We start from the raw sequence: 72,089 nt of genomic DNA on the forward strand, positions 1-72,089 counted from the left end.
GAAGGTGGAACCGAAGCCATGGGAGAAGATGCAGTTGAATGTGAGTCCACAGAGACATCTGATGAACTATGCTCGATCTCATCAGCAGAAGAGGTGATAGAAGGAGAGTCAGAAACATGGACAGGTAAAGACGGAAGGTAAAGAAGGTCACCTGGGAGGGTTGACTGTATAGAATCAGTATCCACAGGAGTAGTAGAGGATCCAAAAAAGGGAACTGATTCAAAAAAGGAGACATCCGCCGAGATAAAGTATTGACGTAAAGTGGGAGAGTAGCAACGGTAACCCTTATGAGACCGAGGATAACCCAGAAAAACACATTTATGAGACTTGGGAGCTAATTTATCCAAACCTGGACCAAGATGATGAACAAAACACGTAGAACCAAACACATGTGGAGTTAAAGGATATAAAGCTTGATGGGGAAATAAAATAGAGTGAGGTACCTTATGATTGAGAACAGATGATGGCATGCGATTAATGAGATATCATGTAGTAAGTATAGCATCACCCCATAAAGTGTATGGAACACTTCCATCAATTAACAAGGCACGAGTGGTTTCAACCAGATGGCGATTCTTGCGCTCGGCTACACCATTTTGTTGAGGTGTATGAGGGCAAGATGTTTGATGAAGAATGCCATGAGATGAAAAGAATTGTTGAAATTGATGAGATAGGTACTCATATGCATTATCACTACGAAAAGTACGAATAAGAATACCAAATTGAGTTTTTATTTCATTATAAAATAACTGAAAAATAGAAAACAACTCAGACCGATTTTTCATTAAAAATAACCAAGTGCATATGGAATAATCATCAATAAAAGTAACAAAGTACTTAAAATCCAAAGTAGAAGAATGACGACTTGGTCCCCAAACATCAGAGTGGACCACAGAAAAAGGAGAAACAACTTGACGACTAAGACGACTCAAAAACGTACTACGAGTATGTTTCCCAAACTGACAAGACTCACAATTTAAAGTAGAAAGAGACGATAAATAGGGAACCATCTTCTGAAGCTTTGCAAGACTAGGATGGCCCAGACGAGCATGGATAGTAAGAGGAGAATCCAAAGTGGAGCAGGCTGAAGAAGAGGGAACTAGTTGATAGAGGCCCTGAGACTCACATCCTTTGATAATCTCCTTCCCCGAACTCCGATCCTGAAAGATGACAGAGGTTTTAGTAAAAGAAACAACATAGTCAATGGATTTGGTCAAACGACTAACAGAAAGTAAGTTAAAAGGAGAATCGGGCACATATAGAACATGATCCAGAGATAAATTGGGTAAAAGAAGAACCGTGTCAATCCCCCTTGATTGGACCAGAGACCCATTGGCCATAGTAATAGTGGGAAAAGAACCAGTAGCACAAAGAGAAGTGAATAAAGACTTATTAAATAACGAGAGAGTGAGAGAGAAGAGAGGAATATTTGAAATAATATTTTGTGTGTATTGATCTAATTCAGAGAGTTACAATATATAGAGACTCTAATGGGCTTTAAGTGAAAGGCCCAGACCTGATTACAATCATCATAATAACATACTAATACAATCAGCATAATTACAGACTAATCAGCATAATTACAGACTAATCATATCTAATCATATTTAATATATACTAACACACATCAAAACATTTCTTTGGTTGATGATGGGAAATAGGTTAATGACAAATGCTATGAGTGCTGATAGACATTTGGCTGCCAGTGATATCTGTCGCCATTGTGAGGTGCAGCGAGAAGATGTCATCCATGCTATAAGGGACTGTCCAAGGGTGCTTTATATTTAGAGTTCACTTGTTCATCCCCAAATACGGGAAACATTTATATCTCTAGACCTATCTAACTGGATATTATTTAATTTCTCTATCAATGCAGGTTCCTCAGATACATATGAGTGGCCCTTGGTGTTTGGTGTCACTGCTTGGCAAATTTGGAAGGATCGCAACTTTCTTGTCTTCCAGGCCAAGACGACTCCTCATTATGCCACGATCTCAAGGGTGTGGTGCTACGTGGAAAGTATAGTTGAAGCGAGAAGTGCCTTGCAGGATGGAGGTCTAAGTCCCCTTCGGTTATCCAAGTGAATGATCAAGTGAGAGCCCCCTCCAAATGGATGGGTAAAGTTAAATGTTGATGGTGCAAAAGCTAGAAATGGGATCATTTCGCTTGTTGAGAGTCATCAGAAACAACATTTGGGATGTGGCAGATAGGCTTCACTAAAAGATTTGGGTATGAAAATGTTCTCAGAGCTGAAATCTGAGGAGCTTACGTGGACCTCCAATTGGCTTGTGAGCGGGGCTACAGGAGAATCTACCTTGAAGGTGACTCCACAGCTGTACTAGAGCTCTTTCAGAATTGTTAAGATGAGCATCCATGACTGCCATTAGAGAAGAAGATTAAGGAGCTCCTTCGTAGGCCTTGGGTGGTTAGATTTCAGAATATTCTGAGAGAAGGTAATAAAGTAGCAAACTGGCTTGCTAAGCAGCATCTTTATTAGACTTGGGATTGGCAAGTTTTTGTCAATCTACCACTTGGATGCAGTATGCTAGTCTATAATGATTAGAGGGGGTAGCAATCCCGAGGTCTTGTTAATTTTGTTTTGCTTTGTTTTTTCTTTCTTGTGTATCTCCAAAAAAGAGGAGTTACTCTCACTTTAGGCCACTAGATTTGGTCTAGTGGTGAGGAGTTTGGATAAGTTATATTAAGTTATGTATTCAATTCTCATTTGTATCCAAAAAAAGAGAGAGCCACTCTCACTTTTTATAACTGATATTATTTATTTTTAAATAAAATTCAATTTTAATAGAAAGAAAATATATTGCAATATATTATAGTAAATGAGGATATAACAAATCTAATTACATATATTAAGGTGATAAAAAATACGATAAAAGTAAAAAATTAAAAAAGAAAATGTATTTTACCTTATAAATAATTATGAGGTTGTAATTTTATAGGTGACCACAATAAAAACATATCCTGATTGGTCAAAATACAATAGGTTATGGAGATGGTTATATTTATTATTATTTTAACTTTACAATTTTTATACTACCTGATTGATTATCATCAGATCAATTTGAAATCAACGACAGTTAATTTTTCCTATTTTTTAATTGTTAATTTTAAATTGATCAAACGATAACTACTCAGATAATAAGAATAATAAGACTAAAATACCAATAAGTATAACCGCCGCTTAATTATATATAATTGCATGAGTAATTTTGCTTGAATTCACTTATGTTAAATGTTTAAGGGTTCACTTTTTCTACAGTTACTGCAGATAAGTTATCTGCAATAAGCCTAATACGACGTCGTTTTGGAGTAGAAATCATGGTGTTTTTATAATTTTAATTTATTTCAGGGTTATAATATCTTTATATTTATAATTTTTTAAAATTTCAATACCAAAATGACGTCATTTTAAAAATAAATACAGATAATTTAACTGCAGTAACTGCAGAAACATTTTTTTCCAATATTTAAACATACAATCACCTAAAAATAAGAATCCGTTTGTCTTTCTCATCTTAATGATTGATTATCTACTTGCAATTGTGCTTGCGCCGCCGCTAGAGAATGGCTTCTAGTCTGTACTGGGTGGTACTACTCCAAGTTCATGCACTTGTCAGTTTCAAGGGCCATCTACGTTTTATTTTTTTACCGCTGTTCGTATTTATTTTTGAAATTAATGTTTCTTATATTATTGAAGATAAATTTTTTTTCATATATATTTATAAAAATATGTGAAGTCTATGTTTTCTTTTTCTCTCTTATCCTTATAGGGACCTATACACTTTTATGTATATAGAAAATAAAATTATTTTTTATAAAAAAAATATTAATATATTTATTTATTTACGGGAGAGATGATGGCGAGGGCAAATCACAGGTGTCTCCCTGTTGTTGCCTTTGCTTAGTCATTGTCCGTTGTTCTTTTCTCTCTACAGTGCATCAATTAATTAATTATTTCCATAAAGTTTTTGTCACCAAAACAGAGTGAGTGTGGGTGCCCAATCTCTGGTCCACTTGTTCGTATGATTTGAGATTTAGGGACTATTGTTAAATTATTATCATCAAAAGTTATTAAAGAAGTTAATTATTTTAATGATACACTGATACTTTATTAAATTATAATATAAAACATTTTAATGTTGGTGGGTTAACATATGGTGGTGGGCTGGTGGCAATGGGGAATTTATACAACACCCCCTCCTCTCCTCCTTCTACACCCAATTTTTTTTTTAAAACTTTAAAGGTAAATTTTCGTATGTTGAAATATTCAAGTATGGGTCCATAATCTCAATGTTTTAAAATTTTGTGTTGAGATGGAATATTGAATATTGTGTTTCAATTTAAAATTTTAAGATATTATGTTCATGAGTTCTTATTAATTAGTTTATTATTAACCAATGTGATACTTTATCATATTTGAATATTCCAATATTATTAAATTTTTGAATTTATAATTTTTTTTTAAGTTATTGAGGTATATTTCAAGAAAAAGCTAAAATAGTAGTAAATTTAAGAGTAAAGTGTGTGTCATTTTAAATGATGTAAAATTGTGTCATTTTAAGAGAGAGAAAGAGATAGATAAAGAAGGAGAGAGAGTTGACAAAAAGAATAAAGGTGTGGGTCTCACCTCTTTGTGAGAGTGAAATGATATAAGTTGTGTCATTTAAAATGATAAACATTTTTTTCTAAATTTAAATAGTTATATTCTAATATATTTTTTACTTTTAGTTAAGTATTTGTATTTTATTAAAAAAATAAAGATTACTTTTTTTTGTTAATAGTTATTCACGTTAATTTCACTTTTCTCTTTACCTTATATATTAAGTGAAGTAGACAATTTAAAAATATATATATATATATATATATATATATATATATATATATATATATATATATATATATATATATATAAAGTAGGATCCTTTGACACCAGTGTCAAATTTTAAATTTGACACCTCATCTGATAGCCGTTAGATAAAAAAAATCAACGACTCTAATTTGCAAGCATGTGACACCATTGATCTTTTTTGATCTAACAGCTATCAGATGAGGTGTCAAAAGATCTTACCTATATATATATATATGGGTTAGGATCATTTTACACCAGTGTAAGTTACACTCTTAATCTTGTCCGTTGATCCCACTTATATCTAATGGTTCAAAATTTTTAGTAATGTGAGCCATTGGATACAAGTGGATCAATGATCAAGATTGAGTGTAAGACTTCTAACTCTTACACCGGTGTAAGAATATCCTGCCCCTATATATATATATATATATATATATATATATAAATATAAGAAAGATCTGTTTACAAATTTTTGTAAATTACACTATTTTTATAGGGAGGGTTTTATTTACAAATTTTTTATTTACAAGCTATAACTATGTACTCTCGGAAGTACATTAGGTTACACTATGTACTTCTAGGAGTACATAGTGTAATTTGCAAAAATTTGTATAAGGAGGATTATATTTAAAAATTATTTGTTTACATGCTATACTATGTACTCTAGGAAGTTACTAAGTTATACTATGTACTTTCAGGAGTACATATATAGTGTAATTTGTAAAAATTTATAAACGAATCCTTTATATATATATATATATATATATATATATATATATATATATATATATAGGGTTTATTAGTCTCTTTTAACAGGAATAATTTTCTCGCCAGCTGCACTCACAAACTAGCAATGAGACCTACCAAAAAAAGAGAGAGAAAAAAAGATCAAATGGACCCCACATCATTTTTAAGTCAGCAGGAAAAAAAGCTTGTCTCCTTGGACAGGAAAATAATAAAACTTTATATATATAAGTTGAAAAAAAATCCTAACGATATACTTTAGGGAGAAAATATATTGAGAGAAAATAATAACATATATGTTTGGAACTTAATGATAATAACTTTTAATAGAAAACATTATCGCTTGCCTTGTATGGTATAATTATAAAATATCGATAGGATTGTTAGGCACAAGATATTTGTTGCGGATAATTAAGATTAAAATCCAAATACAGGTAAAGAAAAATTAAATTGGGGATTGCTCATGAAATTCCGGGGCAGATAACATCATACTTTATCCGATTTGAATTCTCTAATAAGAGTAGCTCAATTAGCAATTGAGTAGCAAATATTTTCTTTAGTAATGGATTCAAACTCTAGCTAAAACAAATTTTTGAAAAATCTTGGAGGATTAGAAGACGTGTCTCTCTTCTCGATGGGGTATTAGTCTCATCATTCTTTCGGTACCAAAGTCTAATGCACTCGCTGTTTCAATAATGAAATAGCCTTTGGGGCATACTTCGAGGATAAGGTGATTGGAAGATGTTGAATCAGGATATCTCTAGGTTCTTACAAAAAAAAAGGATATATTTTTCTTATGTTATAGAAAAAATTATCTCATGTTGTAGAAATAAAAGTATAAGTGGGACCCACAGGTAAGAGGAGAGAAAAAAAAATGGTGGGACCTAACTCCTTTTTGTGTGTGTAAAAAAATTGTTTATCTCATGTAAAATGAGATAAACATAACCCAAAAAAAATGATATGGTTATATAGAGAATTATAATCATTCAAAGGTAGATCAATGGTGATAAAGGAAGAGAGAAAAAAAATATTACAAAATCATAGACATTGATTTTCAATTGTATGATTGTGATTTTTCCATGTAACCATGTCATTTTTTTTAACATGGTTGCAAAATGATGTGTATATTAATAGGACTCAATTCAGAACAGGATTTCAATTAATCATCATTGCGAATATGGCTGGAGATTATCTTGGTGACAAAAGATTCTCTCAATGGCTGATCTAAATTCTACCCGATTATATCTCTATATAAAACAGCATAACAAGTTAATGACTATGCAAAAAACATAAAATGTTACAATTAGGCAACAAAGTACCCTTTATTTATTTATTTGTCGTATACATAAGAAACGGCATAAAAAGCTAAAGAATGTGTAACACAAAAATAATAAAAATAAACCCCTTTCGTTTATTCTTTTATCAGTTACACCCTTATTTTTTTATATCAATTATACTTTTATGATTTTTTTTCATTCAAGTCTATTTTTAACACTGTTAGTAATTAAACTAATTTGTCCATTTTACCCTTATTTTATGTTATTATTGCATTGAAAATAATCACAGAACATAATCGGAAGGGTAATAAGTTAAGCACATCTTTCATAAGGCTTGATGAATTCTATGAACATCAGTTTTCATCCGCTTCAGATTTTACCAGATGAATATCCTTTGAATTTATGTCTTTTAATCATAATATAAGTGAAATTTCAAGAGGTCGATGTGATCTGAGTTCCACTGTCCATATCACAACAGGACGCATAAAAACAGCATAGGGAAACATTTCCTATTATTTTAGAAAAGAAATTTACTCAGAATCACACTCCTAAAATACAACTTTATGATCCATTCCTGCTATTACTAACCATAAACATATTCTAGCAAATCCATATATTAATTTATAGTTCTAATTTCTTCCTTATACTTTATTAAATGACTACGAAGGCTGCACAACAATGGTATGCAAAAAGCAGGACTTTGTACATGCAATTTAATTGCAGTGTATGTCTACCACACACACTAACCGAGAAGGGGAGGTTTCAGATTCTTCAATATCAACCCGTTATTAACCCGAATACACCATTTAAATCCAAAAATTACCTCACGTTCTGAGTTGTTTTAGAAGCCAATGACCTATTATACATGCTTTAATTAGAATTCACAATACAATTGCATGTTTTCATAATAACTAACAGTTTCTCAACAATTCTCTAATAAAATTTTATAATTCAAGCTATTAATTCAAAATCTGGCAGAAACACAGATAGCAACTACAAATGCGTCTCGAACCGAAGGCTTCAATTATATCCAATAGCACTGAAAACAATCTCAACGTATTTGGACTTGGATGGAATGTGAAAATATGGGTAAAATGGACACATTAGTTCAATTATTAAAGGTGCTAAATGTGGACTCGGATGAAATAAAATCAAATGGAGTAATTGATAAGAAAAAAATTATAAAGATATTTTTTTTTATAGAGAAAATTATAAAGATATAAGTGATAAAAGAATAAATTACAGGAGGAGGTTCGCGAACTTTTTCAAAAAAAAAAAAAAAACTAAAGAATGTTAACATCTATCCATTACGTAACCGCGACAGGTACGCAGGTTTACGCCTTTAACTATGTGAAAATTCTTTGAACCTTTTTCTTGGTTCTTTAAATAGTCACATTCATTCATTAGTTATAAAACCTACAAATTGTCTCCTTTTGGACCACATGAATGATGAATCCAATGAAACAGGAGGGACAATGATAAACTTTTTGCCAGAAATATTAAATTATTTTTATTGTTTTCAGTATAATTTATGAATTCCTTCATTTGAGCTTATTTTATTATATCAATTGTATGTTAAGATTTGGTCACCTTCAATGCGTACTGGTTGATGGATATATTAGTGACCATTCACAAATAGCAAATCTATAAGACAAGTTGATATTAGATTTATTGAATGACTAAACTTGGTTTCTTTTCTATATATCAATTGATATTACTCAATTAGGTTAGCCTCTTTGATTTTAATTTTTTCCTAACTATTTCCTAACTAGATGATCGAATAGAACATTTGATTAACAATTAATTGTTAATAGAATTAACAAAGGTAATCAACTTATGAAAGTTAACCATTAAATTACGGAAAAATAGGGAATTGTATGATTGGATGCAAATGATAACCCAATTCTAGGTACTTGCATTAGAGAATTCTCCTTTCGTTATTTAGAATCTCAGTGTACTCACCTTCGTATACTTTTTATTTAATTGAAAATTTAGTATTTGCTAATTAATCTCGGGAAAAAAAAATTAAATATTGTTATTTTAATAAATAATTATAAATATATAATTATTTCGAAACTATTTACGGATCTATTGCACTCATTCACGTCTAAGTTAGACGTGACCCACAAGCATTCACACCTAATTTAGGCGTGATTCGTCTGGTGTTGACACGTGGCATAAAAGTTAACAGTTTAATAGTAAAATTTTAGAAGGCCATAACTTTTGACTCGCATATCTGAATTAGGTAATTTTTTTTATTCTACATAACTTTTCGATATCTACGCAATGATACCTTATTTGACATGTTTTATCTCTCACAAAATTCGCAACAAAGATAGTTTATAATATTGTGAGAAAAGAAAGAGCCACAATATAAAAGTGTGAGAGAGATTGGTGAGAATGTAATGTTCTTTAAGTTGCATTAAAAATGCAAAACTTTTGATGTATTGCATTAAAAATATGTTCTTATGCTATGAAACATGCTTTCATAAGAGGGTTTGAGGTGAATTATATAGCACATCAAACCCTTTTGGCATATTTTATCTTTGTGAATGATGTTATTTAATTTTTTATTTTCCAACATTAACAAATAATTCTTCGAAATTTTCCAGTACATAGATATCGAAAAGTTATGGGGAATATAAAAAATCACCTGATTTGGACTTCTGAGCCAATAAAAATCACCTGTTAATTTTTGTTTTAAAAAGGGACCACCAGAATGAGACAACATTATATTATATTATCATTTTTCAATTTTTTTTAAAAAATTACATCCCCTCCCGCTCTCTTCCACTTCCATTGTTGTTCTCAACAAAGACAAAGAATACCCACTATATAAAATTTTTTTTTTGACGAAATTTCGTTCATTTTCCGTCGAAAATTTTCTACGGAATTATTTTTTCGTCGAAACTTGCAACAGAAATTATTTCGTCGAAATTTTCGTCGAAATTTTTCGACGGAATCTGTAATTCCGTCAAAAAAATTGTTACCCACGAAGATATTTCCGACGGCTTTATTTTCGTCGAAAACATCATTTTCGACGGAATTTTAACCATTTTTTATGGAATTTTTCCGTCGAAAAAAAGACATTTTCTAGTAGGGACCCACTCTCTCTCACTGTGTCCGCGAGCTCTTATCTCTCTTTAATGGATGTGGTGGAGCTTGCAAGATAGAACTATGTCATTCTTCACGCACTACCTATGAAACAAAATTAGATGTTTGCTTTTTGTACTATTTTTTACAAGATTTTTAAAAAGAAAAGTGTGTTTGGTGTTGGTTCGAAAAGAACTCGGAGGCTTCTGGGTTTAAACGCTCTTATAATACCATTGTAGCAAATTTGAACTGTTTTGTGAGAGATAAAATATGTCAAATGTCATTGCGTAGATCTTGAGAAGTTATGTGGAATATAAAAAAATACATGATTCAGATACTTGGGTCAAAAGTTATGGCCTTTTAAAATTTTACGATTCGTAAGTTGACTTTTTGTGGCCACATATTAACACCAGACGAGTCACGCTTAAATTATGCATGAATACCTCGTGAGTCACGCCTAACTTAGCCATGAATGGTCATGCTCAATTTGGACGTGAATAAGTGCAATAGATCCGTAAATAATTAGAAATTGCTATATATTCATAATTATTTATTAAAACAACAATATTTCAATTTTTTTTGCCAATTAATCTCTTAAGGAATGATATTTAGAAATTTTATATTACTCGTATCATAAGATAAAACTTGTGGTATATTAGCATATTATTCCACATATAGGCTGTGTTCGTAATTATGTTTTAATTTTATAAAATGATTACTAATAAACAAAAGAATAAAAGTGAGGATGGAACTGTGGTGTTGGGCTGTCTGCTAGTGTTAATTGATGGTAGTTCAGTTGGCGCTAGAGAACTGAACAGATGAGATGAGAATATATGTTCGATTCTTTCCAGTATCGTCTTTGGAAAGAATTTAAAACCTTAATCTCAAGACCCGTCACAAATTAAACTAGTCGCGAATGGATGAATCGATTGAAATATTTTTTTAAAAAAAGTAGTGTTAATTTATGGTTATTCCTTTTCAAGTTCCAATCCTTTTCATTTCATGTAATTGCAAAGTATAACCTTTTGCGCATGCGTCTGTGCCCACTAAAACCCAACGATGGAGAAGAAGCCAAATGCCATGGCATGTTTGAATTTGAAGAAATTAAAATAAGCAAGCATCTCGTTCATATCTTTTACGAGGAACTTTTAAGAAAAATATTGTGGGCAATTATATTACGTTTGGTTTGGCCAAGCACATATTTTATGTCCAGAACTTTTGAAATGTTTCAAAGCCAGCTGTAAAATTAATTCTTTTAAATTTCTTTGTTGTATTATTTTAATTATTTATTTCTTGCCTTCCCAGTTCCTACGAAGTAAAATAAGAAATGAAGTGAAAACTTAATGAACAAAACCCCATTAAAATAAGGGTTTACAATTTTTTATAGTCATACACACCTAAAAAGTATTTCTCCAATCATCGGAGATAAAGTTATATTCAGTGAGCTCAAAACGACGTCGTTTTGGATTATAAGATTAAAAAATTATAATGATAAAGACTAATATAATCCTGCAATATATTATAATTACAAAAACACATTGATTTTTTCTCCAAAATGATGTCATTTTGGGCTCACCGGAGATAACTTATCTCCATTGACTGGAGAAATTCTTTACCGATAAAAGTATGTGAGGCCCATGTTCCATACGAGGAAGAGAGAGAGAAAGACAAAATATGTATTTATCATGTTGTATGAGATAAATTTATCTCCTACACACACACAAAATTATGTGGAGCCTATGTGAACTCATGTGAGGAGAAGAAAGAAAGAAAGAAAAACATGGGTCTTATACATTTGTATGTGTATGTAAGAAATAAATTTATCTCATATAATATGAAAAACAATAAACCCTTAAAATAAAACGGGGAAAATTCATAAACCTTATGCGATTTACTCTTTTATCACTTACGTCCCTATAATTTTTCTCCCCTTATCAATTATCCCCTACGATTTTTTTTTCATCCCTGTCCAGTTTTAACAGTTATTAATTGAACTAACTTGTCAATTTTACCGTTATTTTAACTGCATAAAAAGTTGCTAATTAATTTGATATAAAGATTTTGGTCATCGGCAACAAATTATCATGATTGTTAAAATTTTGATTTATCACTACGACTTTACATTTTCTATTATTTTTTTCATCAAAACGATTTGACCAATATTACAAACGCTTTTTTTTTGTTTACGATTTTTTTACATTACGATTTTACGTTTTATAATTTTTTAGTCTCCTTTCGATTTTACTTAAAATCTCAATTTTAACAACATTGCGAATTACCTTTGATGATTTAGTTATGTGTCCTTCCTTTTTTGATACAATTTACTAGATAAAAAGATTGTTGTGGACTATTAGGATACTCATAATTACTTGTAAGCTTATCAGTGTTTGATGAGTGTTATTCTGAGATTTAAATGATTCACTATTTGGAATAGAAAATATAATTAACATATTAAGTCGGAAGTCTAATTTTCAATCCATTAACTAAAATATAGTGAGTTATAAATTGAAATAGGTAAACCTTCAAAAAGTTGTTTGTTCTATTATAATTTGATGTTAGATGGTTTACACACTTGATCAATATATGGAGACTTGTTGCAAAATGGTTTTGACAGCACATTAATTTTTAAAATTTAATTTGTATCCCCTTTACGATACTTTTTTTTGTTCATTTTCTGCTTAATTTTTTTCTTATGATAAGCTTGCACTTTCGTCAAGTGATCAAGTAAATTTCTATTTTATAAGCACCTCTTAATTCATGACATACATAAAATTGGATAACTTTTGCGACAAACGTCAAAGATAAAATAATCGGAAAAACTATTTTGAAAAGAAATTTTTTGGTTTTGACATTAACAAAAGAAATAACTGTGCCTAAAATCTTTATATTAGATTAATTAGCAACTTTTTATGCAAGTAAAATAGAGATAAAACAGACAAATTTATTCAATTACTAACAGCGTTAAAGATGAATTTTGATGAAAAAAATCATAAAGAAATAACTGATAAAAAATAATTTATAGAGGTATAAGTGATAAACAAAAACCATAGAGGAATTTACAAATTTTTTTGAAATAAAAAAATAGTAAATATCATTTTTGTCCTCAGCAAATTTTACGATGCCCGCTTTAGTCTCTAACAAATAAAAAAGTTATTTGTGGTCCATAAAAAAATTTAAAATAGACCTATTTAATTGAAATCATGGTCCCTCACAAATTCAAAAAATACCCACATTAGTTTATCAAAAAGACTAAAATGGATTCACTTTAAATTTTTTAGGATCATGAATAGCTTTTTTATTTGCTAAGAATTAAAGTGGACATAATAAAATTTGCTGAGGACTGAAAATAATATTTACTTAAAAAAGAAAAAGGAAAGAAATCAAGCCCAAACAATATAACTTTAACATCTGATGATATCTGACCAACACTTCTAGAAGTTTTCTTTTTCAATGCGATAAGTTATGCACTGTATGTAAAGCTAAATTGTCCAAATTAAATAGGCATTGCAAATTGGCAAGTTGTATCTTTTTCTCAGATAATTGTGCAGCTACAGTACACGGATCTTAATCTTCCTCACCAATACTCCAACTAAGCGTAGAAAATAGAGTTGCATATTTTTCTTTTTTTAGATAATATCCTTCGTGAGAGACAATTCTATTTGGGATAAATTGAAGATTAAAGTTTTAAATTATTTTCAAAAATAATACTAAAAAAGATCAAATGAATATATGTTCTTATCTCCATCTGCTCAATTATCAAACAACTGAGCTACCATCATTTAATGAGTTGTATATTTATCAGTGAAGAAAATACATGTCACTTATAAAGCTACGGCATTCTTTCTCTATTTGGTAGTATGCATGCACATGACATTACTTGTTTTAATTTAAATTCCTTTATACTCTGTTTTTCCAGAAATAGGTAACTTGCAAGAAAAATTTATAAAGAATAAATTAAAATAAATTTCTATGTTGTTCCTTAATACTTGACGTTAGTTTGTGAAGAGAGAAAACGCAATTCTCTTGCTCCCCGGCGCTTAGGGAAATAATGAAGACTATAACATAAAAGGAAAATTATACTTTTATGTTGAATGAGATTTATCTATCCTATTATATTTATGGGTTCACTTTTTCTGCACTTACTGCAAATAAGTTATCTGCAGTAAGCTCAATACGACGTCGTTTTGGGACTGAAATCATAGTATTTTTGTAATTTTAATTTATTTCAGGGTTATAATAGTATTTATATTAACGACATCGTTTTGGAAAAAATACAGACAACTTATCTGCAGAAATATTTTTCTCTATATTTATATAACAAAAAGTGTCTCTTTTTTCTCTTTTTAAAAAAAAATTAATGGACACCATTTTATTTTTTTCAACAACATAAGATAATTTCTTTACCACCCAGCATAAAATAGAACATATCTCTCTCGTGTACTTGTTCTTAATCACCAGTGACGTCATATCATGTTAAGTAGTTTTCTATGCGTAGAAGTATTCTTGCAAACAATTATCATGATAAGATTTCAGAATCTATGAAAATCAATAATAATAATAAAATAAATTATGCATACAAACATGCATGCTTCACTGTATCCTCTCCAAAAGGCTATGATTTGTACCATGGGTCATGGGGATTGTTTTATTGTTGAAATTATATTCTTTTTTGCCCATTTAGTTTAGATTATAACTGATTCTTGAATGTTGACTAATAAGGAACAGCACATAAATATCGACTCAATCAACCTAAGATTTTTAGGTAATTGTATAGAGAGAATAATCAATACGAAAAAGTTGCAACATGAGACTTTGTACACGAATGCAAGATAAATCAAATTAACTTGTCCTTACCTGCTGAAAATAAAGTGAACGAAATTCAGAAGTCTGTGAGTGTGTTAAGAGAGAGAAAGAAATAATTAGAGCAAGTCAGAGAGGGATGGGTTTACATTAATTAGTGCTGGACAAGTGTCCCAGGAGGGGTTGACTATTTTGCCATACCAATCAATTTCCCAAAAACAAGTGAAAGTCAAATATGTTTTAAATCGTTGTTTGATGAATAATTCAATAAGTCTTTTTTCTTTTTTTCTTTTTTGGTATTGAATTCAATATGGTCTTTACTCGTGAATCATGGTGTTCACTATAATATTCATATTTTTCTTTTAGTCAAATGTTTCTTTATCAGAAAAATATATTTTCCTTTTGTTTTTCTTTATTAAGGAGGTTTAAAGATTTTGACGAAAAAATTGAAAAACACTGTTAAATATGAATATTGGGACTTAAAAAAAAAGACAATCTTACAAATAATTAATTAGTAATAAAACTTACCAAAGAAACTCATATCAATTAAAATTCAAAATAAATAACAATCGTACATTTGTGAAATAATATCGTAATAAGGTTTTTAATATTATCTAATGCGTAAGCAACATTTGTAACTAAATATGTTATTAATTAAATTATGAATAACAGAAACGTGTTAAGTTAAATTAAAAGTGTAAATTATACCAAAAAAAATTAGAAATGTAAAAAAAATAATTACATAATTTTTTTTAATTAAGTGTGTTTGGAATAAAAATCATTTGTAGTAAGAATATCAATTAATTAAGTACTCTTTCTTCTCGTATCTCATAAGAAATGTCATCTCGTAATTAATAAGAAATATTAACAATACATTTATATGTTTCTTACTAAATAACTTGGTCTTACTCTTTATGTAATAAGACATTTAGGGTGTGCATCACAATCATTTTATTTTCTGATATTGTTTCTGAAAAAAAAAATTTTCTATTTATATGTCTTGGAACATTTTCTGAGAAAAAAATGTATTTGATAACATGTTCTATTTTTATTTCGAGAATGAGAATTGTGTTTGATAACACAACAAATAATTTAATAAAAAATTATTTCTATTAAGCATAAATTTTTTTCGGATCATCACTTTCCTTTCATATGTATGGTGGTGGTGGCGGCAACTACAGTGGCGTGGTGATGGTAGTGGTGGTGGCATGATGGTGGTGGTAATGACAGCTGCAGCGGCGATGATGGTGGGGCATGGTGATGGTGGCGGCGATAGCGGTAGTGGTGGCGATGGTGGTAATGGCATGGTGGTGGTGATGGCAGTGGCTGCGGATATGGTGGTGGCGGTTGATGATAGTGGTGGTGGTAATGGTATGACGGTGGCGGTGACGACAATTGGTGCGACGATGGTGGTGGTGGTGGTTGGTGATTGTGGTGGTGATTGTGGTGGTGATTGTGGTGGTGGTGATAACAGTAGTAGCAGTGATAGTGGTGGTGATGGCATGGTAATGGTAGTGGTGGTGACGGCGATGACATGGTGGTGGTGGTGACGGTGATAGCATGGAGATGGTGGTGACGGTAGTGGCTGCGGCGATGGTAGTGGTGGCTGGAGACGGTGGTGGGAGTGGTGGCTATGGTGATGGCATCGTTGTGGTGGTAGTGGTGACGATGGTGGTGGTGTAGCGCTGTGGTGGTGTTGGTGGAATAGTGCTGATAATGGTGGTGGTGGTTACAGCGGTGGCTGCAATGATTGCGGTGGTGGTTGGTGACATTGATGATAGTGTTAGTGGCAGTGGGTGGTGGTGGTAGTGGTGGTGACGACGACATTGGTGATACGACGATGGTGGCAATGGTCGTGTCAGGATGTTGGTAGTGGTGTAGAGTGATTGAGAGAAACAAGTGTTTCTCATTTTGTGGCCGGAACAAAAAAGCAAAAAAAAAATTTGATTTTTTTCTTTTTCCCAGCACAAAAATTAAATCGATTCATCCCGAGAACAAAAAAAAAATTGATTTTACCAAACGAATTTTCTATCAATTTCTGTTCCCAAGAGCAGAAATTAAAAACAAAAATTGATTCTGAAAAGGTTGTCATGCACACCCTAAAACCCAAATAAACTATACTCAATAATATAGAATATAAGATAAAATGTGTTACCAAAAATACTCGATATTCAATAAAAAAAATTAACTACACAATTACTCTTCTGTAGATATTTTAGTCTATCTCACTAGGTAGCACCTTACGTACGTGCATACGTTGGCAATATATCTTCCACATTATTGTATAAAATAATATAACTTTTTTCAATCGGTTGAAAATAATATATTACTATGTGTGTTATAGAGGTAATAATATAGGTTGAATCCGATGTCAACCGGTCAACTCACCAAAATGGGACGAGTTAGGTTATACATTTTAACTTATCTCAACCAACCCCACTTAGTTGTAGGTTAAAACGGGTTGGCGACAGGTTGGAGCATGTTGGCCGCGAGTCATTTTTTTTTACTATTAAATAGTTTTTTATTTGTCATTAAACTTTTGAGATATAAATCTTTTTTATATTAATACTCCCATAGAAAAAATAAAGAATTTTTTTTTTTATGACAAAAGTTATCCATATATAGAGGCAAAAATAAGTCAAGATTTAAGCTAAAAGGAAACCAAAGGATTGATTTTACATTGCATCTCGCCAAATTTCTAGCTCCAGCGAGCTATTCGGCAAGAAGACATCAAAATAACCACTTTTACAAATTTATCTCGATGGTTTGCTCGATTCATCGAGCAACTCGAGCTAGACAATTTATCTCGTTGAAATGCTCGATTCATCGAGCAACATCAAAAAATAAAAGCTCATGAACCTTTCTATTAAAACCAGAGCGAAAGAGGGCTTCAAGAGCAACTTTGGAGGGACTAGGAGCACGATTTAAAGAGAGAAAAAAGGCGATTCTTGGAGAGGAACGTGAAGAAAGAGTCAGAGTTTCATCTTGGAGATTAATCACCAAGTTTTTATTATGTATTCTTGTTTTCTTTCATCTCTTGTTTATGTTTCTTGCACTATGCTAGGTTAGTTTTTTTTTTTTTGTAGTTAATTAAGGATATGGATCCAACATGAATCCTTGTTTGGTTTAAATTGTTTCTTTAGTAAATTGTCTCAGATTGTTTGTGTTTTACCTTGGAATTAATTTTATGCCTTTTTGTATGACTTGATCAATTATATAAGGATAAAGAAAATTAGGATTCACAATAGGCATATTGAGATTTTGATCTTGACAGGTGTAAACACCAATTCTTACATGATCTAGACATAGACTTACAGGAATTGCGAACTTTTGAAATTCATCGCGCTTAAGGCTTATTCTGAAAGGAATTACTAATAAATTAGAATTCTAATTAGATTAAAGGGTTAAAGGCACCAGGACATTAGAATTTAACCATGGATATTTAATTAATAAGTTTGATTGACAAAAATGATAACCCTTCATTGACAAAAATCAACAGTTAGAATTTGGTGTCAAATTTTGAAATTTGACACCAAATCCTAACCATTGATTTTCGTCAATCAACGACTATTATTCATTGGGAATCAAACTTATTAATTAATATAAATTCTCTATAAATGATAACAATTGATTAGCGGAAATCTACAGATAAGATTTAGTGTCAAATTTTAAAATTCGATACCGGTATCAAATGATCTTGCCCATATATATATACGAAAAATATTATTCTTTGCAACATAAGATAATATCTCTTTTCTACACACATAGATTTCCGTGTAGTTTAATTTTTATTTTTTTATTTTTTATAAGTGGGTGGATCCCACCTAGGGGTGTAAATGGGCTGGGCTTTGGCCATCCTGGCCCAAGCCTACGTCAAAAAAAATTCAGCATATCTGGCCTACTGGCCTATTAAAGGCTTTATTTGTAGGCCAAGCCCGACCCATTTTCAAAAATAAGAAAGTCTGACATGACCTACAGGCCTTGTAGGCCTTCCACTATATATACTAAGCAAAAAAAATAATTGTATAGAGCAAAGAAAATTTCATTCATGCATACACTAGTACTTCTCATAAGAAAAAAATGACAAACAAGAAAGAGTCAATATAATACCCCAACTCTAGAATGTATATCATAGAGGAATAGAGTCAAAGAAATGGGAAAAATAAGAAAAATACAATTACTGGATGTTGAAATAAAGTCTACAAGAGAATGTCATTCATCTAAAAATCTTTAAACCACCATTAAGACAAGGGAAAGAAGAGTATTATTGAAAGATCTTCATCAATAACATCATAATCCAGCAAGGTACCTATTGCTCCATGGTATTAAGCTGCAACAGCATGTAAAATTTAGAGACATTAGACAAGTTTTCCTTTCATAAAATAAAATAGCACAAAAAGTAAGAGATATTGGTATTTGGTACTTTGTGTCTTTGCCACATAAAATAAATATTATTTTATTATTTTATTTTAATAAATTAAATAGGCCAGCCTACAAGGCTGTAGGCCGGGCTTGACAAAATTGGCCTATGACCTATTTATTAAAAAAACTTTTTTATAAGTCTAAGCCTACTCTACTTTTCTGAAAGGCCGGGCCTGGGCTGGGCTCAATGTAGGCCGGGCTGGGCCAGCCTGGCCCATTTACACCCCTAATCCCACCCATGATTGTTTCTATGATAGGAGAAAACTACTCTCCTACAACATAAGATTAATAAAACCCTATATATATATATATATATATATATATATATATATATATATATATATATATATATATATATATATATATATTAGTTGCCCTGATACTCCAATAATACTAATTTATTCAAAGTCAAACGATGAATGATAAGATCAATTCAAGAAGCTTTTTCTCATACTTTTGTTTATATATATATAGCATCATGTGACGTTCAAGTTATATCAATGGATGCATTTAAGAAATTTTCTCCAATTATATATTACCTTGCCGAATTCAATGGATGCAAATTCAAATTGCTTTGCTGAAAATTCCAAATGTTTCAATAAGCTAAGCTAGCAGTTAACATGCTTCGTCAATTAATTATTTTAGTGTTGAGATTATGATGTATTTATTGATCAAAATCCAGCACTTTCAAATTTTGGATTTCCTAATTACTCTGGCTTTGGGATTGAATATATTTGACCTAGACACGTAATGGTTGATCAACTCCACCACATGCATGTGTCATGTGCTGCATGCAAACGTGTCAAAATCCATCTGTAATAATACATAGGTTTTCAAAATCATGTAGGGAAACGCTATGCGGTTGACAAGATAGCACGATTATATAATATCATGTAACTTTATTCTTAAAAAAATGGGGAGGAGGGAATTGAAATAGCAACTAAGTTCAATTACAGTCTTTGTATTTAATATTTTTGAAAAATCTATTGTTGATTTTCTAACTAAGACTCCTTCATATCACTCCCCATATTATTCAGCAAAACAAAGTCAAAATTATTCACTGGAATATATGTTGATTTACAGTTAACTTACGGACTAAATAAAATTTTTATTTTCTTTTGCAGACTGGGCCATGAATTGGTTATAATTTAACTCAATAGAACAAGCACAAGAGATGTAATAGGAAAGAATAATTATGATTTCTATTAGCAAAGCCCAAGAAGTTATTGACCACACAAATAAATTTACAAATTTCAAATTTTAAGTTTGGTAGCTAAATTTCTAAATTTATTTTTTTTTCTATAAAAAAAAATCTATTTTATATAGCTACTTAATTTCCAGTTATGATTGGATCTTGCACTCCATTGACTTTCCCTAAATGGAGGTAATAAATAGACGACAATATGATCAACGAAGAAATGGATGAGCACCGAAACATTTAGTACCCTACATTAATGCAATAGAAATTATGTACCAAAAAGGGTCATGTTAGATGGGAACAGGGTCAGCAATAATAATAACAGTATAAAAAATAATGATAATAATAAATAATAATTATATTTACTAAGATAAAATAGAAACTTTTGATTAGGGGACAATTAGGGTCAAGGACTTTTTTCTGCTTACATTCTGAATAGGTGAATCAGTTAGTTTAAGGCGGGTAGAAGACTCATTAATGTAAAGGCTCAACTTACACCATCAAACCTACTCAATGCATTGTTGAAATGTCTAAAAAAATCAATTCCAATACCCAGTAAATTCTTAAATTTGTCACTAACAGTCTATTTTGACCAGAACCTAAGATAAATATATAATACAGAAATGGATGTTGCTGTTTCTGTGTCCTAAAATGAGTTGCTGCTTCTACTTTCTTGAAGGAAGAGTGGTTAGGCAGAAAGTTAAGGGACCAAAAAAAAAAAAAAAAAGATGACAAGGAATCAAGAATTCGCAGTCCTACACAATTGCATTAAAACTTTAAAAAAAATTAACAGAATCCACATAGTACGGAAAATAGAACTAACATAAAAAGGTTGGTTCTCTTTCAAGTGCCCTTTAGGCTTTTTGTCATGCTAAAAGGTTGCTTGGGTGTTAACAACCATTCTCTCTATGATTAATTAATTAATCAATCAGATTAAGTACCCTTTCCTCTCTTAACAGTCTCAGTCCCACTTCCCCAACAGACATACACCATCCCATTATACATATATATATATAGTCAACCAAACTCTTAACTCATATACGTATTTGTATACTTGTATATACTCTTGTGACACGTGCTCTCTCTCTCTCTCTCCCTTCCCCTCAGAGAGAGAGAGAATTAAATTAGACCAAAAACTTGAATGAGCTGGAGGGAGATTCCGTGTGTGGAAATTGAGCTGTAATTGAAAGCCTCAGTTCTTTTTCCCTCCTTCCCACTCTCTTCCTTGTTTCCTATTCTTTCACTCTCATTTAACTCAAAACAGCCTATAAATACCTCAAATGTTGCACTTGTTTTGTCACACACCTTCTTCTTCCACTTCTTCATTATCCTTCACCTATAACAAGCCACTCCCACTAGCCCAAAAAAACAAAAACAAAAAATGGAACTAAGCATCATGTTTTGCTTGTTTGCTTCTTTTCTTTTTATTGTTCTATTCAGGATATTCTTTGTCTCAAAACGCCGTGACTTGCCACTCCCACCTGGTTCCATGGGTTGGCCTTACGTAGGAGAAACCTTTCAAATGTATTCTCAAGACCCAAGTGTTTTCTTTGCCACAAAAATAAAAAGGTTCATGTCAATTTTTTCACTTTCCAATAACATTTTCAACTAGTTCATGGACAAATTCACTTACTTACATATGCACTTGGACTTTGAATTTTTCTTATATAGGTATGGCTCTATGTTCAAGTCCCACATTCTGGGTTGTCCCTGTGTGATGATTTCAAGCCCTGAGGCTGCAAAGTTTGTGCTGAACAAGGCTCAACTATTCAAGCCAACATTCCCAGCAAGCAAAGAGAGGATGTTGGGAAAACAAGCTATCTTCTTTCACCAAGGAGAGTATCATGCTAACTTGAGAAGGCTTGTCCTTCGTACCTTCATGCCTGAAGCCATAAAAAACATCGTGTATGACATTGAATCCATTGCTCAAGATTGTCTCAAATCATGGGAAGGCCGTTTGATCACCACTTTTCTTGAAATGAAGACGGTGAGCCCCTAACAAACCAGAGCAAAACAGAGTGTTCCCCTGTTTCTCTCTGTTCATTTTCTTTTAAAAAAAACGACTTAAAATTGATACCAATAATAAAAATTAAACAAAAATGAATTAAAGGGGTGTTGATTAATAATTTATATATTGATTTTATAAAGTAAATAATGGTTTTTTTTTTCTCCAAATTTTTGGTGTATTGCAGTTCACCTTCAATGTTGCTCTGCTATCAATTTTTGGAAAGGATGAAATTCTATACAGAGAGCGTTTGAAGAAGTGTTACTACACACTTGAGAAAGGGTACAATTCAATGCCGATTAATCTTCCTGGGACACTGTTCCACAAGGCTATGAAGGCAAGGAAAGAGCTTGCACAGATCTTGGCCCAAATAATCTCAAGCAGGAGGCAGAAGAAGCAAGATTACAAGGACTTGCTTGGTTCATTCATGGGTGAGAAATCGGGTCTCACCGACGAACAGATAGCAGATAATGTAATCGGTGTCATATTTGCAGCTCGTGACACCACGGCCAGTGTGCTTACGTGGATTGTCAAGTACCTTGGTGAAAACCCCACTGTCCTTCAAGCTGTGACTGTAAGTTTCTGGGGTCCTACCCTTTATCCTATATAATCATTACTCAATATCAAGTTAATTTTTTTAAATTTAATGGCATAAAAATAGTGAGCTAGTTTGTGTTTTAACACTTTTTTATATTAATTGTGAATTTGCAGGAGGAGCAAGAGTGCATATTGAAGAACAAGGAAGAAAGTGGTGAAGAGAAGGGTCTGAATTGGGAAGATGCCAAAAAGATGCCAATCACTTCAAGGGTTATACAAGAGACTCTCAGAGTTGCCTCAATTTTGTCCTTTACTTTTAGAGAAGCAGTAGAGGATGTTGAATATCAAGGTCAATAGCCAAATCTGATATGATACCTTGCTTTTTTCTTGTTTTATCATCCCTCAAGATCTCGTTTCCTTTTTATCTTTAGGCTCACATTTTTTGTGTTGGTAATTGTTTTCTTTAGGGTACCTTATACCGAAAGGGTGGAAAGTACTGCCACTCTTTAGGAACATACACCACAGTCCAGATAACTTCAAAGAGCCTGAAAGATTTGATCCCTCAAGATTTGAGGTAATTATTGAGAAATTATTATGCATTACCACCTGCTATAGTTTTGTCCTTATTCATGTGTGATCCCCAAGTCCAGACTTTGACAGATTCTGTTAATCATTATTTGCTAGGCTGCTCCAAAACCCAATACCTTTATGCCATTTGGAAGTGGGATCCATGCATGTCCTGGGAATGAATTAGCCAAATTGGAGATTTTAGTCCTCCTACATCATCTGACCACAAAGTACAGGTTGGCAAACTTGATTACTAGTAACAGTCTCATTGCAATTTTTTTTTTTTTTGAGGGGAGACATATTCCAAAAGTAGGAGTTTAGAATGTTTCTAAGTGTTGTTGCAATTATTTTTGGTGCAGGTGGTCTGTGGTGGGTGCAAAGAATGGGATTCAGTATGGCCCTTTTGCTCTTCCCCAGAATGGCTTGCCTATCACATTATATCTCAAATAGATATTACTCAAAACAAAAGACAGATCCAAACCAACCCTGGTTTTATAGAAACTTTCTAAATATGGAAAGAATGGCTTCATAGCTCTCAAAGTTGGTTTCCACTTTCTCGAGAAAATGATAAAAACCTAGACCATGTTGCAAATGTATAAACAATATCAAGGGAGACAAACTCTTCCTTTCTTTTTGGCCAAGAGACACCCAAAGGGGTAGTCTTGAGAATAACATACGAAAAGGGATGTCAAGTGTATATAGGAGGTTTCATAGCCGGAGCAGATAGTATTAAGTTCCTTTCATTTCATCACCTTTTTTTCTTTGTCAAATATGAGGAAAAGTCCTCGAAATATTGTATTGATGAATTCAACTAACTAGTTTTTGTATCCATAAGAATGCCGCAAGGCCATAATAAAGTGAAATTTTGGTGCAAAGATGTGGAGAAAAAAACCACAAACTATGTGTCTAGGATTGAGTGAATGACTGAGTAGAAATTAGTATAACATCTAAAAGATGTAAATACACTTCATAATCTTATCGAAAAAAGAATCTGACATATCTTAACCAAATCCTTTACATGGGTGGAAAAGCTTACTTATAATTTAGGTACTTCATTTGATTTTGGTTTTATTGCTAGTTGCTTTGTCTGTTTGCCAGTTTGGAGAATGAACTGCGAAACAATAAGGATTTAAATAAATAAGAGATGAAAATTAGACTAAGATTATGCAAGATAAAATGTCTTGATTTTATATTTTATTATTTAATGAAGTTACTTAGAAAAAAAGAAAAAAGAAAAAGGAGTGCCAATGAATCACGGCACCGCAGAATTGTAGTGTAGTGGTGATTATACGTGCATCCCATCTTCCAAACATGCATTCAATGGTTCAAATTTTGACTAATACACATATCAATCAAACTCAGATGTCCTAAGATCTTAATAGATATCATTTTAAACATACAAAGTATTATTTAGCAGATACTCCCCTAGCATGGTTGCTCCTCTCCTCTGTCGTTTTTCTTCAACCAATTATTCTTATTCCTAATTTGAATATATAAATCAAAACTATCAATTTCTCAGGTTAATTTGAGCAATTAATCAACGATTTTGTTAAACTTTTGAATCATGCAGAGGTTTCAGCATATATGAACACCCTTTTAAGAAGTATATCCTAATATTTACTCAGAATAATATATTGGTGCAATCATATAGAAAAGGACAAACCTGTTTTACAATCATAATATCGTGTTCACCTTTTCAACTTAGCACAACAAATTAAGATCAAAACATATATTTTCACTTTACTATCTATTTTCAACCTTTGATAGTCCTGTACTCCCACTTGTTGCTAATTCTGATATTTAACGAGTCCGTTGGTGCTACCATCCAAATATATATATATCCAAAGAAGGAAAGTTGTGGTTCCTAATAGTCTCTATATTTATAACAAGACAAACTGCTTTTATGGTTTCAGAATTCTATGCATGTAGTGTTTCCAAAGTTGCTCATGATCATATCATAGTTATCTAATTCCACACTGCACTTGTTGAAGAAATCGCAGCAAGTGAAACTAAGTAGGAAACATATTTCAGAAGCTGTTTGCAACCAGAGTTTTCCTGGTTAAATCTGTTTTTGTGTGTGTGTGTGTGAGGTAGTGGTAGAGAAAATCTGTTGACTTAATTTCATGGATTTTAGATGTTTTTACCTTTGAAATTGAGAAAGAAATCAGTAGGTTGTAGGGGCCATTAACTTGCAACGCTTAGCTTAATAACGAAGCATTACTTCATTGGCTAAACAGAAAGAAACATTTTTTTTTTTTTTTGGAGATATTCTAATTGGTTCATCGTTTCGCGATTAGTTCAACTTGGGGTGGATCACAGGATTAAGGTTTTAAACTCCTCCTAAAGATGATACTGAAAAAGATCGAATACATACCCTCACTCTTAGCTGCTCAGTTCCATAGCGTTAACTAAGCTACCATTATTTGGTAACAGAAAGAAACACTGAACAAAAGGACGGTGGAAAAAACTATTTCTCTTTTCTAAAATTTTATTTAACCAAAAAACAATCAAATAACAATAGTTGGACCTCGCCTTAAATAGACAAAATAAAATAAAAATAAAACCCAAATAGAATAAAAAAGGATTATGCGCAATCAAATAGAATAAACGAAATAACAAAAAAAAATCTGACAATTATTGAAAAACAATAAACTGTAGAATAAACCTTAAAAACTCAATGACACATGTAAGCATGTATGGATATTTTTAAGCTAATCTTAGGTGCATCATCCTTTCCTGCTAGGAAAAGATTCGCCCTCGAATCTACTTCGTCTTCATTGATATCAACTTCTTCAGGTGATATCTCAGGTGACAACTTTTCTGGTACAATATCACTAAATTCCCTTATTAAGGGTAGAACTTATGAATGCAATTTTTGATATGCTTGGTATATTTATCTGCATTTGAACTAAACTGCTTAGGGACTAGAAATGATGCGAGTTCTAAAGGAGTAAGTAGATAAAACCCATAGATTATCTCAAAAAGACTATTGCCTGTAATTTGGTTCAGTAATCTCATCTGTGATCCGTCATAGGAAATTCTACTTGAGGTGACATTAAGTCCCATAGCCCCTGATTGTATCCAATTAAACTTTTACCAAAAGCTAAATCATTATCTCCATGGAGCACGAGTTTGTTATGTGCATTGCCCAAGTTCATAATTTTGCTTGCAAACTAAAGACTTCTTGAATGAAGAATCATTCTCTATGACATCTTTGGGTAGAATTTCAGCTTTGTCACAAATATTAGAATTTCTATTAATTGAATTTCTACCAAATCACTATAAAGGATTTCTTCTACCTCTGGATTATCATCGTCTTGCTCCCTATCATACTTGTCATAGATAGAGAAATCGTCATAAACTGGAGCATCCACAATTAGATTCATCATAGATAAGGATCTCATCATAAAGTGGATAATCATTGTTATGCTCTTCTTTGGATTCATAATAAACAAGGACCTCATCATAGATTGAAGCTTCAATAAGCATCACAATCTGCTAATTTGGACAATGCGTAGCGAAATGTCTAATCCCCTGACACTTGAAACATCTTTGCACAACAACACTATCTTTTCTGATCTACCACTGGTTGATCCTTCTTTGCTTGTTGGTTTAAGGTTAGAAAGAGTCTTCCTTGCACCAGTCTTCCTTGGTTTAAGAATTTTTGTTTCAACAGTTTCTTCATCTTATTCCAACTCTTGAACTTCAACTTCCCTTCTCTGGTTCATTACTTCTTAATGTGTTACCACCAAATTGAGGCATGTTTTCTCAGTTTGATAGCAACCAATTTGACCTTTCTGGTCTTTTGTCAAGCCTTTGATGTCAAGCAACCTTTCGACGATGTGTAACCATTTGATAAACTCATTTGGATGGGTGGATGCCTCAAATTTCGAGATCTCAATCTTCATCCCATTATTGGGAATAAAAGGATTGATTGCCTGTAACGCCAGGCCGCTTCAAGAATCAATGACTATCCCCACATACTAACACGAGACTTTTCAGTGTGCTTTTTCCTCACTCGCACACTTCCTGGAAAAACTTCCGAGAAGGTCACCCATCCTAGAATTGCTCCAAGTCAAGCACGCTTAACTATGGAGTTCTTTCGTTCCGGGCTACCAAAAAGAAGATGCATATTGTTAATATAGGTAGTACCAATTAATTCTTATAAGCTTATCCCAAATTGTGCAGTCTCATACCTGCACAGTCTTTGGAATCCCTCTCTTTCGAGTGTCGACTCGATTCATTCATGCATGTAACCCCCCAATGGAAGCATGTCAGGAGTCGCTCCTTGTTTGTGCCTTTTTGCACCGGCGATCACTCCCCGCCCTCGTCAGTGCTCGGGATGTTACATGCCCACCAGCTTCCGCTTGGTTCGTCCTCGAACCACACCGTACTGGAAGAGAGGCCCTGCTCTGATACCACTAGTAACGCCCGGCCGCTTCAAGAATCAATGAATATCCCCACATACTAACACGAGACTTTTCAGTGTGCTTTTTCCTCACTCGCACACTTCCTGGGAAAACTTCCCAGGAGGTCGCCCATCCCAGAATTGCTCCAAGTCAAGCACGCTTAACTATGGAGTTCTTCCGTTCCGGGCTACCGAAAAGAAGATGCATCTTGTTAGTATAGGTAGTACCAATTAATTCTTATAAGCTATCCCAAATTGTGCAGTCTCATACCTGCATAGTCTTTGGAATCCCTCTCTTTCGGGTGTCGATTCGATTCATTCATGCATGTTACCCCCCACTGGAAGCCTGTCAAGAGACGTTCCTTGTTCGTACCTCTTTACACCGGCGATCACTCTCCGCCCTCGTCAATACTCGGGATGTTACATTGGCAAGTCGACTTTGTCCTTGTTGCCCCTGATTCTAGAATGGGTTTTCGCTCCTTTCTTCCTCATGAGACGATCTTTTAGACTCCCTTTCTTCATTTGACTCGTTCAACTGTGTTAGGGCAAGCAGTTGTTCAAACTCCTGAATTCGCATATATTTTTCCGCCAATGTTGTATCTTGCGCGTCAATGTGAGGTTGCTCGTTATTGTTGTTAGGGTTGTTACCACGTCCTCTATCGCCGTTGCCTCGACCTTGACCTCGACCTCGCCCGTCGTTGTTTTGTTCAGCCATTTATATGACAACCAATTTATATGACAACCAAAACTCCGATTACCAAATAATACCTCTGCAGTACCCCATTGGCTAAAAAAAAAAAAGATTGAACAGAAGGATTGTGAGAAAAGCTATTTATCTTTTCTAAATTTTGTTTAACAAAAAAAAAAAACTAAATAACAATAGAGTTCTTCATGTCTTAAATAGGCAAAACAAAATAAAAGGAATTATGAAAATCAAAAGAGATAACGCACAATCAAATAATATCAAAGAAAAAAAAAACTGACAATTATTGAAAAATCCTAAATTATGAAGAAAAATAAACTAAAAAGCCCAAAATGATACATGCAAGCATTCATAAATATTTCTAAGCCAATATTAAGTGTATCATAGTTGTTAATGAATATTTTGTGAATCAAAATTTACAAATTTCTGTATAATCAAACCACAATACCGCAAGAGGAATAGTTTCCAATGTAATATTATCTTATTATAATTAATTAATTACGTATAATTAAGCTAACTTGAATAATACTCAATGACAATTAATATCAGAGTCAGAAAAATTCTGAGAGGCCAAGGTCAAAGAATATAAAACTGAAGTTTTTAAAAATACCATGTAATATGTTTTTCAACAAAAAACTATATATATTTATGAATTTAGAAATTTAAATGTTCATGGTGTTCAATTTTATTTTATTTTAATTTTTGGAGAGAATCTAGTTTGTTTTGGAATCACAATATTACTATCATACTAAACCTATAATTTATTCATTTAATTGAATGATAAATTTCAAGTAAAAAAAATGCACTAATCATAATAAGGCCGCGGCAAAATACTAGTCAAATGGACAGTGTCTTTTTTTTTTTTGGGTAGAAAAATGGACAGTGTCTTTATTTGACATTCAAAGAGTACAGAAAAATATTGTAAAAACAAAAATAGTGAAGTATCTAAAATTATAAAACTTGAATAGTTATCAATATGAGGAGGGGGGGAAAAAAAACCAATCGAAGCTGAAAAATAAGTAAGTCGAAACAAAGAATCACTACAATTGTTGTTGGAAACTTAAGGGAGGGCTACAGAGGCGAAAATATGATAGATTTAGATATTTTGTGGTGTTTTCCTACAAAATAGGATTTTTTTTTCTTTGTCAACAAATTAGAAACTGCAAAAATGTTACTTCCATTGAAGTTTCTTGAAGATGTGAAAAAATAAATAAAAGAATTGTGCGTGATATAAAACATATCATTTGATGATAATTTTTATATAGTATTATTTTTTGTGTTAAAGGACTAATATAGCTTTTTTCATTCTCATCATAAAACGACGTAATTTGGGGTTTTATGATAATTTTTTTATTATTACCCAAATACTCTTCAATAATTTTTTTAACCCTCAAAACGAAATAATTTTAGAATTGTAGGAGATAAATTTATCTCTAGTGACATAACAAACAATAAATTATACACAGGGAATGTTATATCAGAAAAATATTTCTGCATTTACTGCATATAAGTTATCTGCATTTACTCCGAAAACGACGTCGTTTTAGGATTGAAATATTAGAAAATTATAATTATAAGAAAAGATTAAGAAAGTAAAATTCACACTAATTTAAACAAAATAATATAATAGTGGGTCAATTCAATAGGTAGCCAAATTTAATAAAGGATTAATAACAATGAAAACTCAAAAACTAAGTTTCAAGGGACGAGTTTATACTACATTATTTTTATCCAAAATTTCAATATAATTAAAGATAAGGATTTGCATGAACTTGAGGGGACAGATTTCTCTCCTAACCCCTTTATGACTCCATCACTTTGTAAGAGAAGTGAAGAAGATACAAAATATATAATTCATGAGCAGAACTGCAATCATTCTCGCACGTCTAATAGAGAAATTGTTTGTGCCTTTTTTTTTCTCTTCAAATATAGCATTATCAAATTCTTAAACTAAATGATACTTTAGAATGAAGCTAATGGCTGACAATACACCAGCCCACAATTAATGATAAAAGGCAAAAAGCAGAAACGATTGCATACAACTTTATGAAGTGATTGAATTCCTATCATTTGTCCTTATCCTTAGAAACCATCTTTCCAAAATCTGAAAAAGAATTTGTACATATTAGGACTTTGCCACATGTTTCTAAAATCTTAGCCAAAATTGCTGACTGAGAGCTCAGCATCTCAGATAACAAGAGCACAGGTGTCACATATGTGTTCTTTGATGTTGTTATGACTTAATTGTAAGATGTTGATAGATATTTCAAATGCAGATTTCAAATCCATGACAGCTATACATAATGATTCTTTTCTAGTTTGTACAGATATTAGTTCTGCCATACCTGGGATGGATATAGCATATACATATAAATGTTAATTGGATAGTCAATGTATCGATATTTTCTTGTCTCTTGATTTTTGAGGTTAAATGAATCCAACTATCTAACTGTTTGAGACCATAGTCCTTCTAATTTAGGTGAGACTGTGTACGAAGTCAAATCTAAAAAAAATAATTCAAAATTGGCGTTAAGTTCAGTATTCAACTATTTGAATGTTAACGAATTAGAGAAGCATAACGAAAAGACCGAATATCCAAGAATAAAGGTTGGATATTTTTTACAATAATGCATCTTTTAGTTGCAGAGTTTATGGAGATTATAAACTAGCAAGATTTTTTCAAAAAGAAAAAAGAAAAAAGAAAATGAATTTAACTAACTACTTTACATCATTATTCTTTTAACTTTGATGCAATTGTGGTAAAGACTCTGGAGTTTAAATCATGTAACTGTTAATAAAAAAAACAAATTTTAGTATCTTCAAGAAGATTATGGTTTAAAAGTAGGGGATTACTTTTCTGATGTAGTATGAGAGAAGTTCTCTCATGTTAAGAGATAAATAAAGTGGGTCCCACCAATTTTTAGAAAAAAGAAAGGTACATCTTTCGAAATATTTTCCGAAGTGAGAATAACATGAGAGATCAATTTCATGCAACATAAGAATATGATTTCCCTTAAAAGCAGTGTTTTAAAATCTCACCCCGCCTCCGGTTGACCCGGGTCAACCCTGACCCCTCCCTTCTGAGGGTTGGGGTCACAAGTTGGACCCTATATGCACATCGACTCCCCGACCCCAAAACCCGACCGGGTTTCAGTGACTCCCGGGTCAGAGGGGGTCACTGCATGTTTTTTTTTTTAAAAAATTTCCCATAAAACAACTTTGTTTTATTAAAAAAATAAAATAAAAATTCTTGCAAACCTAAATCTAATCGTTCTCTTCTCTCCCAGTGACTTATATGTCTTCAATCTTCACCTCGCAGACGTGCATCTTCTAAAAAATGTAAGAATTTTATTTATTCAAATGAAATCCTTACAGTCGTTGATGGAAAACAAAAAATCATTCTTACTTCTTTTAAATTTTCTTTTGTCAGGACCTTCTCCAAAGAGGCGGAACCGAGTCAGCGTATTGATCCCATTAAAATATAAGTTTTGTACTTTTGTATCTTGATACTTTAATTAGGTTGTGTAATATTGACTTGTGGTTGTAATTAGTGAATTATGTTAAGTATATTTTGAATCTTTGATGATTGGTGGTTTGTTTTTAATATTTTTATATATGATATATATATTTATATTTTTTTAATATATAAAACCGGATCAACATAGTGATCTGTGACCCTCCGGTTGAACCTGTGACTCCATGACCCCTGACCTCGGCCGTATCGATGGCCGGGCCGAGTTTTTAAACACGGGTTAAAAGTAATACCAAGTTTGACTTTTCTTTATTTGCCATAGATATTTCATTACCACAACTGAAAATCATAGAATAACCAAACCATGTTAACTCAGTTGGTTAGGGAACTCAGTGTTCGATCTTTTTCAGTATCGTTTTTAGGAGAGGTTTAAAGCTTTAATTCCGAGATCCGCCCCGAATCAGACTAGTCACGAAGCTATGAAACGATTGAAATATCTCAAAAAAAAATAATAATAGAATAAACCAAGATCAATACCAAAAGGATGCGGTAGTTGAAACTTGAAAGAAAAAAATAGCAACAGGTTTGAATGCAGAAGACAGAACATCGAGGATGCTAACATTCTTCTCTTCGAGATAGTCCTATTCTTGGAAGTCCATATCTCCACGTTGTGAAAGCCTACTGAGCTAACAAGTATTATTACTAAGTTGTTTGAAATTTCAATTATTTGAATGTCATCGAATTGCAGAACTAAATTGAAAGTCTCTGTTTTTAACTTCAAAGTTGAAGAGTTTTTCATGATAAAGATTCACTATTTTTATAAATTAATTCTAGTGTAGATGTATGCATCCTATCAACTATGGACCAATTCTACACACAGGTGCTCTGAATTTTCTCTAGATGTATAAACAAGAAACATGTTTAAACGTTCTTTGCTAATAGTGACAGTTGCCAAGTATAAGGTTGAAGAGTCTTCAGGGATAAAATCTGCATTACCTGAAAACGTTGCAAATATGGTCCCGTGTTATGGTGGACTCTGAAATGAGTAGTGGGGTTAGTAACTCTGTACTAAAGCAATAATGCTAATATGACGTGGTGTAGCCGCAACAGTGATATGTGGAATACCTAGCGCACTAGCAGTTGGCTCAAGAGAAGCAAAAGTGGTGGAAGAAACAAGAGACACGTTTAGTATTGGTTTCCACTTCAGCTACAACACCAAAACCATCTTTCCTGTTTATGTTATTTGTTAATGTACCTTTCTTGTTAGGTTCCTTTCGCCATGGAGATATTCACACTCTGGCACTTTTGCAAAAGGCGATCGATTGTCAGTGTCACGTAAGTAGAGGTTTACAAATACAATACTCAAGCAACAACTGAGGATGACAAAAGCTCCTTTGCTTTCCGCTGCATTTTAAACCATAGAACGTGTTGGGAGGCCATAAGAATGATCCTATGCAAAGATAGTCCTTTGCTAAGATTGCCTTGTGAGTATTTGAATTGTCAGAAGCTTTATAACAACATGAAAGCATGCAAATGTCCGTTAGAGGATAAACCGTCGTCAATTCGTAAGATATGATGTGCTAGACGGGTTATACGTAATGGATCCCATCACCACTGTTAGCCGAGTAATATAGGAAGTTCGGAGAATTTCCACCTTCTCAACAGCGTATGAACCGGAGAAGACTTGTCTACTTTCTTTAAGGATCTACAATTGGGTGCAAATCATATGATTATGTTTCTCTCCCTAACGAGTGAAAAGCAAAAAGTTCAGCCACTTTCAAACTTACGTCTCCGAGCTGTGTTATCAAGTTTTTCAACAAACTAGTTTCTAATTTAATTAGCATCCACCCAAGTATTTAAGATTTGGGTGAAGATTTGATGTTCTGCCTAGTTGCATTTGCTTCTCCCCTACTCAGCTGCTTGCACCACTCTAATAAAAATAATAAAAAAGAGGCTAATATAAAATTCATTTGGATTTCATTCCATAATTAAAGTTCCAAATACACTCAGAATGTTCAGAATTTGCAAATCTATAAAATCTGCCATTATTTCATCATTTAAGATGGTCATGTTTTGGATTCCAGTATGGCTGCTACTCTTAAATCCACGATTATGATTTACTGATTTAGAGGACGTTTAGTAAAGGAGAAATTTTTTTTACCAGAAAAATACAATTACTAGAAATTTGATGGAAAAATGAGTTTGATAGGAAAGTCAAAAAAAAATTGTTTGGTTGGCCGAAATTCTACCGAAAAAATTGGGTTAAATTTACTGAGTCTATGTTTGATTGGAAATAAAAAATTGATGGGAAATAAGTTCAAATTATGAAATAACCCTTAATATTTGAATCACAACTACTATTGCCTAATAAAGTAATCGTTGTGCAACATGGCTCTTCAATTCCAATTATGAAGAAGGAGGCAATATCTTATACAAACTTTCAAGTGGATTCCCTTCTACATATGTAAAAAGAGATGCTCTTGAAGAATTTCCAAAAATTAACTTGAAGGAGAATTAGGCAACAGGGAATAGTCGAATTCCACGACAGATTGTCTAATCTTGTATACTTCATAGATAAAATTTTGCTTGTAATATTAAAAACTGGATAATGACAAGTGCAGATCTGCTGAGGCACATGAGGCCAGGAAATATGTTGTAACTCAATACTACGACGAGAGAAAAATATTGAAAATATTTCAAATAAACAGGAGAAAAAAGAACTTTGTATAGTTGATTCAATGTCAGACCGGTGCTTGTAAACTTGACCACAAGCCAAATCGTCAGCAGCTTAATCACATAATCAAGAACCATCCATTTGGACTAGGTGGATTTGCATTATATGGGCTTCCATTTGGATTCAGTGTGTGGTTTAGAACATGCAAAACCACTTGCGATGACCGTTTGGAGATCTTGTGCAACCTAGAAACGGAAAAGCGAGTTCTTGCAGTGATAGCACACACATTTGGTAATGGAAATACTCACTTTCACGCTAGGTTAGGAGAGGGTATATTTGTCCGGTCCTTCGTCCTCTATCCCTCATTTAGCCGATTATCATGAAATACCACATGAGAAGTGGGTATCTTACACAATATTTTTTGACCATTTTTCCACACAATCCTGAAAGACTGGGCAACTAAGTTTGGTAGGCAAATTTTGTATTCTCTTTTACCAAACATGGACAACACATAATACCACTCTCAGATGCCTGGGTATCCTCTCAAAAAACCTATACCAAACACCACCTTAGTGTCTAGAAAGCAAGCTTTCTTCCTTAGCCCAACATAAGCACACTAAATTTTAGTCTAGTTCGATGGGCTTCTAACTCCCAAGAGAAAAATATCCTAACATTTACGTAAAGATTACCTGCATAGGGCATGAAGTGTTCAATTTTGAATCATCTAAAACTGATTCTTTCTTTTTTTATTACAATGTTATTAAATCTCGACCGGTCACTGACTCGGTTAAGATACCAGGTCAATGGATTAATGGTTCAACCAGTGGGTCACTGATTTGTTATATTGCATCAAGTCGGCCCAAAAACATGTCTAAATCCAAAACATTAAAGCATTAGGTTCATAGATTCTTAGTCTTCACTTCGACTATTACCGACCAATGTAGGACTTCATCATACTTGAATATCACTACAATCTCTCGTGCAATACCACTCCAAATGTGACAACACATGATAATACAAAAATGTTACAAAAATGTTAAAATGAAAACGAATTAAAAGCAATAAAATTAATGGCGTGGATAGCATAAACAATATTCAAAACACAACCACAAGGCGAAGGCAACAAAAGAACAGATGAACCTATCCTCATTATCCCTCTAAAATTATTAGTGAGAACAAATGTCATACGCATCAAACTGATATTATTAACCGCAGTATCAAGCTTCTCATTGTTGAAAAAACATTATATGGATATAGAAAAAAGCACAGAAATATTTAAAGGAAAAAAAATAGAACTTTGGTATAACAACAAAGATGACGCGGAACTTCCTATGAAGAGTACAGGGCAAGGACATGACCGTGCATAACATTAACCTTCCTTAAAGTCCAGAGTGGACCAAAACTTGGATGTAGCAAGGAAAACCTTGTGCATTCAATTGCTACAAAAACTATTCTGCAATGAGTATAGTCTTTACCTGGTTCTGCCATCATTCTTGGATGTCGAGTCACTCCATTGGCTCAAAATTTATATCATTCAATTTTGCATATATCAGATAGCCAACTGTCCTCAAGCATCTGCCCAACTAATGCATCCTTCTCCAAAGAATCTTTAGCATTTCGACCCTTCATAGATTGAGACAAAGGCATCACAATTGTTTCTTGTAATACCATATTCGGAGAATATGCCTCTACAGCTGCTGAAGTAAACCAGAATAAATTAAAGAAAATATCAAAAAAGACACCAACTAGATAGATCACATTATATCCGGCAGAAAGTGTATTATAACATCATATGCGAAAAAAGAAAGTCTACTACACCCATCAGAACCAGAACAAGACGATCTTTATGTGTTCCCTCCTAAAGCTAATATGCATAACCCAATTACTTCCGTATGGCTGCACAAACCAGTCCATTTCAAAATGATTATCCTCCCATGGCCAGGTGTCTTGTTTCTCTCCTCTGGTCTCTCAAGCCTCCCTCCACAAGGTTCTCTTCACTGTTGTGACGCTTCCACTACTATTTTTGTTGTAGATATGTATGTACATAGTAGTATAAGTGGATGTAAGAGGTGATCATTTGAATAGATGTATGTGTATCTTTTGAGACAGACTCATCTGGCCAGCTGATAAGCCATGATCCTTGAGGTTGTACCAGACTTTCTGTAGGATGTAATGTCAGGTATCTAGTTCTGTCTTTTCTGATATTTTCTTTAATTTCTTCTGGTTTACTTCGGTAGCTGTAGAGGCATATTCTTCTAATGAGGGTGTTACATTTCTCCACTATTACCTATAACAGCTGCATTTGACAACTCAGTAGCTCTAACAGATGCATTCAACAACTCAATAAAAGATTTACATTATCCCCACTCACAAGGATAGAATAGCCACCACTGCCACTTTGCCCACTTGCAGTAGTCTCTGGATAGAGTGCCATAATATCAGGCGCATTTGTAGCAACATTTACTTTATGATTTGTTGTACAACTAACACTTGGCTCAAGAAGTCCTTCTGATTGCTTGAAGGGGTCCACAGATGGAGAAGCCGCAGTAACAGCTGATTCACCCAAGTCAAGCAAATCAGGAGGAGGTAGATGAATTGTTTTCTCCACATCTACTTCACTTGGTACAACTGCAGCCCTTGATCCCTGAGATCCTACTACAACATTAGCACTAGCTTTTGGAACCTTGTGACTAGTGGATGATCTTTTCTCAGGTTTAGTTGAACCACCAAACAATGAAGCAGCAAGCTTCTGCTTTTCTGGGGAAATCTCAATCTGTGTCTTTCTTGAATCTCAACTATCACGAATTGGCAGCTATTGCAACATCCATCTGAGTTGCCCCATTCGTGACGAATAAGTTAGCCTACCCCACTTCTTCTGAACACCATCAAGCCATAGCTTAAGCTCTGATGATCCATCCACTGATGAGATAGAGTAGGTCTCCCTAGAATACAATGCCTCAGGCATTGAAACAATGTCTCTTGAGGAAACATGGTACCGTTCTGATCTAGGAATTCAAGTGCTAGAATAAATAAAAACAAGAAAAAGGATGTTATCAAAAAAAAAAAAAAAAAAAAAAAAAAACAAGAAAAAGGAAGATTTTCTTTATTAAAGTAAAGAAAGAATACAAGAGCACTCTCTTGCCAAGGGACTAGCCCTTAAAATCTGAGAAAGATTCTCAGCCAAAAACACTCGTAAAACTAATTGTCTTCCTATCTTCTATGAGATTTTCCTTATATCTAAGATTTATTTCATAACCAATTATGTGGTTATATTGCTGTTGAGATATATTCCTACAAAACATAAGCAATTATGTGGTGGACATATTAAAAAACCAATGCAACCATCAAAACAACCTACAGCAGATGATCTCAACTGATTATCTACAAGCAGCATCGTCCTCTCCAATTCCTTCAGCAATAAACCTCATCAAATTATGCGTCAGCTTAATATGTACAGGATCTCCATAATGCTCAAAAACTTCATTCATGGTCTGCATAATCAAAGTACTAGATACTATTAGTCATCAATGAATGTATGTTAAAATAAAAAAACGTAAAATCAAGAATACTAAGGCAACAATTTTACTCGGTGCAAATTGCTCAGCTAGTTTTACACATGGAGATGCTATATAGGTTCTATAATGGTCATGCTAATCAAGTAATCAATCATACGGTCAACAGTCACTAAAACATTAAGCCCTATGTCTATGCTAACAAAAGTCTTAAGCCTACAAAATTGAATAGCTCAAAAGTATGCCTCATTCTAAAGCAATTGAGATCAATTACTGATCCTAAAAAATCAGTTCTAACTGCAAATGTTCAGAAACTTGACACGACAAAATCTGGTTGGGTTTCGCAAGCACAGAGCGATCCATAAGACCAAAGCTAAATGATTTAATCTCTTATTAAATAGTCATAACATATGCATCTTAAAGTATTAAGCATTTTTTTCGAAGAATATCCTCACCTTTAACTCTAACCATCAATTACGGCCAGCTGGTGTACTTCCTAACGGCGTTTGAGTGACCGAGATGCTCGACAGCCTGGGGAAAGCTTGCTTCTGTTCATGAATTCCGTATATAAATTAGTTTATTCTGCGATTTTTATTTTTTAAAACGACTTTTCCGTGCCCTAATTTTATTTTTGGGTTTAAAATTTCTAAAATTATTTCATAATGTTTATCAAAACATATACAAAATATATATGTATATATATATACGTTTAACGTTTCTAAAGTGAACGTAGATAAGTTATCTACATTCGCTCCCAAAACGATGTCGTTTTGAATTAAAAAATTATAAAATTATAATAAAAAAGACTATTATAACCCTGAAATAAATTATAATTACAAAAATATCTTAATTTCCGTCTGAAAAACGACGTCGTTTTGAACTCAATATAGATAACTTATCTACATTGACAGTAGAAAAAGCGAACTCATATATATATATATATATATATATATATATATATATATGAGATTTATATAGACTAATATAAAAAGAAGATAAAGAGAAAAAAATATAGACTCCATATACTTTTATATGTGGGCTTTTTGACCCTTATGCCCCTTAATTAATAATTAATTACCAAATTCCCCTTCATTCAAAACTATTTCAAAAATTTACCCTCCCCAACAAACATAACACCAATCTGCCCCTGTTTGACCGTTGACCACGAAGCCTACCCGGGTACACCATTACCTACCCGGGTAAATTTTGAAACTTTTTATCTACCCGAGTATGTAGGGGTGTACCCGGGTAGAGTTCTTGAATCTGGGAAAATGTTTGAATTATTTACCCGGGTAAGGAGCAGTGTACCCGGGTAAACATCGACGGTAGGGTTTTAAAATACCCCAGCAGCCCCATTTCGAAAACCCACAAAAGGGGTACCCGAGTAGAGCTGTTGGAGGAGTGTCATCTTGAGCGATTTCAGGCATAATCTTGCACTAATTCGTCTTGTTTGTGATCATCATTCGCGGACCTTGCAACCTCTCTGCCTTCTACCGATTGAAATCGATCAAAGGTGCATTTTTTTTTTTAGTTTTTTCAATTATGTTATGATTTCTGTTCTGATTCATTGTATTTTCGTTTATATCATTTGATTTTGTCCGAATTATTTTATCAATTTGTATGTCATACGCTTACCCTAACCCTAACCCTAACCCTGAATCTAACCCTAACCCTAACCCTAACCCTAACATGTATCTAATTTCTGATTTTGGTTATTTTTTCAGTTTAATAGTGTGACACAATGACCTCTCGACGCGTTTCAAAGCTGCAAGTGACCCATTCCGAGAGAAGAACCAAGAGTCGTCACGATGGGTCGTCATCCTCTCAGCCCCAGGCTGCTTCGAGTTAGGCTCCGGACTTGACGTTCGGATATTTGTTTGAGGATGACATTCCTTCACACGAGAAGTTCGTGAAGTTTTTCATGACCCGGAAGATCTGCGAACCGAAATCACTGGATTCGGCATTCTTCAACCTAGAGCGTTTTGACATTGTGCCGCTTTTTGAGCAGACACATTTACTTCACCTGGCGGAGATGCGGTGCCCATACTCGGAGGTTATGGTAAGAGCCTTCTACCAGAACCTTGGCTACTCGCAAGGCGAGCTGACTTCCCGTGTCTGCGGGGTTGATATCATCATGACTGCTCCTATCTGGACGGAGCCACTGGGGTTCGATTTTGATGGTGTCACAGGAGCAGCACTATATGATGGAGACAACCATCATATATTTGGTGATTATAACCGGGAGACCATTGTTACAGAGACTAGGAGGGCAGACGCTGAGCCCGGTCATTTTGCTCATTATCCTGTTAGCAACTTGTCAGTTTCTGCTCGCATTCTTCATTATGTGGTGACACATATTATTTTCCAGCGCCCGCATAATCACTCAAAGGTGCTGGAAGGGGACTTTGTCATCCTGTGGGCCCTCCTTCACAGTCAGCAGGTGAACTGGAGGCATTACATATGCATACTGATGTGGAAGGCATCCAAGTCAAAGAAGGCTGAATTGCCTTTTGCATTTCTGGTGCAGAAGATTCTGCATAGATTTGGAGTGCCTACGGCAACAGAGACCTTGAAGACCGCCAGAGGCTGGAATGCTATATTTGGTGAGAGGCTCCTGAAGCAGTGTGGGATCCTACCGAACAGAGCGGGTATCTGGACGTGGAAGAAGGCACCAGAACCACCTGAGATCCCATTCCACCACGATGCTGAGATGGAGGATGCACCTGCAGGTGATGTGTTGGTCTTGTCTGTATAAACCCGACATTCATCAAAACATTGATTTGTATCAAGTTTGAACACAGAACCCACATTCACCTCCGTCATAAACTTCAGCCAATTTGGCAAGAATGCGTACGATTTCTCCCAGTCACCAAACAACTTAACGATGGCCTTCATTTTTGCCTTCCAGGCCTTCCTGTACGTTATGTTGTATCCATATGTTCCTTGTATCCTCTCCTGTATCAGAGCTGGTCTTGTGGATGGATCTTCCTTTAACATATCTGGAAAAAAAAATAACTTTACCATATTCTCAATTAATCTGAATCATTAAATACACAGTAGAATACATACTCATTATAGCCGCACAAATGACATTTGAATCCAACTGTCTATGATCCTGTGCTAGGCCTTGATTTAGGCATGTGTGACCTTGACCCCATTTACGGACCACCCAATTAGCTCCCTTCTTCGGCTTAATTGCCCTCATATACCAGGGACAACCGTCAGCATGGTTTTTACACTTCATAACAAATCTTGACTCGTCGCTTTTTTCAACTATGGCTGTCCTGCGCCCCTTCATACAATGTATCTTCACAGCATGTTGCAATTCTGGTTTGGACCCAAATTCTTGTTGCACAAATAACGGATCTCCTAACTTCCAACCTCCGTGCAAGTCATCATCGCCATATAGGATCTCCAACTCGTCATTAGGGTGCGCCCAGTTAATGAATGAATAATATTGGCTTTCATTCCAGAATGGCTCCTCAGACCCTGCATCTAAAGATCAACTCTCATTTGTCTGAATGAATACCACCACAAATAATAAATTGTCTAAAGCAAATGTTCAAATTTAATAACTTACCACTACTGACTGGGTCGACATGAAGTGGTGACAAGGCTGGGGTACCAAGACTTACGGCGCTCATGTCAGCCTCAAAATTACCGTCCACGTCAGTGTCTGACGAATCACCTTCTGGAATAGCACTTTCAGGTTCTCCCTCATCTTCGCTGTCCACATAGTCCTCGTCTTCATCCTCATCCAATGCTACCTGAGGAGGTGCAGAAGATCGTACAACTGTATCTTCTTGACCGGTACAGTGTGCAGTAGTGGTTGTATGCACCGGTAAAGATGAAGATTGTCCAACATCAACTTCAACATATATCTCAATATATTTTAATACTTTCCATTCAACAAATGCATCTGTTACGAACTCCACATCTTCATCATCATTTATATCGTTTCCAATGTAGTATATTGTATCCATATCCACTACAGTCTCTAACCTGGCTATCATGCGGTGGATGAAATGTATGCCTTCTGACCCCATTTTTTGAAGAATTCTCTCCTTCAGTTCATTGCATGTAGTGCCCACTTTGATTTTCATCGTTTTTGTTTTTCCTTCAAATCGGACACCGTTCGGACCTTCAAAATGCCTCCCATTGTAGTAAATAACTATAGGAACCATGTTTGGACTTGAACTCATCTTTCACACAAAAATTAGATCTAGGTTTTGGGTTTGGAGGTTGGTTCGGATTTTTTAGCACAAAATGGGAGTGTGGAGATGTAATCTCAATGTCCCACCAAGATTCAGCTTTCTGAAATGATGAGATGAAACGTGTGATGTTTCGGATTAGAGAGGGTAAGAGAGAAAGATTTGGGGTTTCAAAAACCCTATACCTCGCAACAATGGCCGAAACCCATACATATTGGGGTTTCTGGACGCGATTTACCCGGGTACACTGCTCCTTACCCGGGTAAATAATTCAAACATTTTCCCAGCTTCAAGAACTCTACCCGGGTACACCCTACATACTCGGGTAGATAAAAAGTTTCAAAATTTACCCGGGTAGGTAATGGTGTACCCGGGTAGGCTTCGTGGTCAACGGTCAAACAGGGGCAGATTGGTGTTATGTTTGTTGGGGAGGGTAAATTTTCGAAATAGTTTTGAATGAAGGGCAATTTGGTAATTAATTATTAATTAAGGGGCATAAGGGTCAAAAAGCCTTTATATGTGTATTTAATAAACATTATATAAATTTATTTAAATCAATTTCAAAAATTTAAACCTTTTAATTTTTATATGATTGTAAAAAATTTAGATTATTTTGGGTACTCACGAGGGGATAGGTCAGATTTATAAGGTTAATAGGAATTAGGACGATGTCGACTATTTTGTAAGTGTTTTCAATAGGGTAGCTTTTTTGAGGAGTAGATTTTCTTATATTAAAAATTTACATTATTTGATTATTTAAAAAAATTATGTTTATTTTTCTCTTCACATATATTAAATAAATTAATTTAAATTATAATTTGTCTAATATTAATAAAGAATGAGATAAATTCAAAAAATTTACATTATCCTCTCATGTAAATTTTTAACATTTGAGAATCCATTTCTCTTTTCCACTCTCGCAAGTTTAATAAATTTTCCAGTTTGTATTTAGGGTACGCATGACAATTTTCTCGGAATCAATTCTTTTTTAATTTCTGTTCTCACGAACAGAAATGGATAGGAAACTCGTTTGATAAACCGGTTTCTTTTCTTGTTTCCGGGATGAACCAGATTCACTTTTGTGCTGGGAACAGAAAAAAGAATCAAAAAAATTCTGTTTTTTTGTTCCCGGGCTCAAAATGAGAAACATTTATCTCTCTCAATCACTCTCTACCTCTACCATCATCACCACCACCACCATCATCCCGACACGACTGTCGCCACCATCGTCGCCGCCGCCATCGTACCACTAGTGCCGCCGTCACCACCCCTCACCACCACGATGTCACCACCACCATTACCACCACCTCCACCCATCACCACCACCATGCCACCACCACCACAACTACCATCGCCGCCACCGCCACCATCACCATCACCATCACCGCCATCAACCACCACCACCATTCATCGCAACCATTGCCGTCACTGCCACCATCGCCATCACACGCCAGTGCCACCACCCCCAATGCCATCACTACCACCACCACGACGCCGCCACTACCATCACCACCACTGTCACCAACCACCACTACTACTGTCTTCACCACCGTCGCCACCGCCGCCACCAACCACCACCACCATCATCACAGCCATTACTGTCATCACCACCACCAACGCCACCATTACACCAACGCCACCACTACCATCACCAAGCCATCGCCACCACCACCACCACCATTGTCACCTACCACCACCGTCGCAGTCACTGCCACCATGATGCATTCACAACCACCACCATTATGTCACTGCTACCATTGTTGCCTCCACCAACCACCATACCCACCACCATTGTCGCTGCCGCTGCCGTCACCTCCACCACCACCATTCTCACCACTACCACTGTCGCTGCCACCATTATCACTGCCATCATCGCAGCCACTGCCGTCACAATCACCACCACTATCTTCACCATGTCACTGCCACCACCACTACCGTACTGCCGCCGCCGCCACCACCACAACCAACACCATATGGAAAGGAAAGAGTTGATCCGAAATTTTTTTATATTTAATAGGAATTATTTTTTATTATATTATTTGTTGTATTATCAAACACAATTCTCATTCTCGGAATAAAAATGAACATGTTATCAAACACATTTTTTTCTCAGAAACTGTTCCAAGGCACGGAAATAGAAAAGAATTGTTTCTGTTCAGAAACAGTGCTCGGAAATAGAATGGTTGTCATGCACACCCTGAAGTACAAATACCATCTCCTTATGTAATTTATGTAGTAAGCTCTTTTTAAATAAATAAAAATTACACATATTTTGCAAGTGATACAAAGCGGCAGCAAAAAAATTAAAATATCACTTTTTAATAACAAATTACGAATAGATAATAATTTAGAATAAATTTACGAATTTATTACAATCAGTTGCGCCCAAAATATATATGACCACTCACGCCCAAATTTGGTACGATAGGACGAACGGTCGCGCCCAATTTCAGCGCGACTCATCCGGTGCTGACACGTGATACAAAAGAGTCAACAGTTTGACTGTAAAACTTCGGAAAGGTATAAATTTTGACTCGATTATCCGAATCAGGTACTTTTTTTAATCCATATAACTTTTCGCGATCTATGCAATGACATCTTATGGAAGGGAATTTGATCAAGAAAAATTCAAAAAAAATTGCAACAATGGTACCAACCCAAGAGCTCAAATTTATCGTAAAATTTCAGAGGACTATAATTTTTGGCTCAAGATCCCAAATCAGATGATTTTTTTATTGCACATAACTTTTTGAGATCTACGTACCGGAAAATTCTCGAAGGGTTATTTGTTAGTATTGGAAAAGTAAAATTTAAATAACATTATTCACAAAGATGAAATATGTCAAACAGGGCACAAAAAAACACTTGGGGGGGGGGGGGGCGATTTGACCAAATCCCTTATGGGTATTTTTCAGCGTGTAGCTCTCGAAGAATTACGTGGAATAAAAAAAGCAATTAATTCGAACACCCGAATCAAAAGTTATGACCTTCAGAAGCTTTACAGTAAAATATTCCAAATTCAAAAAAAATTAGAAATTGATCAAATTTCCTTTGATGAGATGTCATTGCGTAAATATCGAAAAGTTATGTGGAATAAAAAAATACCTGATTCGGATACCTGAGTAAAAAATTATGATCTTTCGAAGTTTTACGGTCAAACAATTGACTTTTTTATGTTACATGTCAGCACCGGGTGAGTCGCGCCTAAATTGGGTGAAATCGATCATGCACCCTATTTCACCTAATCTGGGTGTGAATGATCACACTCATTTTGGGTTTGACTGAGTGCCATATATCCGTAAATTAATTCCAACTATTATCTATTCGTAATTTCTTATTAAAATAGTAATATATTAATTTTTTTTCTCGAATTCGGCATCATAATTTTCAATGCAAGATGTTAACACAACATAAAAAATTTGTGTTTGAGTGAATCTGTTTTCAAGCTTGTGTCGTGTTAGTATTGATAGAAACTAATACGAATAAAATTTGTGTCTTATTACGTATCAACCCGCAAACACAAAATTGACTCACATTAATCTTGTTACAAGTTATTTGTGTCATGTTATGTCTTTTTCGTATCGTGTTGTGTCCAATCGTATCATATCAGCTTACATAATAAGAGAGACACTTTAAGATTGATAGGTTATTTGTGTTGTGTCGTGTCAACCACTAAAATTATAAGTCGTGTTCGTGTCAAATATTTTGACCTATTTTTAAATTCGTGTCATTGAGTTTATTCATATTATATGATTATCACTCGGATATGATCAAACCAACCAAATGGATAATTAAGAGATAACTAAGAGGGTGTTTGGTAGGGGTTTTCTTAAAGAATAACCAGGCATCAAATATTAGGATTTTATGTTGACCATTTTTGGTTCAAGATTTTTAACAATTTTGGCAGCAAATCAATTTGCCCAGACTTTGAGATTTGTTTGGAAAAAGTGATGACATACACTCTGCCAAAATGTCACTTTGGATGTGGTATTGTAAGATGACCGGCTAAATGGAGAACTGAGAACCAAAAACGTGAGAGAAATACCCTCTCTTATACATCTCTGCAAATCCTTATTTTAACACTGTGCAAAGCCTAATTTCTCCGTTGAAACTGAGATCTCTAAACGGCGAATATTGCAAAGCCTAATTTGGTGTTGGGTTGTCTGCGTATCTTCAATTTTTTTTAATCTCCTAATCACAAAGTATCCTTGCTTCCAGGTTGAGCAACTCCATAGAATTTGTAGGCTATGTGGCACACCATCAGAGGAGTATTGGAGGAGGAGAAATGTACTTTTATTGACATTTAAAAATTAAAAAAGGGTTAATTTCGTAATTTTAATTTATTTTTCTATCAATATTTTATCTTCGTCAAATATAGATTTAAAAAACTTTAACCAATTTTTTTTCGATATTATCATATCCTACCAAATAATTTTTTTTCAACTTTACCATCAAACTTATTTTCCCTCAATTTTCTTGGTAAAATTTTTTCTCTTCTATCAAACACCCTTAGGGGGCGTTTGGTTGAGGAAATTTTTTTGGAATAGTAGGGAAATGTAATAGATAGAGAAATGATTGGAAAGATAGATAAAGTGAGATAGGTAGAAAAATGTAAAAAAAAGTTGTTTGGTGGAGAAAAACTTTACTGAAAAAATTAGGTAACTTTATGAAATCAACAGTGCATTAAAAGCCAGTTAACCGGTTTTCCGAAAAATCCCACCTTCAAATTGGGTTTCTAAACAGTGCGGATATCTATGTTTCTCATAAATCCATACAAATTGGATAGATGAATTTTTGGTGAAAATACGTTGAAACAAACATGATATTTCTAAAAACCATACTTGAGAAACATAGATATCTACTAAAAAGCTCCCAACCAAACCGAACACCGTCTTAAAGAATAACAATGACATTATTCGACGGAGAAAAGGCTACTTGCTTTTGTTATTATTTAATGAAGACATATATAATATAATTTTTAAGTATATGCTTGAATTAATTTATTTTTTAAAAAATAATTACTTTTAATAATTTAATATTACTTTAAAATGTCCTATTTAGAAATTAACTTATAGCAGGTAATCTTTTTATAATAAGATAATTATACTTTAATTGATGTTATTAATAATTTCATATAATTTGAAAATCGTCTCTCTCTTAATCAAAGTTATTAAAACTGGCCCGCTCATTGACCCGGTCGAGGTACTGAGTCATTGGATCACTGGTTCAAGCAGTGAGTCACTGGTTCAACCGCATAACCCGATAATTATATGCAATTTTATAATTTATATTAAAAAATTATAAATATACTAAAATATCTAAAAAAAATATAAAAATTTCAAATATTTTAATATAAAAAATAATAAATCACACATTATTATCGAACAAATGATCAAATAAAAATATAATAATCGTGATACGAGACTTTGGGTTCAGAAAATGACATCTCTAAGTATAAGTCAAATCAAGATTTTTTGCATAGTGCATAATTGAGATAATATTAGTGTTATAGGTATATAACTTATTTATGTCAATAAGTAAAAAAAATTCAAATATATCCATTATGATTATTTTTTTGAAAAAAAATATTTGAATTTTTTTTTTGTGGGACCGGGTCGGGTCACTTGTTAACCGACCGGGTCACCGATTTTCATGAAAATTGACTGGGTCAGACCGAGTCGCACCGATTCTCGTGCATGGTCAATTCATTGTTTCAACCAGACTAATTATATGATCAATTTATTGGTTCTCGAATTGAACCGGTCCGGTCAGTCCAATTTTATTAACCGTGCTCTTAACATTCCTCGCTGCATATAACCACTTACTGTATTACATCCACACTTTCCTGCAAAACCTTTAGCTACTTGCAAGTTGCAACCATCCTCTACATATACAAGTTTTTATCAATTGGGTTGGAAATCTCATGTTGGACCACGCATATACAAAAATAAATATATGTATATTTTATGGGAAATACGATTCTTTTGTTATAAGAAAATAATATTTCTTACTGAGAGAAAAAATCAAAAGAGAGAAAAGAAAATAAAGTGAAAGAAAATATTTGACATGGAATTCATCCTATTCCCCTGTCCGGAATACTGTTTTCTTTTCCTATGGGAGGAGGAGGAGAACTTCATCTCCTATATTTTATTGATTATCAAGCAAAAATTATTTATATTTTTAACTCTGACAAATTTGTTATGGACGTGCAATTATTAAAATACTTACAGAATGAATTATAAAAGCAAAAATTGTGTGCGGGGGTGTATTTTGTGATTTCGAACACGCAAATTGTGTATGTTAAAATTGACAAATCATTACTTCATTAAAATAATAATAAATTGGTTTATTTATAATTTTTTGTATATTTAATCTGCATAATATATATCGTTAATGATGTTACGTTTGACTTTTCAGTCTTTCTCAAATCTATATAAATTATTTGCGAATTTGCATCTCTAACATCAGGAGGAGGAGAAAAAAAAGTAGAATTTGCATCTCATTCCGTGTGTCTTTTACTCTAAAACGTAAAAAAATTGTCATTATGCATAGAATTCGCTTGCATGAACTTTTAAAATATATGATTTAATATTGTCATACGAGATAATTTATCTCTATTTTTAAAAATATTAAAATAACATTGTTTTGAAGTAATATAATATTTTAATATTGTGTAATGTGAAAGATAATATTTAGAACATGACTATTATGAATAATCAATATTATAAAATTTAATATCTAATAAATCATCCATGCTTGGATGATATGAGGTAATATATTAAACTTCTTATATTTTTATCATAAATAATTATTACATTACTATGATATATATATATATATATATATATATATATATATATATATATATATATATATATATATATATATGATCATAACCATATAATTTTATCTCAAATAGATTGAGATAATTTTATCTCCGGTTACTAAATCATAACCATACAAAGATGGATCAATGGTGATAAAGGAAAAAAGAGAAAAAAAGAATCATAATCATTCAAAGGTGAATAAATTAATATAAGCAAATAAATAAACAAAACGACGTAGTTTCGAAGTGACCGGAAATAAACTTATCTTAAGTTGCCGGAGAAATATTTTTCTCAATATATATATATATATATATATATATATATATATATATATATATAATATTTTTATAGTCAACTTCAACTATTCAATTATTCAAAAACAAGAGGAAAACATGAACAAATAGAAAAGTTATCATTGATTCATCACATTTTTAAGCAAACATTACTTCATTTTCATTATAAATATATATGATTATCATTGATATTCGACTATAACAAATTTCTACATTATAAATTAGGAAAATGTTATACTTATTTTCTTTTTTTCTTACTATCTCTTAGTAGTAAATCATAATCGTTGATTTCCGTCAATCGAACGGTTATGATTTATTAAAAATTAATAATTAATTAATAAGTGTGACCCAATATATTATAGGAGAAGAATATTGTAACAACCAAGTTGCGTTACTACCATGTTACTACCAATCAATCTCACCGTTCGATCGATTATATTGATCCAACGGTTATATTTATTTCCATCTTTGTATAGTCATGATTTCCTAAATTTAATATTTTATATTTATTTCCACCTTTATATGGTTATGATTTCTCATATTTAATACTTTCACTTTAAATTTGAGAAATAATGACCATACAAAGATAGAAATAAATATAACTGTTGGATCAACATAATCGATCTAATGATGAGATTGATTGGTAGTAACATGGTAGTAATATAACTTGGTGGTTACAATATCCTTCCCCTATATTATAACCGTTAGATTGACAGAAATCAACAGTTAAAATTTGATAGTAAAAAGTAATAAAAAAAATAATAAATATAACCTCCCCTATAAATTACGGCTTCCTATAAAAATTGAATGGAAAATATAGGAAACCATAAACATGCAATGCATCACCTTTTAAACTACAACGAACATAGTGATTTCGAGTTAAACAATAACTAAATATCATTTACCCTAATAAAATAAGGAAAAAGCATTTTTTGTGATCTTTCAATTTACATGCAAAGCATTTTTTTTAATAAGTATGAGACTCACTATTATTTGAGGCCAAAATGAGAAAACATTTTTTTGAGATATTCCAATTGATTCATCGCTTTGTGCTAATTCGATTCGAGTCTATCGCAAAATTAAAATTTTAAACCCCTCCCAAAGACAATAATAAAAAAGATCGAATATATACTTTTATCCCATGAAATAAAGTCTTAATGAATACGTGGTGGCCAAAAGCTACAACATATATTTATGAAAAGAAAGGTTTACACTCTACATGTACAATATGCATAAAAAATTGTGAAAGCATAGAAGAACGTAGAATATGAATTAATGGGAGAGGAATTAATATTTGAAAGGAGAATAGCTTGTTGTGCAAGTAGTAGGAAAGCCCGCTTTTTATCGGTTTGTCTGTTTTAGTGAGTCTATTAGAGGACATGGCGATCCATATTCCATTGTACTCTTTTGCTCCGCTCAACTTTTCACAAACAACACCCACACGACACAAAGCAAGAGATAACCGATTGAAGCGAGCAAGAAAGAAAGAAAGAAAGAAAGAAAGAAAGAAAGAAAGAAACCCTAATGTTGGAACGTAACATTTGATCTGACTCTCGAAATTTTCCTTCACCTTCCTTCGTTTTCTTTCGTTTTCATTCCATCGTTCATTTTGTTTTTCCCTGAGTGATCGCGAATCTTCCTCCGCCTCCAATTTGATTTTCGAAAAACCGTTTCCACACTACATGGCGAGTGAATCCGGCATGATAGGTCCTTCAACTCCGTCGTCGAATTCCGTGGAGTCCTACATTGGTTCCTTCATCAGCTTGATTTCCAAGTGCGAAATTCGCTACGAAGGTGTTCTCTATTTCCTTAACTTCCAGGATTCCACCATTGGCTTGCAGAACGGTACGTTGACGTAACATCGCGTTTTGTTAAATGTGCAACGCAAGAATCGTATATTTCATTTTTGCCATTTTAAATGATGCTGCGGTACTTTGTTTGAGTAATGTGGATGATTTAGAGCTTCGTTTTCTGACGCTGGCTTTGATAGGACGAGAAATGTTTGATTGGTGGTTTTGATTAGAGATAGTTAATGCCTGTTTGATGATAAATTACTAGCTTTACTGTGATAGTAAGATGTTATTTGGATTGAAAAAAAAAATTGATTAGAGCAATCATGGCTATTCTGTTTGTTAAAATGAAATAATCAGATGCTTAAAGTTTTAGCCAAGAGGAATGCCATTGAGTAAGTTTGGGTGGAGATTGGAAATTGAACTCAAGATAATACAGAATCTGCTACTTCAGACTTAGGAAACTGAGCATGTTGGTGATGCTGTTTGGAATTTGGAATTACTTGGAAATGGATGTGCTTAGGTTATTAGTATTGGCTGTATGCCTAGAATACTGATGATGGATGGAGATTGAAGAATTAATAGGTTGACGATAACATGATTTTATACTTTTTCTTCAATTTGTAATGGGAGCAACTGTCATTGTCCTAGGACGGCAATGTACAACTTATTCATGTTAACTCATACTTCTGCCTTTTGACAATTTGACCTTGGTGAATTGAATTGTATTAATTTTTAGACTGATGGTATTTATCAACTTGTCTGCACGCTGCTCCTTCCTTTGTAGTGGATGCATGCTTGAATTTCCACCTCTATTCATTTTGTAAACTTAGAAGGATAGGGGCCTATGTTGATTTCTTTACATTACGGAAAACATGGTTTCTTGTCTTGATAAACTTTACTTAACCATTCCCCCTTCTGTTTCTCTCTTTCCACTTGTGTTGATCAAATTTTGCCCTCGCCAGAAAAAATACCATATTTGAAATCATGATTACAGATGTATGTATAATCACCTCATGGGCAACTGGGCATTTGTATATATCGGCAGGATTTTGCAATTGAATTGGATAGCCGAGTTATAAGCTATTGATAGTTTGTTTTGATTTAATAGGCATTAATGCAAATATCCTATAGTATGAGCATCCTTGTCTGCATGAGGTGATTTCTTGTTTGAAATATATATACTTAAAATCTTATTTTTATTTACACATGGGATTGAAATTGATATTAGATATTTTGTAACTTTAAGTTGGGTTTATTATGTGGCAGTCCTAGTCCTTGTCTCATTCTCCTGAAAGTTGTAGTTGTTTAATGTGAAAGTTTCTTTCTAACATGCGAATCCTTGTAATATGAGATTACAGTTAGTTCCTACGGAACGGAGGGAAGAAGAAAAGATGGTCCACAAGTTCCTCCAAGTGATAAAGTTTATGAATACATTCTTTTCAGAGGAAATGACATTAAGGTAACTCTGCATTTTTTGATTGATTTGCAATCTGCTTCTAAGAGAAAGAAGCATAAGGTGGAATGTTTCTAATTTATTGCTGGAAAGTTTCTCACCCCACCTAGTGGAATAAGGTTTGTTTGATGTTGTTGTATTGCTGCGAATTGTCTTGGTTTTGGGGTTCTAAAATGTCATTCTAATTTATGAATAATTTGTGATCGGGGCTTTAATGTTTTTCCTTGTCCTTTTATTCATTCATCAGCTAGGTTTTGTGAATCATTATCTTTTATAGAATAGAAGAAGTTTCCGATGACGTGCATTGTTTTCAATTGAAATATTGCTCAAACTTAAAGTTGTGTGTGTAATTGATGGATTTTGGATTCCTTCAATTTATCGGATCTTTCTTTTCTCCTCTTTAGGTTGATCATATTCTTTTTGGTCAGTGATGTTCCATATAAAACCCTCTTCAAAAAGATTGTTTTTGCTTTCCTCTCACTTGTTCTTGTTAAACACTCATCTTCTGGGTTTCAAACTAGTGGCTTACTTGGCATCTTTGTTCTTACTGGTTGATGGCTACTCAAAAGTTTGTTGGGAAATTATAATGAAATTCTACCAATGAAAGCCTGCTGAATGAAGGTTTGATCAATTGATTGGTCAAATCCCTCTTTTGAGTTTTGCTAGACATATAAATTCTACTACAATGGATAAAGGTTGAGTTCTATCGGAGTGGAGTTTTAAGAATTGAAGAATAAATAAATCTATTTTGAAAGTATAGAATAATTAAGACTAAAGCCAAATGAACTGAAGCCACTAGGATTGGTCTAGTGGTGAGGGGTTTGGGTAGATTGTAAAGGTTATGTGTTTAATTCCCATTTGTATCCACACAAAAAAAAAGAAAAATGAACTGCACTCCATGAAACGGCCATCTGAAATTGCGGACTTATTTTACCTCTAATGAATCTAATTGTAGGGTGGATATCTGATCAATAGCAGTGAAGCTGCCATTTGGTCATAAGAAGTTGTGCTGTATACATGCCAACTATACTTATCTAAGCTGTGTATTTTACCATTTCAGAATTTGCAGATCAAGCCCTCCTCCACATTTGCCAAAGAACCAGAGCAGATTTTTAGTGATCCAGCTATTATTCAGGTACTTAATGTTTAAGGACAATACATCATCAACATCCTTTTTTTTAAGGACAGTAAAAAAATAAATAAAAAATCATATTTCGGAACACATCTAGTTATCAATGTATTTGTTACTTGTTTTAAATCGTTTGTCTTTTTTCCTTTACAGTCACAATATTCTGGGGTATCAAGTTCTCCTGCGTCCTTTGTTGGTGGGAGAAGTTTGACAGAATCAACTCAAAGGCAAGATACGCCTGCTTTGTCCAGTAAAGCCCTTCCTGTTGGGTTGCCTTCTCATCAATCTGTAACTCAGCTGGGCTCTTCAAATCACATTGCTGCTACTCAAGTTGCTAGTCATCCATATTTTTCTACAGCTATGTATTGGCAAGGACAATGTGGGACATCAAGCAACAGCTCTCATTCTTTGCCACAATCTAGTTCTCTTCAATCCCCATCAGTGGTATCACCCTTAGCAAGTCAGAATCGGATGCAAACTGCAGAAACTCAGGCACCTACAAAAGTGGGATGGACAACTTTATCAGAGTGTGGTCTACCTGTATCTTCCCCTACTGCTTCTTCTCTTGTAAATCTGACTGGTTCACCTTTTCCTACCTCTTTACCAATTTCCAATCCTTTTGATACTCCATCCCTTTTGTCTACTAAGACACCTATGCCATATTCTGCATCCATGACTTTTGATGGATCAAACATGCCTTCGTTTTCTTTACCTCTCCAAGACCTTAGTTCTATTGAAGGTCAAATATCTGGAAAAATTTGTCCTGACCCAAGACCACTTTATGCTGGACATTCCGACGTTCATCCTGCTTCTTCATTTGTAGATTCTACTTCAGTTCCCTTGCCAACACCTCCATCTTTTTCGACTCTAGATCAATTTGTACACCGTGGAGAACAGTTGTTTTCTTTAACACCGAATTTGACCCCTAATAGGAAGGATGTGGGTTCTCTGACTCCAGCATCTTGTGGTTCCTCTGTATTAATGCCTTCTCCAGCATCTAGAGCACCATTACTACCACTACCAACTTCTGTACACAAGGTTAGAAAATTTCCCCTTGTTCTTTTTGGGGGTGGTGCAGGTGGGGTAGGGTGAAGAAAGATATTAGGGTTCATTATATTATTGTATGGCTTCTCATTACCTGTCTATTTTATAAATCACAATTGCATGCAAATAGTTGTATGCAATGAGTTTCTTAATACTGACTGTATGTTTAAAAAATAGTTTAATTTTATCTAGAATAGATCAACCTCACATGCTTTTCTGTTCATTTGTAATTTTAATGTTGTTTGGATTGAACTGAAGATCTTCAAGGATGTGTGGACAATTAGAGATAAATTCTTCCTATTAAACCTGCAATCCTGCTTTTGTGAGGGATGGAAAAAATGAAATTAAATAAAGAGATTGTTAACATTGAATGTCTTACTCAAATACCAAATTAACATTCTAACATGGCTCTGCTTAGTGGGTAGTGCTTGTGAGATTTTACAAAACTTTTTCATTGTTCACTGGTCATGAGTTAATGAAAAATCTTGCTCAAAATACCAATTGCTGAAGTTGTCACAAGTGTTAAAATTTTAGCAGGAGTCTGATTGGTTTGTGAAGAATGCTTCCTTTAATGTGTAGAAGAATATTTATTGTTTCCCAAATCCCGTTTTGAAGCTACAATTTTTTTTTTGTCAAATTGAGAATAAAAATAGGTATGTTAGCTAAAATTTTGTGGGTTGCATGCATCTTACATATTTTGTTGGGGTTTCACATGTGTTATTCACCTATCATGACAAAATAATACAGATAACTTTGGTATTTACTAATTTACATCTCACTATTTTTGGCCAACTAATAAATTAGAGCCATAAAATGCAAGTAGACCAACATTTAAGGTTGGATGTAAGATTTTCTATTTTTACACGTGTAAGTTGATCATTTACCTCTTTTAATTATTATTACATGGATAAGTATTTGATAGGGCCCAAGTGTTGTTACTTGTTAGTCGGAATAGTTACTTAGTTAGTTATAGCAGATACGGAGCTAAAGTTGTAGAGAGAGGAAATTGGATTAAATACGAGAAAAGGGTAGAAGAGTGGCCATTCTGATTTCTTACCATTTGAAAACTGAGCATTAGCTCTTTTGTTGAAAGGAGAAACCCTTGGAACGAGGATTCTCCTTTGTTCTTTGCTTGTAATTCAATACTACCAAAGTATTCTTTCTCACTTCTTTTCTCTGTTTTTCTCATCTCTTTTTCTCTCTGTAAACTCAGAACCCATTTCAGGCTTCCTAACAGTATTTAATTTTAGTATTTATTTATTTATTGATTGATTAATATGTGTATAAATTTCTAGTATTGATGTATTGTTGATTTTTGCAGCCTCAATGCTCAGCTTCACAGTTCACTGAAGAGTTTGATTTTGAGGCCATGAATGAAAAGTTCAAAAAGGATGAAGTATGGGGTTCTCTTGGAAAGGCAACCACAAAAATAGTAGGAGCAGAGGATAATGCTTCTCCTCTCAGTTTGGGCGACAACGAATGTCATGGGATGATACCAAACCCTAAGGTAGGACTTGGTATGTTTCCATTTGATAAAAATTTCCTCCGCTTGGTTTGTTGAAAAACAAGGGGAATGATCCGTTTACAAACTTTTTTGATAAATTTTTACAAATTACACTATCTTTTCCCGGGAGAACATAGTGTAGTTTGTAAGAGTTTGTAAACAAAAAAGTTTGTAAATATAACCTGCCCCGTAAAACAAAGACATAAGTTGTGAGGCATGTGGTTTTTGGCAGTGTTTGAACTTGAATGAACTTCTATTGTTGCTTTTGATTGCAGTCTGCATACGAGAAAGATGACTTTTTTGACACAATTTCTTGTAACTCTATGACTCGTGGAGTGAGGAATGGACGAAATCGTTTATCTGAGAGAATGAGACTGGATACTGAGGTCTGCAAACACATTAATAACTGAAATTGTTCAGTATGAAATTATCCTAAAACTACAATGTAATATTGATGTATTGTTTATCTGTTTCCTTTTCAGACATTTGGCATTTTCCAACAGAGGCCGAATGTTGGTTATGGTGGCTATGGTGCTGGACGGGGTGAGAATTTCAGGGGCTCATATAATTGGGGAAGGGGTTATGGCTATGGTAGGAGAGGGCGTGGCCCAAACTTTCCTTTCTAGTTATGGCTATCGACATTTTCTGTTGATCTCCTGTCCGCCAAAGCTCCCCGTTAATTTTGCCTATGCCCTTTGTATGTTCTTGGGCTTTATGTCAATGATGTTAACATGTTTTTGGAACTTTAATGTCCGGATGCTGGGATGTCAAACTTTCATGCCTAGTGGTCTGACGTCTACTTTCAAGTAATTACTGTCTATCTAGGAATCAGTAGCCTGAGGAACTCCTTACTCTTTTGCTCCCCTCTTAAAAAAATGATATATTTTCCTTTTTCCAATTTTTGGTCGTACATATCCATTGGTCAGTAGTTCAAGGTCACATTTCAAAATACCTCCTATGGTGATGTTTCTTCCGTAAAATTTTGGGAATCCCACGTTTTCTGAACTTAATTTTTGGTTATTTATTTTTCTAGCGTTTTAAAGTGGGCCTATATTTGTATTTTCCGCTCTTCGATATCTTCAGTAATTCTTTTGAAATGTCATTGATTTTATGACGCATTAAATTAGGGTATTGTTATTTTTCTAATTAATTTGTACATTCCCCAATTACGACCGCTGGTGTTATTGCCCTTATATTTTTTAGTAATTTTATTTTGTCTTATCTAGATTTTTTTTTTGTTTTTTTTTTTTGTAAATTGTCTTATCTAGATTTACTTTGTAAGCAACGATGGTCAGGTTTCCTTGTCACCGTAAGTCGGCGTCTACTATTTTGTAATTAATTTTTTTCCTTTTTCTTTTCATATATAGTGAATTCGGGGCATTAGAGTACGTGATGATCTTTTTTTTTTTTTTTTTATCTTAATTGAAAACAGTGGATTAGGCGGCGACAGTGTTCACGGTTATTGGAGCGGGATGGTGGGCCGGTGGGACCTCATGTAAGGCCCAGTCTGTTTTTGACTTTTTGGCATATTACTACACCTGATCCGATATTGGATTAAAAATAAAATTGCTACCTAATCGATATTCTCTCCAATAGTATCTTTCCCTAAGCAGACGGGGGGACGCGGGCGGGCCGGGGCTGAAATTTTCTTTATTCCATTGAGAACTTTTTTTTTTTTTTTTTTTGGAGTTACCCAACCTTAATTACCTCTTTGAGGCGAGTTGGCTCCCTCCGGTATCCCCACAAGCTTCGACTCTTTGAGCCGGCTATGAGACTAATCCGGAGAATTCCATTGAGAACTTTAAACGAGTGTAAAATATGGATTTTTTTAAGCTGATAATCGTTAGATTAGAGCCGTGATCATTTGCTTTTGGGAAAGTTTGTTGAATAAGAGCAAGCATTGGAGTCTAAATTGTGTCCGGCAGACTTGAAATATGACTGCAAATATTTCTGCATAGAAAAAAGGTAGTCAATTTTAATGTGATCTCATAATTGAGAATTGAATTTTGTTCTTGAAATGCTGAATAGGACCCGGCATCCTTCAGGAAAGAAATATGATCTAGCCTAGTTTGGAGAATCGTGTCTTTTTTTCTGGCAAAATTATCATTCCTTGCGTGGCGTGCAACTCGTAGTATTATTTAAAATTCAATAAACAATTATTAATCTATGCAGGTGGGGATACAAGATGAGTTACTATATGCGGCAGTCACTACCTTGCGTGGTCTGCCACTTGTAGAATTATTTAAAATTAAATAAAACGATGAATGCAACTGGCAGTTGAAAAATATAAATATAAAACAAAAATAAACAATTATCAATCTATGCATGTTTACAAATGAAGTGTCTCTTTCGTTTGGTGTAAGTCAAAAAATAAAGTTATTCCTTGGGACATTGGATAAGCAAGTTAATGAATTTTAGTTGCCACTGGCACCTCCTTTTACTTAACAAACTCTTGAAATTTAGTATTCCTTTGGAAGCCTCTTTCTGGAACCGGTCTGGGATCTTTCCCTCAGCATAGTAAGGCTTCTTTCTAGGTGTAGTTGATAGTCTTCAACCATTATATAGCATATTAATTTGCATCAAAATGAATGACTCTGTTTTCATCTTACCGTATGTTTTTTTAAGTAAATATCTCAATGGTGTCACCCCTTTTGAGCGTGTATTTTGCGACCCTGTTCTGCTTGATTGGTCTTTATTGTTGACAAAGCTGAACCAATTACCGAACCTACTGTAACTATAACCAAGATGGCTGAGCCGGCATAAGTCCCCCTTTTGACTAGGTAGCACTCCCCATTCAACCACCCCACCCCATACGGCTGCATCTTGCTCATGCTTGTTGCTGTGATTAATAAAATAACTGCAATTCCAAAGCTAAGCCTGCCAAGCATGACCATTTCCAATCTTACACTTATTATGTTTAGTCTATTTCAAAGGAAAAAAAATATAATCTCTAGATTTATTATGTTTTCTTATAAGGAAAAATGTTTCTTATTTGAGACAGATCAGCTGACCCTTGTTTATTCCACCCTATCTCTCTTTTCTAGCCATGTGGTCTCTCCCTCCAAAAATAAAATAAAAAAAGATTCAACTTGCCAACCTGTGGCCAATAATGACAAGCCACATGGCATGGCACACAGTTGCATTAAAAATATTATTTCATGGTCGAAACCAATACATACCAGAAGAAAAAAAAATCGGTTTGACAACTAGATTGGATGGTGGTGTGTCCACTTTCTAGGACTTTGTTGGACAAATCAGACTTGTTATTAGAGAAAATATGTCAATTCTAACATGTGAATAATGATCATGTACAAATCAATAATTAAGCAATCTGGTTTGTTTTCAGCAATCTGTTATTGTTAAATGTGAAGTAACAACTAAAAAAACAGATATGCAAAAGATTGATGACCTACCAAGAGATCAAAAGCAGAAGCTTTGCAAGGACAGGTATCTTATACTGTGCGTTTCTTTTCCTTCCTGAACAAGAATTCTTGAATAATATACAATTCCCAATGATCTGGGCCAAAATGAAACTAACCAAAGCTGCAATACCCAATCCAAATGCTTGGCTTGATGGCAAATAACATAGTTTTCCATTCCATCTGAGATCCTCCTTCTGCAACACAAATAATGCATCAAAACTAAATTTTTTATTTTTTTTTATAATAAAAAGGGCAAAAACTCATGACTACAAAAGACTTAATAAATTCAAGTGAAGGACTCATTATGCACTACCTTGTTCCTCTTAATCTCGGAGGTTATACACAAGATAAAGGAAACTAAGCCAAGCGAGAGGGAGATAATGATGGAGAAGATCACTGTGAATTTCCACCTAGGAGGACTTTCCATGATGGGGTGGTGGTTTCTGTGAAGATACTTGAGAAGAGAGAATAGAGAAAAAAGTCTTGGAAGTTACTCAATAAACAGAAAGATGACTTGGTTGTGCCTTGAAGGTGTTGGCCATCTCCCTCTTGTTTGAGTTCCTTCCTTTGTAGTGGTTGAGACTTCCTTCCCAATATGTCTAATTGTTTTGAGGGAGATACCATTCCTAACTGCATGTAGAAACAGCTAAAACTTTTCCATTTGATTTGGAGCTGGTCAACCTCTTCCTGCAAATGGTTCTCTTACAAGGACAGAGATAAAAGCTCAAGTATGAGAATCTCCCAAAACAAGTGACAAAAAATAACCACAATAGTCATTAATTATTGTATATATAACACATTAACAACGGTTATCTGTCAAGAATGGTCAATTTATTACAATGATTATGCTAATCTCCTTTATTTATATTAATAAGTATATATTATTACTTGCCACTTTTATAGGGTAGGCTTCTATTCTATCGGTTCATGCGGTGAAGGCTCTTTTTATGCCACTTCTCATGACATAAGAAAAGAAAAGAAAAGTCTATATTCTCACGTTTCAACCCAATGTGACAAAAGAAGCCTCTTTGTGAAGTTTCGGTGGGGCCATTGACACAAGTTGGAAAACTAAAAACAAAGGTGCCAGAGGTGGTGCTATTACGTTGTAGATTGGCATTACCCTTTCGTGATTTGAGGTTCTTTCGCTGATGTTTCCTCAAATTTTCACTCTTTTTTAATAGATCAGATTCGATTCCATTGAAAGACATGTGGGCTTGGGAGAAAGTTTCATCATCGGCGTCTAAATATTCTTCATATTGTAAGTTCCGTTTAAATTTGACTTGGATTTGTTTAATTGTTCAAACCCAATTCCCAAATCGAAGTGCTTTGAAGTGCTAACGGATTGCAATGTTAAAAAATTGTAGCTTTCTTCGCTTTTGAGAATTGCAGATTTAAATATTCAACAAGCCATGCAATTGGGTACTGGAAGAATATTAATTTATAGCTTCTTTTTCTTCCTTGTTCATCTGGGTCACGTTGTGCTTCCCTTCTTCAGTCACCTTCCCTGAAAGAAAGAAAACGAATTCAAAATGTTTTGTTGTTGATAACTATTGAAGGGGTATCAACTAGTACTACTACTACTATTCAATTTGTAAGAGCCATATCAAATTTCAGTGATAGTGGCCCCTCACCAATCACCAATCACCAATCACCACTCACCAGAAACAGATAAGGATACTTTTTCTGTGAGTGCTACCCAGTTAGGATCGCTTGCCTTATTTGTTTATTGTAATTTCAAAGGTGAAAAAACTGTTCCCATTACTTCTGGTTGGTAATTAACGACCCATTTTTATTATTTTTTTAATTTTTAATGAAGATTATAAATTTGCATTTCCGAGAATGTCTTTAACACTTTATAAATTATTGAGGTTTTGGAGCTTAGCTTTTACAACATGAGAAGAATATCTTATTCTAGTGAGCAGCTAATTACACTTCACACGAACATTTGGTTTGGGAACTTTGTCTTGTTTGATCTGGAGTGCTTAAAGAGGTGCGAGTTCCTCTTTGTTGATAAGGTGTCTGTCTCATTGTGTTGGGAACTGTCACCCAAGGAATGACAGATTGCCATTATGCCATGAAAGACATTTGGAGAATCAGAATTAATGTAAACCAAAGGACAATATTATATGCATACAACATAGTTATGGGCTACTAACTAGTGTAGCTGGGGAGGAATATTGTATATGCATTCTCCGTTAAATGTTGAGGTAATGTTTGTTTTCTTTTGATTTAAGTCCCTCAGCTCCTCCAAGGAGATGCTATTGTGAAGTAGTTTCTTTATGCTGAGAGTATGAACTCAAGTATCATGCTACTTTACTTTTTCTGACTGTTGTTGGTTTTGTGCGGCAACAATTCTGGGTTACGGAAAATAAAAGGTCACAGGTTCGAATCCGAGAAATATTTTTTTTGCAAATATGCAAAGGTAATGCTGTGTACAAGGATTGCCCTAACCTCTACCCTCGTTGGTCGGGTTTAACGGGGAGTGGTTTTTTTATGTCCAATTGGATATGAATGAAAAATAAGTGCTCATCTGAAGGGCCTATCCTGGATATTGAGAACTGTAGGATAAATTTTGGAAAAATGAATATATATCCTGATGATGACATCTCCTATCCTCCTGCCGGTGTCTGCATATTATGAGTAATTCTTTCATACTCCTGATGCATTACTCCTCTTACAATCTAAATTTTACTTTTAAGTTACTATGGTGGCACAGATTCAATTTCTGCGACACACCATATTTTCACTGGCTCATAGTATTACTTTGAGCGAGTAAATTTCATGCAGATTAAGGTGGGCAATCTTGGGAGTCGTTTGCTTTTTCTGTACGTCAATGAAGATTTGATTTCATGTTTTTAACAAGCTTTAAACTAAAACATTAGGATTCGCTATAAATAAATGATATGATGGACAGGGTTGTTATTTGTGTCATTGAAAATTTCCTAATTCCCCTTTTGTTATGTCATTCATGGTTACATTTTTATCTGATATATAGGAGTCAAAAATATATCCAGTGTTATGTGAGGACGTGAAGGTCGTCTCTGGATCACCTTTCCATTCATTGAAAGGGAGTCCAATCTAAATTCAAAGTGACTGTTAAAGCTTTAAAGGTGTAAACTAGAACACTGTTATGGCCAAGAAAAAAACTAGAGTACTGCTACTCTTTATGAATTATTAAACAGCTCTCATAAAATTATTGCAATTTTCAGTTTTTTTTTTTTGTTTTGTTTTGAAATACTGTATTATTTGAATAAGGCCTTACTGCTCAATGCTATACCATTGGAGCTACAAAAACAGCAACAGATTATTTTTTATCAAATCTACTCCTTTTCCTTCTAAGAACATCCAGAACAGATTGTGCTGTGCAATAAGCAATTGCTTGAACAGTAATCATTGGATTGACACCCAAAGCTGTGGGGAAGACACTTGCATCTGCCACATAGAGGTCCTCCACTTCCCATGTCTCCCCTCTCTGATTCACCACTGATTCCTTTGGATTAGTGCCCATCCTACAGCTCCCCATCTGATGTGCTGAGCACAATGGTGTTGAAAGGTCTGTTAATGACCTTGAACTTTCCTCCTTAACAAATTTCTCAAATTCATAATAGCTCACCTGCTTTACATTTAAGGTCCTTCCCTTACTATGATGAGTCCCTATTTCTTCAGCTCCAGCTGCTGCCAGAATTCTTAGCACCTTATCAATTCCCTTCCTTAAATTTTCTTCATCTATATCTTCCAGCTTGTAACTGATGCAGTCTGGTGAAGTCACAGTCCCTGATCCTTTATCCCTTCCCAGTGCAAATATATGAGCTGTTCTAGAAAACTTTCGCATTCGATCTTTTATATCAGGTCCAGAAACCCATGGCATGAGAATGGAGAACATACCAGGATGCAATGCAGGTGTTTGGATCACTGCACCATATCCAGATTTCTCAAATTCTGCAACAACAGGAGACATTGCTGTCATTATCCCTCCTTCGTAGCTCTTTTTCCGTGCTTCTGGCCACACCTCAGATGCAGGTGCATCTGGGAAGTAGCCCCAAGCCATTGTCACTGGATGAAGATGCAAGTGTCTCCCTATGTTCTTATTCTTCAAACCACTTCTTTTAAGTAATGCTGGAGTACTGAGTGCTCCACATGCTACAATTGTAACCTTGGATTCCACCACACAAATGTCTTTAGTTCCTTTGTATTCAAATTCAAAAGCCACTCCACGTGCAATCTTTCTGTCTCTTCCTCTCTTGTTCTTATGTAAGACTTTTATTGCCTCACAACCTGGAAGAATTACTCCATTGCCAGATTTCACCAAGTCCACCAACCATGTTTCTGAGGTACCCTTCTTCCTTCCATCCTTACATCCCAAACAACACCAACCACAGTAGTGGTCTGGTGGAGAATTGCGAGGAATGTTACTCACAGGATATCCCATTTCTTGACACCCTCTTCTAAGGATTGCATTGTTGAATCCTTCATCTTCAATCTCAGACTGAACTCCCATTTCCTGACAGACAACATCCATGGCTTCTTTATATAATTGACTCTCAAATAACTCAAGCCCATGATCACACCACTCCTTGCATACATGCTCAGGGGTTTTAATGCAAGCAGACCAGTTTATTGAAGACCCTCCACCAACAGTGGATCCTGATAGTATGCACACACCCATATCATCAGTTGCAACCAAACCACTATTGAGGTACATTTGATCCATGGTTGGTCCTTCAAGAAGGGAAAGATTGTTCCTTGCAGAATAGCCTCCTTTTTCCAAGACCAGCACTTTGTAACCAGCTTTTGCAAGAACACCAGCTACTACACCACCTCCTGAGCCAGAACCAACAACCACTGCATCACATTGGATAACTAAAGAAGGAGATGACAAGTTAGCAGCAACTTTAGGCTTTCTACGAATGACAGAGACAGGGAATCCAAATCTTCTTAGTGCATCTGCACTGATGTCTCGTGGATTATTCAGATGGACAAGTCCTTTGTAAAGAGGTCCTATGACCTCTTCAGCATCATCATCTTCCTTAAGCTCTTGTCCTCCTTTAGATGTTCCATGTAAAAAATGGTTCTTTAACTGAGCTTTGAATTCTGGATCAGGTCCACAGTATCCAATTGCCTTCCATGAAGGGTTGTCTTCTGATTCATCTATCTGAAATTAGGTGTCCTGCCATTATTAGTACAAGGTTCCAAGCTACCAGAAAATCATACACATTCAATTTTTATGACTTAACTATACATAATATGTGCTCTTATAATTGTGCCATTGTCTCGTTTCTTAATATAACAATAACTAATGATTGAATTTGATAGGGTCATTTCTTTGAATTTGAACCTCACCCGGTCATGATACAACTAATGATTGAACCAGGATTAAGTGAACCTAATAATTTAATAAAAAGTATAAATTATAAGAAATTATTTATAATTGTAAGATTTGTATGCATAATTAATTTAATTATAATTTACAAAATTATAACGTAAATAAATAAATTTCAGAGAAAATAATTTGAGAACACAAGTAGTTGAGATTAGGAAAATTTTAAAATAATTATTTTAAGAGTATAAACAAATGAGATTTGAAAAGAAAATTAGATATAAAAAGAGAAATTTAAAAATAATTAATAATTTGGAAATTTTTACTAAGCAATGGTGAAGCTAAAGAAAAAGAGGATATAATAATAATAAAAAAAAAATTATCTTACTTGTACATTACCACATATTCTTTTTGAGATGGGTTGAATATATGATTTGGGTCAGCAGTCCAAAAAAAGGAAAGGGCTCATTTGAACATAAAATCTGAGCAGAGCCTAATTTGAAATCTGTTTGAATTGGTTCATGCCTTCATGGTTAATAAATTATTATCTTCAATCCTCACACTACACTACCTATTATTTGAGTGAATTTTGGGTACCACTGCCGTAGGTACACCCTTTTCCCATTTAGAAAATAACAAGGATATAAAGATAAAAAATAAAAAATACAGGATACATAAAAAAAAAACTACTCCCCGTTAAACCCGATTAACGAATGTGGAGTGAATTCAGTACCACCACCGTGGAAAGATACATATGGTATTAAAATTTTCTTATTTTGGAAAGATGAGGTACTGAATTCAGCACCATGTGGTATTCAAAATTTTCCCCTATTATTTGGGTGGTGGGTTTGTTGGCCTTTATGCAAGGCAACGCCAGCGAGCAAAAATTGGTCTATTGAACAAATTGGTTTGACAAGTTATGGGCCATGCTTGTGGTCTATTGTTCTTATTTGACTTTATAGGGATTCACTTAGCTTCCAAAGTTGTGATTCTTTTTTTGGGGGTACCTGAATGTCATGAGATTTTTAATTTACGTATTCCTACAATGCAAATGGGAATAAGTAGTATACTGGCCCAAACATGATGCACAAATTTGTTCAATAGTCCAAACCTATAAAAATGTTTTCACTGTTTTTGTGGGAAAGTCTTTGGTTCTAACTTGAGTAATGCTACTTGCTATAAAAAGACAGACATGTGGGTCTATATGAATTTATCAAAGGAAACAATTAGGTAGAACCACTTACATGGATACCAACTTGCCAAGGCTCAATTGTGTCCAGTTATTTATAAACGTAATAAGTGTGGAATAAGTGACATAGTTTGCTTAACTCATCATCAAACAGAAGAGTATAGGACTTGAAAATTGAATGAGATGGAAACGTAGATGGTCAGTGTCCCTACTTAGGTAGGGTAAAATTGGAGAGAAGAATCAATGCAGTTAGGCTGTCATAGTCCTGTGAGAGTTATAGCCACCAGGACAGAAAGCTTTGGATCCAAATCTTAGTTAAATCTCGTACATTTTGATGTGGCATACAATAGGCCTTTTTGAATGTAAATGTGTGACCCCAACACCAGCCTTTGCATTTTAGTACATAGGCCCACTTTAGTTATGAATCTAAGTTCATTCATCCTATCCTAATATGACCCTACGCTCATCTGCACACACACACACACAATCACATAAATACCACATATTCATGTGTTTTTTGCCCTCCACTGAGTTTTATGCAAATATTTATATTTCAGTAATTCATTCAAACAGGGCTATAATTTGAAATTCTCTTAAATAGACATATGGTTATTACTATTATTGTTATTTTGGTATTGAAATTGACATATAGTCATAAGTTTACACAATAAGACAATAAAAAACTGTCACTTAATCTGCCATTAGTTTAAGTTTGAAAAATTAAAGAGATCAACATAAATTTTCTTTAATCAAGTTCTGATAACTAAATCGCATGATTGTCACTTATGTAAAGATTAATCAAACCAAACGTAGCCTGAGTCGGAAGCATTACTGAGTGGCTGGTTACTTTTATAGAATTACTTATCGAGGAAAGTTATATTTACAAATTTTTTTGTTTACAAACTACGATTAGTATGACCGTTCATATTTCAATCAAGAGTGTATGACCGGTCATACTTAGTGTAATTTGTAAAAAAAATTATAAGCGGATTCTTCCCCTTATATATTTACACATGCGTGTATTCGTTTTTGTGTCAAATTTCAGCTAGAAATCAATTTTTATGAAGAAAAAAAAAGCTCACATCTTTCAAGAATAATTAAATGTTGTCAATGAATTCTTTTTAAAGGCATTAAAAAAATATTTCACCAAGAAAAACAAATACGTTTAAGATTCATAATGTTTGAACTTTGAACTAGAATTTAATAATTGAAATAAGTGCTTTAATTATTATTTTGAAATATCAGTTCTTTTTATTATACTTCTATATTAAATTTTTGGAAATAACTTAAATCTTTAAAATGTAAATATCTCAACGATATTTGAAAGTTCAAACACAGCACAGTGCATTAATTTTACTTGGGTTGTTTGTGGATTAGCAGTAGGGCAGGGTCGACATTAAAGAAAGTATATGAGAGAAGGAGTAGATGAAGAAGCAAGGTATAACCCGTGATTTGGTGGAAAAACTGTCACGTACGTCCAATTTGGTGCATGTGGGTGGGTGCAACTTGCAAGTACCCTTCATGAAATACTGGATCATCACCCTGACCAACCCTTCTCCAACTATATGCAATGGATTATCACTTTCAAGTTTAAACCGTTCCCACTTTTAACTTGCACCAGAACAAACAGTATCATTATCACTTTTATGTACGGCCTTATGTCAACCAAATTTTTTTTATGTTATCTACTTACCCTCGTGCAATTCTAAAAAACAAAAATATTTGAAAAATTCTTTGCTTGTGTACGATACTGTTTTTTAATAAAATATGGAATTTGCATCTATCATGTCACATGACACAAAAAAGTTTTTTACACACATAATATTTTGTGGGACCTGCACTTTTTAAAGCAAAAAAAAATAAAAAAAATTAAGGCACGCAAAACGAATCTCTATAACATTACACAATCATTTTTCCTACAACATAACTATTATAAAACCCTAAAAACATAGGAAAAAACAAGTATCATGTTGTAGGACAATCCTCTTATCATGCTATAAAGACAATAAGTGTGGGGTCCACCATGTTTAAAAAAAAAAAAATACAGCACAAATACCGATGTATGTATAGAAAACTTTACATTTGTCATACAACATGACAAATGCAAAACCCTAAAAACATAATAAGTTGATTATTTATTATATCTCAATAGTAAAAATTTAAAACATGAAAACGAGTGGATAAAAAATAACATATATTATATTTTTTATAAAAAAATAATATCACAATAAGCATTCTGAAAATTTTATCAAAGTTTTATCTTTTCCTCAAATACCTCCATCGTTGACTTAAAAAAGTGGAGGTGGAAAAAGTAGGTAACAGAGATAATCCAAAAGGATGGTGATGATACCAATACCATATTATTAATCACTTATCATTTTCATACACATCAACAAAGTAGACACCTAGTAATGACAGTCCATGACGTACGTGTATATTTCTATCATATTAGTTATTGCAATATATACATATATAATACATAAAAAGTTGGTCTAAATATACACAAGTATGAAGTGACGGAGGTAGAAAGAAATATTAATTGTTGTTGGAGGAACCAAGCATGCTCATGAAAATAAAATATTAAAAAGAAATTTGTAAAACTATTAGATTTTAAAAGCTCCATAAAGATCCACTAGGCGCCGTCCATGTACGTATATGGACCCAAATAAATAAAATAACTAATTGGAGTAGCCTTTAGAAACAAGTTACTATTGGAAAAGTGGGAATGAGAAAGAAGCAAATGAAAGCACTTATTTTTCAATAAAAAAAAAAAGTGGGGGGAAATTAAAGCACGAGAAGACATTAAATGCTTTATATATGTTAATTTATGCATGGTGTGTGCTCCAGGTAGCTAGAATGTGAAATATGAATGAGGTTATTATTATTATTATTATTATTATTACCTGAGTGAAGAAGACAAGGAGAGTGAGAAGTTTAACGGTTCTGAAAAACATCCTAAGGTGACGAAAGTAACCAAGAGCCCATGATTGCACAATCTCTTGGCGTTTCTGCAAAGACAAATCAGGATAGCTGCGGATGAAGGGAAACTTGGTTGATAGACACGCCATCCCACAGATAATGAGTGTCCCAAACAATGTAGAAAGTAACCATAACACCAACTTCAGTACCCCTGTCATTGGGTGTTTCAATCTCTCACATATCAAACCCCCAACCTGCCCATAACAAGAACAACCAAAACATTCATAAATTAATTAATATATATTTGTTATCAACACAATAATTAAAAGCAATATAACGATACAAATTAAATTAGAAGACTCTTTCTTCTAGCTATTTTTTCCATTAAAATAATAGTTTCCTTAAAAGGCTCATAATATATAATATCGAGGGATTAAATTGTAGTTTGTCATAAACTCCTCCAATTGTGATGATTAATTACATGACAAAATTGTAACCATCATGGCGTTTGACACAAGAAATATATATATGACGGTTACAATTGCAGTTGCAAATTATGATTTAGATAATATTACTTATAACAAGTGACTTAGAGAGAAAATAAAGGTTCGGTATTAATGAATCTTACACTGAACAATTTATAAAAAAGATTTATACATGCATGGAAAATAGATAAAAATAATACCGCAAAATCACTACTATATAAAAGCAAATTAAATTAGGGTTTCAGGATATATATTATAAATATAGAAATTTGAAGGAAATAAAATAAAAGGTAGGCGTACACGGTCAGGTGTTCCTGCCATGGAAGCTGAAATACTATAGAAGTTGGTGAGAGATTCATCGGAGGGGGCAACAAAGTCATTGAGAGAAGGTAAGATAGTGTCACAGAGAGCAGAGAGAGATTTCATTTGCCTGGGAGAGAGAGAGTTTGTGAGAGGTTGTTGTGTCTCTCTCCCTCCTCCACCGGCTAGTAGAAGCCTCTGTGTGTCAATACTACCAAGCTCAATCACTGTGTGATCTTTTGCTCCTTTCACTCCCAATCCCAACCTAAAACTACCCTTTCTAGAGCTACCATTTTTTATTAGGCTTCCTCCATTGTCCTCCATGCTTTTTTTTTGTTTTTTGTTTTTTTTTGTTTCAAAATAGCAAAGCTAGACTAGAAATGTCACAAAGTGTTGCTAGACCTTTGGAGTTTATATAATACCCATTTGAGGGATAACCATCCCCCAATTGTTTCATTTTTTAGGAAAATAAAAACAAAGGAAAAATGGGGGAAAAATTAATGAGGAATTTTTGTGTTTTTGGTCATGAAATAGGAAAATAGGTTGAGAGAGAGAAAGTGACTCGAAAAGAATAATTTAGTCTTTTTACTAATAATTATTTTTAATTTGGTTTTGGTTATGCTTGGTTTATATATTTTCATGGAATCAACTCTTCCAAAAATTTATTTTTTGGGCGAAGGCACAAGATACTGAACCCTTTTACTCAAAGGTCTTGTGGGTTTGAAAAATGGACAATATTTCCATGTCAACCACGTATTATTTTTAATCTCTTTATATGTGATAATTATTTTTAATTTGGTCCATATAGTTCATAATAATTCCATGTCAACCACGTATTATTATAAAGACAACAGGTAATAAATAAAAGATTAAAAATAATTGTATACATCAAAAACGTTTTTTTTTATAACAACACTAAATTAAAAATGAATGTAATGTATAGAAAAAAGTATTTTAACTTATCTTCAATTATTATTATTATTATGGATTCACTTTTTCTGCAGTTACTGCAGATAAGTTATCTGCAGTAAGCCAAATACGACATCGTTTTGGGATGAAAATCATGGTGTTTTTATAATTTTAATTTATTTCAGAATTATTATAATCTTTATAATTATAATTTTTTAATCTATCAATCCCAAAATGACATCATTTTGTGAGTAAATGTATAAAAATATTTTTCTGAAAAAGATTCTTAAGGATGAAAGAACGAGAGAGGAAGACGTGTCGATGACACGGAAACAAAATCATAAATTCGAAAGGAAAAAATGAAGAAAAAAACAAAAGAGGTTTGTGAAATAAATGCAACGAATAACGGTACGTATTAACTCTCTCATCTGCCACCATTTAATTTCGCGGGTTTGATTTTTATTCAACATATTAAAAAAAAAATATTGCCAAATTGATGTACTAATTATTTCCTTGGTATGGCTTTGCCGAATCGAGTGCTGGCCCAAGGCGAATTTTTTGTTTGGTTATAGAAATAATTGAATTAATAATTCATTCATTCAGGAAGGGGTTGGATTTATATATATCATATGCTACAAATTGAAGGTTCAATGTAAGTTATAGCCCAGTTGATATGTTTAATCCCTCAATCTTTTTCATCAATATATTACTTGTCAACCACTTATTTGCTTATTGCATTCATGATCCAACCAGGGCAGTAAGTAACTAAATAGCGTAGAGGTGTGAACTATTGATTATTCTGTTCCAAAAAATAACTTCACAATTCTTCTTCTTCTTCTTCTTATCTCATACTCTTTGGCTCTTATTGCCTGGTAAAATCATATAGTAGTTATGAATCAAGGATAATTCAGCTGATAAGAATTAAAATATTTCATTTCAAACTCTAGGTTTTGATTTTATTGTCATCAATCTATTATAGCAGTTAATTTGCAAGTATTTTCTTACGCTTATTAACAC

General features: G+C 33.7%; 4 protein-coding genes and 1 long non-coding RNA gene across 6 annotated transcripts; 2 read left to right on the forward strand and 3 right to left on the reverse strand.

The window, feature by feature from the left end:
• The first annotated feature begins 21,780 nt into the window (after nucleotides 1-21,780).
• LOC133288063 (abscisic acid 8'-hydroxylase CYP707A2-like) lies at nucleotides 21,781-23,990 on the forward strand. Its single transcript, XM_061485760.1, has 7 exons — nucleotides 21,781-21,968; nucleotides 22,071-22,386; nucleotides 22,592-22,978; nucleotides 23,116-23,290; nucleotides 23,409-23,515; nucleotides 23,626-23,744; nucleotides 23,868-23,990. The coding sequence occupies exons 1-7, from the start codon at nucleotides 21,781-21,783 to the stop codon at nucleotides 23,956-23,958; spliced, it is 1,383 nt and encodes a 460-aa protein (XP_061341744.1). The 3' UTR covers nucleotides 23,959-23,990.
• Nucleotides 23,991-35,979: 11,989 nt separating this feature from the next.
• LOC133288074 (uncharacterized) lies at nucleotides 35,980-38,832 on the reverse strand. 2 transcript variants are annotated; one of them, XR_009748324.1, is made up of 3 exons: nucleotides 38,733-38,832; nucleotides 38,124-38,256; nucleotides 35,980-37,785 (listed from the first exon to the last, which is right to left on the reverse strand). It is a non-coding gene; the product is annotated as an uncharacterized LOC133288074 (long non-coding RNA). The 2 variants fall into 2 exon arrangements; XR_009748323.1 differs by having other exon boundaries at nucleotides 38,120-38,256.
• A 12,458-nt stretch (nucleotides 38,833-51,290) lies between these two features.
• LOC133288083 (decapping 5-like protein) lies at nucleotides 51,291-57,699 on the forward strand. The gene is made up of 8 exons (XM_061485781.1): nucleotides 51,291-51,453; nucleotides 52,760-52,860; nucleotides 53,915-53,989; nucleotides 54,216-54,253; nucleotides 54,628-55,021; nucleotides 56,349-56,534; nucleotides 56,807-56,917; nucleotides 57,014-57,699. The coding sequence occupies exons 1-8, from the start codon at nucleotides 51,291-51,293 to the stop codon at nucleotides 57,155-57,157; spliced, it is 1,212 nt and encodes a 403-aa protein (XP_061341765.1). The 3' UTR covers nucleotides 57,158-57,699.
• A 1,328-nt stretch (nucleotides 57,700-59,027) lies between these two features.
• Nucleotides 59,028-60,687, reverse strand: LOC133288086 (protein MODIFYING WALL LIGNIN-2-like). Its single transcript, XM_061485782.1, has 3 exons — nucleotides 60,267-60,687; nucleotides 59,945-60,147; nucleotides 59,028-59,408 (listed from the first exon to the last, which is right to left on the reverse strand). The coding sequence occupies exons 1-3, from the start codon at nucleotides 60,378-60,380 to the stop codon at nucleotides 59,174-59,176; spliced, it is 552 nt and encodes a 183-aa protein (XP_061341766.1). The 5' UTR covers nucleotides 60,381-60,687; the 3' UTR covers nucleotides 59,028-59,173.
• A 2,404-nt stretch (nucleotides 60,688-63,091) lies between these two features.
• Nucleotides 63,092-70,532, reverse strand: LOC133288040 (long-chain-alcohol oxidase FAO4A-like). Its single transcript, XM_061485736.1, has 3 exons — nucleotides 70,164-70,532; nucleotides 69,363-69,632; nucleotides 63,092-65,105 (listed from the first exon to the last, which is right to left on the reverse strand). The coding sequence occupies exons 1-3, from the start codon at nucleotides 70,485-70,487 to the stop codon at nucleotides 63,258-63,260; spliced, it is 2,442 nt and encodes an 813-aa protein (XP_061341720.1). The 5' UTR covers nucleotides 70,488-70,532; the 3' UTR covers nucleotides 63,092-63,257.
• Nucleotides 70,533-72,089: the final 1,557 nt, after the last annotated feature.

The sequence above is a fragment of the Gastrolobium bilobum genome, unplaced genomic scaffold (genome assembly GCF_033153095.1).
Source record: "Gastrolobium bilobum isolate Gb01-03AN ecotype WA unplaced genomic scaffold, APGP_CSIRO_Gbil_v1 utg3205, whole genome shotgun sequence".
Taxonomy (NCBI): Eukaryota; Viridiplantae; Streptophyta; class Magnoliopsida; order Fabales; family Fabaceae; genus Gastrolobium; species Gastrolobium bilobum.

Excerpts from the sequence above, each read along its gene's own strand:
- LOC133288063 (XM_061485760.1), top strand. The coding sequence starts at position 21,781 with ATGGAACTAAGCATCATGTTTTGCTTGTTTGCTTCTTTTCTTTTTATT. Across the intron at positions 22,979-23,115 it reads CTGTCCTTCAAGCTGTGACT|GAGGAGCAAGAGTGCATATT; the intron begins GTAAGTTTCTGG and ends GTGAATTTGCAG. Across the intron at positions 23,516-23,625 it reads TTGATCCCTCAAGATTTGAG|GCTGCTCCAAAACCCAATAC; the intron begins GTAATTATTGAG and ends ATTATTTGCTAG.
- LOC133288083 (XM_061485781.1), top strand. The coding sequence starts at position 51,291 with ATGGCGAGTGAATCCGGCATGATAGGTCCTTCAACTCCGTCGTCGAAT. Across the intron at positions 53,990-54,215 it reads GTGATCCAGCTATTATTCAG|ATACGCCTGCTTTGTCCAGT; the intron begins GTACTTAATGTT and ends CTCAAAGGCAAG. Across the intron at positions 55,022-56,348 it reads TACCAACTTCTGTACACAAG|CCTCAATGCTCAGCTTCACA; the intron begins GTTAGAAAATTT and ends TGATTTTTGCAG.
- LOC133288086 (XM_061485782.1), bottom strand. The coding sequence starts at position 60,380 with ATGGAAAGTCCTCCTAGGTGGAAATTCACAGTGATCTTCTCCATCATT. Across the intron at positions 60,148-60,266 it reads CCGAGATTAAGAGGAACAAG|AAGGAGGATCTCAGATGGAA; the intron begins GTAGTGCATAAT and ends TTTGTGTTGCAG. Across the intron at positions 59,409-59,944 it reads CTTCTGCTTTTGATCTCTTG|GCTTAGCTTTGGAATTGCAG; the intron begins GTAGGTCATCAA and ends CATGCTTGGCAG.
- LOC133288040 (XM_061485736.1), bottom strand. The coding sequence starts at position 70,487 with ATGGAGGACAATGGAGGAAGCCTAATAAAAAATGGTAGCTCTAGAAAG. Across the intron at positions 69,633-70,163 it reads TGGCAGGAACACCTGACCGT|GTTGGGGGTTTGATATGTGA; the intron begins GTACGCCTACCT and ends TGTTATGGGCAG. Across the intron at positions 65,106-69,362 it reads TCCTTGTCTTCTTCACTCAG|ATAGATGAATCAGAAGACAA; the intron begins GTAATAATAATA and ends ACCTAATTTCAG.